This window comes from Impatiens glandulifera, chromosome 3 (genome assembly GCF_907164915.1).
Source record: "Impatiens glandulifera chromosome 3, dImpGla2.1, whole genome shotgun sequence".
Lineage (NCBI taxonomy): Eukaryota > Viridiplantae > Streptophyta > Magnoliopsida > Ericales > Balsaminaceae > Impatiens > Impatiens glandulifera.
In genome coordinates, this window is record NC_061864.1 from 21325586 (window position 1) to 21386115 (window position 60530).

General features: G+C 28.4%; 4 protein-coding genes and 1 pseudogene across 6 annotated transcripts; 2 read left to right on the forward strand and 3 right to left on the reverse strand.

Moving 5' to 3' along the window:
• Positions 1-11733: 11733 nt before the first annotated feature.
• LOC124932261 lies at positions 11734-14071 on the forward strand (annotated as a pseudogene).
• A 10644-nt stretch (positions 14072-24715) lies between these two features.
• On the forward strand, positions 24716-28546 carry LOC124929224 (probable GTP diphosphokinase RSH2, chloroplastic). The gene is made up of 6 exons (XM_047469525.1): positions 24716-25798; positions 25976-26161; positions 26370-26830; positions 26920-27078; positions 27383-27719; positions 27959-28546. Exons 1-6 carry the CDS (start codon positions 25091-25093, stop codon positions 28235-28237), a joined length of 2130 nt encoding a protein of 709 aa, XP_047325481.1. The 5' UTR covers positions 24716-25090; the 3' UTR covers positions 28238-28546.
• Positions 28547-30162: 1616 nt separating this feature from the next.
• LOC124931720 (ubiquitin-like protein ATG12) lies at positions 30163-31995 on the reverse strand. 2 transcript variants are annotated; one of them, XM_047472249.1, is made up of 6 exons: positions 31744-31995; positions 31581-31639; positions 31209-31277; positions 31072-31134; positions 30815-30917; positions 30163-30402 (listed from the first exon to the last, which is right to left on the reverse strand). In XM_047472249.1, the coding sequence occupies exons 1-5, from the start codon at positions 31775-31777 to the stop codon at positions 30858-30860; spliced, it is 285 nt and encodes a 94-aa protein (XP_047328205.1). In that variant the 5' UTR covers positions 31778-31995; the 3' UTR covers positions 30163-30402; positions 30815-30857. The 2 variants fall into 2 exon arrangements, with proteins under 2 accessions (XP_047328205.1, XP_047328204.1); XM_047472248.1 differs by lacking the exon at positions 30163-30402 and having other exon boundaries at positions 30660-30917; positions 31744-31993.
• Positions 31996-36015: 4020 nt separating this feature from the next.
• LOC124929981 (transcription factor MYB82-like) lies at positions 36016-36911 on the reverse strand. Its single transcript, XM_047470354.1, has 2 exons — positions 36649-36911; positions 36016-36562 (listed from the first exon to the last, which is right to left on the reverse strand). Exons 1-2 carry the CDS (start codon positions 36909-36911, stop codon positions 36016-36018), a joined length of 810 nt encoding a protein of 269 aa, XP_047326310.1.
• Positions 36912-52883: 15972 nt separating this feature from the next.
• LOC124931221 (protein Brevis radix-like 3) lies at positions 52884-55703 on the reverse strand. Of its 2 annotated transcripts, none has more exons than XM_047471644.1 (6): positions 55278-55703; positions 54989-55175; positions 54522-54910; positions 53695-53836; positions 53298-53617; positions 52884-53197 (listed from the first exon to the last, which is right to left on the reverse strand). In XM_047471644.1, the coding sequence occupies exons 2-6, from the start codon at positions 55121-55123 to the stop codon at positions 53119-53121; spliced, it is 1065 nt and encodes a 354-aa protein (XP_047327600.1). In that variant the 5' UTR covers positions 55124-55175; positions 55278-55703; the 3' UTR covers positions 52884-53118. The 2 variants fall into 2 exon arrangements, with proteins under 2 accessions (XP_047327600.1, XP_047327599.1); XM_047471643.1 differs by having other exon boundaries at positions 54989-55147; positions 55278-55702.
• Positions 55704-60530: the final 4827 nt, after the last annotated feature.

Genomic DNA, 60530 nt, shown 5'->3' on the forward strand with positions numbered 1-60530 from the left:
TCTACTTTATAAAATATTATCTTTTAAAAAATTGATTTTATTACGTTTTATTTAAACAATTATTTTTCAAGTACTAGAGTCCAGACATGCACAAATTTTTCTTGCATTTAGAATTGTAAAATAATATTCAAATACTAGTACATGCAGTTGATGTCAACAATTATTGAGAAAAGTACCTGAAAAATATTAGTTTAAAGAATTAGGATTTAAATATATTTTCCAAACAGATACATATCAAATTTTTTTGTGAAAATATTTTTAAATCATCCCGATGTATTATTTGATCGGGATAATGTTCCATTCAAATCAAAAAATTTTGAAGTAAAAACGTGTTTTCGATTTTTTTTATTTTTAAGATTTAATAAAACGTAAGGAGTTTGGCAATAACTTTCTTATACCTCATAGAATCGTATGAAAACAAAACATTAATAGTGACAGTTCGTTTTAACCAAGTCAAGAACTAAAATTTTTATTTTTATTAAAAAATTAGTTTTTGATCAAACATGTTTGGGATTGCTTGGAATTGGTTTGGATATGCTCTTAACATCCTTAAAAACGTGTTGGCAAGGTTTTTGGGTTACTGTTATTGAGTTATAACTCAATAAGAGAAACCCGATTTTGAAAATTTTGAAAATTGAATTTGGGTACTTTCAGTTTAGATCGTTCATCCGAATATTGTAATTCTTACTGTAGAGAATCCTTTGGGCTTCTGTTACACTAGATTACTAATTTATTTTTATTTTTAAAACTTTAAGGGTTTATTTGAAATTAATTTTTTTTTTACCTTTTTGGCTTTAATTTTTTCTTTTAAAATACACAAAACATTAAAAATAAATATGACAAATATTATGCCAATTTATTATTTGTTTTTGTATATTTTTGGGTTAAATAAATAATTTTTGGGGATAAAATGATTACCTCATTTCATCTTAAATTATTTATTTTAATTCCTTGATTTTTTTCCTAAAATTATTTTAAGATAAAATGAGTACAACATTTATCCCAAATATTTTTATTTTTTATTTTGACCATTTTCCTTAATTAATTAGGTTTTAATTATCATAATAATTAATCTAATTAATTGTTTTAATTACGTTTTGGCATTAGGGTTAATTATTTTGATTTTATTTATTCGAAAATAAATCAAAGTAATTATTTTAATTTTATAAATTGGGTGTGTATACTTTTAGTGCTCACAAACTCTATTGAATCGATTCTCCGAAAGCATGATGTATGACATTGTTGGTCCGAACCCGGGTAAGATTCTTGTATCGTTATTTCGTTCTTTCTTACTTTTATGTTATTATTCTGCATTTCACTACGGTTGCTATTATTCCATTTTCATTCTTAAGGTGATAGTTTTCATCATAGGTTACATATGTTATTTATATTATATAGACATTACATTAGACTTATAAGCAAACTACTATAATATAATAACGATATTATCACAATTTATAATATTGTGATAATATTTTACAGAGATATTATTATATATTATAACATCCCTTTTCAAACTCAAGATGGAAAAGATTTGAACAACTTGAGGTTGAAGACGAGATTGTGAAATGTTGATGTTAGTTCTTCAAACTTCATAAATTTGTGAGCTCCATCCAATTACATGATTACAGTGTATTGATTGATAAACTATCAAAGAATGTAGAATTTATGGGCATTGAATGTTGGGGTGAAACAAAAAAAATAAACTTCAAAGTTACTCATGAGTCTCGAGATCCATCCAACGACAGGATGACAGTGTGTTGCCTAAAAAGATAACCAACGAAGAAGGTAAAATCTCATGGGCATTAAATGCTATGGTGAAACAACAGTCATCCTAACAAAATGATATTAGTGTGTTGACTAAATAACCAGTAAAGAAACACATATAATTAGATTAAGACCGATAAAAATATAGGCATTGACTACTGGGATAAAATAACAAATAAAAACAAAACTAAGAGGATATGATAGCTGAAGAAAATAAGAATATCAACTAAAATATCTAAAAAGAAAAGACATTATTAAAAATATAAGAATAAATTATTAAAGATTTTTCATCAATAGCTAAAATAATCAATGATGGAGGCAGCGGAGGATTATAATTGTATGTTTAAGAATGAAAACAATGTTTTGATACTATGTTAGAAGAGTGTGAAAAAAATATTGTAATGAGTTCGTACTTTAAGGTGAGTTGGTGGATGGAGTGGGGGAAGGGGTCAATGAGGTTTAGGTTTCCGATTAAGGGCCAGGGTTTAGGCCCTAGTGGCAATGAAAGGTTCTTACGGCGGTGCCGGAGGAGGGTAGAGATGAGGACGACTGCGCGGGCTCAGAGACAATCAATCCAGTGAAGGGACTCCATGGTATTGTTGATTGTTGTATGGGATGGTTATAAGGTGTGAATATAATTAGATATTTGGTTTCTCAATTTATAATTTATAGAGCACAAGAAAATGAAGGAGAGTCTGAAAAGTGGAATTTATGTGAACATGAATTTATTCTCCCAAACAATTTAGTTATTAGTTCACTCATTCTTATCTTATAAAGTATTTATTTATTTAATTTGAAGTGACGAAGCAATGAAGCTAGAATGAACTCATGGTCATACACTCCAGTTCAATCAAACCTGATTTTGATATTTGAACTCTAACAAAGATTCTTAAAATACTTAAAAAGTAATCTTAGTGGGTTATTTAAAAAGTTATCATTATTTAAAATTTAATAAGAAATGTACAAAGTAAATTATACTTTTTAATATAATTATAAAAGATTAATCTTGTTTAAATATATTAACGTTATAAGTGTCTCATATAATTATTAAAAATAATATTTAAATTAGTTAAGTTAAATTTATAAGATTATTAATGTTATTAACAAAAAACAATTAATAAATGAATTAGTTCACCGATTATTTTTTTTCTTAGTTTAAGACATTTTGAGTAATAATCAAATTAGTAAAATTAGGATTTTCGACACCAACTTTTATCACTTAAGTTATCATATATAACTAACATGTATCCCGTGATTTTTGCACGAGTAATAATATAAAAAAACCGTGAAAAAAAATATTACGGTAAAATTTTTATGGGCGGGTCAACCCATAATCCGACCCAAGTATCAATTTACTCTTACATATATCCAAATTAACCATAGTTTTCGACCCGACAATCCGGACACTTTAAAAATTAAGCATCATTATATATATATAGATTAGTTAGTTAAAAAGTTGAACTTATATTGTTAAAATGTCACGCGTTTATCAAATTTTGGGTTGAATTTAAAATATAAAGTGTTATTAGCCTATTTGGTTAAAAGGTTATACTTGTTTTGTTAGGTTGCAAGTTCGAACCATACCTATAGCATTTTTAATTTTATTTTTAACCGTTTTAAGTTTATGAGCGGGTTAACCCACAATTCGACCCAAGTATCCATTTACTCTCACATATATCCTAATTAACCACAGCTCTCGACCTAGCAATCCGGACACTTTAAAAACTAAGCATCATTATATATAAATGTCACGCGTTTATCAAATTTTGGGTTGAATTTAAAATATAAAGTGTTATTAGCCTAGTTGGTTAAAAGGTTATATTTGTTTTGTTAGGTTGCAAGTTCGAACCATACTTATAGCATTTTTAATTTTATTTAATTTTATTTTTAACCGTTTTAAGTTTATGGGCGGGTCAACCCACAATCCGACCCAAGTATCCATTTACTCTCACATATATCCAAATTAACCACAGGTCTCGACCCGGCAATACGGACACTTTAAAAATTAAGCATCATTATATATATATATAGATTAGTTAGTTAAAAAGTTGAACTTATATTGTTTAAATGTCACGCGTTTATAAAATTTTGGGTTGAATTTAAAATATAAAGTGTTATTAGCCTAGTTGGTTGAAAGGTTCTATTTGTTTTGTTAGGTTGCAAGTTCGAACCATACTTATAGCATTTTTAATTTTATTTTTAACCATTTTAAGTTTATGAGCGGGTCAACCCACAATCAGACCCAAGTATCCATTTACTCTCACATATATCCAAATTAACCACAGCTCTCGACCCGGCAATCCGAACACTTTAAAAATTAAGCATCATTATATATATATATATATATATTAATATTAGTTAGTTAAAAAGTTGAACTTATATTGTTAAAATGTCACGCGTTTATAAAATTTTGGGTTGAACTTAAAATATAAAGTGTTATTAGTCTAGTTGGTTAAAAGGTTGTACTTGTTTTGTTATGTTGCAAGTTCAAACCATACCTATAGCATTTACTCTCAGCTCTCGACCGGCAATCTGGACACTTTAAAAATTAAGCATCATTATATATAGATAACTCAAAACAAAATTAAAAATAATATAATATTATTTATTAATTTTATATTATTTAATTATTAATTAGTTTTTAATTATTTAATTATTAATTATTTTTCATTATATAATTATTGATTTATATTTATAATATATATATATATATATATATATATTATATAGTTGACATTACCTTTATTTATCTTGTTTTTGTGTTGAAAATAATTAATGATTAAAAAAAATTTATATATAAAAAGTTAAATTACAAAATAATATATATATATATATATATATATATATATATATATATATATATATATATATATATCTCAAAATAGTTAAATGGAATTTAGAGGTTAAATAATATGATAAATATGTAATAATTAAAATTATATAAAAAAAGTATAACAATTTTGTATTTTTTTAAGGCGAGTCTAACAATCTGTAACGATAAATAATGAAGTATACAAACCGAATAAACAATGTCAAAATATATTTTAATAAATATTTTAAGAGTGGTAAACAATGCCAAGAAGATAATAAAAATAATAATAATAATAATAATAATAATAATGAATAATGAGAGATTTAGTAAGAATGTCTACAACTTAAAGATCCGATTGGTGAATTTTTATTGGAAAAATTAAAAAATTCTAAATTTGGTAATTTTATATCAGTTAATGCTAAAAAGATAACGAATATTAACTCAAATAAAGATTACAAATACAATTGAAAATATTATTCAATTATAAAAATTTGTAATTAAAATACGATCCAAAAATTAGTAAAATGACACTACAAACTCAAATCTAAGTGTGTGAAAATTGACCGAAATTCTCTAATATTAAGGAAGTAACTAGAGTGGGTGTGGGTGTGTGTGGCCAAACACAAAACATATTTTCAAATTTCTATTTATAATTTTTCTTAGAGATAAATTTATTTTTAAATGGACTCATATTAACATACCAGCTTACATAAATGAGGGACACTGATCAATGTCAAAAGTATCATAATATATCTATATATATATATAAAATAAATTTCTAAATATTTTTTATTTACTTTTTTTTAAAATGTTGAACAATTTTTTCAAATCAATTAAATTTAGACTTGCGTGTAATTGAGGATAGACAGCTTGCACATATAAGAGTCGAGTCCTTGTTTGTTTGAACATTTTGGGAGAATGATTGATTATAAATTAATTTTATTTTTTAAATATTAAGTAAAATTTCAATATATTTATATATAGTTAAATAATCAGTGTAATTGAATTTGTACTCACAGTAAATCAGTTTTATATTCAAAATAACATGATTTACTTAAAAAGAAATGTGGCAGACAAATTTGTTAAATATTACATAATGCATATTTAAATTGTAGTGGTAATTTTAACTCATAAACAACTAATTTGCGATGGTTTATTGGTTGGTTGTGATGCAATTCAACAATGGATAAATTTGAGAAAGAATAAATGTTATAATAGCAACAATTATATCAAACAAATCATTACAATAATAAAATCATTATTTAACAAATTAACTATAACAAAAAATAACAATGTAAACCTAAATATAAATACATATTTAATTAATAATAATAATAATAATTGGCCAAGATGAGAATAAAATAGTAGCATTAAGTTGAAATGTGGAGCTATAAAGTTGGAAGAGTGGTCCATACCGAAATAATTCGTTTCACTGTTCCAATCCCAATGATATTATTTGAAACTTTATTTTGGTTTGATCAACAGTTGATTATGGATTAGGCAGGAATGTATTCAGTATTTGTGTCTTACTAAACACTAATAACTATTATAAAAAAATAATAATATGAATTTTTATTATATTAACCATGTCAATGTATACTTCAGAGAAAAAATAATATATTATAATGCAAAATTTCTCAAAACTCAAAGCAACGAACCAATTTGAAAACTTGAGTTACTCTAATAAAATAATCATTATAAATTTTGTACACAATATAAATTAAAAATGGTACAAAATTGAATAGAATATTTCTTTTTTATATTTAAAAATTCTTAAAATATTATTAACTATCACAAATATATATATATATTTTTTTTTATTTTCTAATAACCTTCTTAATTAATATACTTTGATTTCTTCACCTCAACCTATATATAACCAATTTTTATTACTTTTATAACGTAACACCAAAATAAAAAAAAAGGTTCGCCTCGAGATTAACATTGATCACTCCATTCTAGGGCTCTTGTGAGCCGCTCGGTTTGATTTTGACTAAGTTTGAATTCAGCTCGAGTCGATTCTTAATATTCGAGTTGAGATCGAGCTCATATAATACTTATTCGATGGTTTATCGAACTTTTTCGAGCTAGATAATAAATAATATATTTTTTATTTATTTTAATATTAAAACCTAAAATTTAAAATAAATATTTTTTCTTCGAAAATATTTGAAAATTTAATTTTAGTTCAAGTTTTCGAGTCGACGTGAGTTTTTAGTTAAATAGTTGTGTCGATCTCGAGCTCGAATTTATAAATTCGTTCGAGTTGAGTTAATAAAGACTTAATTGAGTCGAGCTCGAACTCAAGCTGACTTGAGCTCGACTTGACTCATTTGCAGCCTAACTCCATTCTCTTACACCACCATAATTTCTACTAAATATCGACGAATATATACCGGGAGTATGACTTCTTCTTTTTTTTATCTCAATCTTTTAAAAAATAATAATAATAAAATTGTATTTCAGATTATTTTATAAAAAAATTATATATTTTTAAATTCAATTATTCAAACTCTAATTATTAATTTTTAATTGGAGGTACATCTTAAATCACCGAATTTGATGAATTCTATCACAAATTGTTGTCATGTTCAATTCACGTGGACTCATTTCCTAAAGCAAACTCCATTTATAACCATGCAAGAGATTAGTCATCAATAATGGACACCTTCTTTTTTTAGCAATAACAACTCGATCATATCATCATCTTCTTAATAATTATGAATTCCCATCCTTTTATATATACCTCTTTTACAAATCTCAATTGATTTCTTATAATTCAAAATCAATCATTCATGTATGTATTCACATATCATTTAATTTTTTTTTAATTTTTTTTTTTTTGGATGTTTTGAACAAAATAGCCAATAACTTAAGATATAATTTTAATCATTTTTTTTTATGTATTATTAAAGTATTGTTATAATTAAGATTAAGATGTTCTAAAGTATCCCTCTTTTAGTATAACGGCAACAAGATGTGGATATCCTACATTTTCTGTGGTATTAGGTTCGAGCCTATTAGACAACAAGTTTCGCTCGTCTAATTAAATTGATTGAATATATTTGTGGGATATGTGTTTAATTCGGGAGCCTATTAGACGACTTCCGTCCGTCTAATTAAATTAGTTGAGTATGCTTGTGGGATATCTGTTTAACTCGCGGGGATTAGTCGCACTTCGAATGAAAAGTGAAACCCAACATTTTAAAATTATTAATATTTACAAATTACAATTACGAAGATAATGAAGTGAATATTTATTATTATATAAAAATAATAATTTAGATATATGTAATATAAATAATTAATTTATGATATATTTAATAATGAGTTATAAGAGTTAAAATAAAATAAAATAATCGAGCTTGAAAATAAAATATATTAATTTGGGAATAAAAGAATAAAATATATAAGTTTAAGAAATTGAATTCCAAAACAAGATCAATTTAGGATTCAACGATTTTCATGAAAAATATATTTTTTCTTTCTCATTTAGAGATGTCAATGAGTACCGGTATACCCGATACTCGTGGGTATCCGATGATCGGATTCAGGTATTTTAAATCGAATTCGGTGTAGGATTCACACACGAGGAGGAAAAAACTAAAAAAATACCCAATCGGGTTCGGAGTTGGGGATGAGGAGTGTGCAAAATCAAAACCCGATACCCATTTATATTAATAATAAAAATAAAATATTTTGTTATTAAGAATTAATATAACCTTTCAAGATCTATAAATATAGACTTGGTTTGTGTCATTTGGACACTAAAAAATTTCTGAAATTTTCCACCAGATTATCATCCTTGTTTGTATCATCTTTCTTCATATTATCATATGGATATTACCCCAGACCCTTTCAATCTCGAAGAGATTCAACAACAATGGGAGTTGGAGGAATCTTTACTCAAAAGACAAAAAGAATTTCTCGAAGAGCTTCAAAGGTGAAACAATCGATCACGTAAAAGAGATTATGTATAAATGATGTGGAAGGGAGAGAAAGTGAAAAAATAATTTTGATACCTTGAATAACACTCTACTGTAAGATATGCTAAAAAGTGGGTGTTAAAATAGGTGTTAAGCTGGCGTGACAGGGTATTAAATGAAAAAATTTGATACCCTGCTGTGGATAGTCATTAAATTGAATTCCAAAATAAGATTTGGGATTCAACGATTTTCATGAAAAATATATTTTTTCTTTCTCATTTAAAGATGTCAATGAGTACCGGTATACCCGATATTTGTGGGTATCCGATGATCGGATTTAGGTATTTTAAATCGGGTTTGGAGTAGGGGTCAGACACGGGGAGGGAAAAAACTAAAAAAGTATCAATCGGGTTCAGGATCGGGGATGGAGAGTGTACAAAACTAAAATCCGATACCCGTTTATATTAATAATAAAAATAAAATATTTTGTTATTAAGAATTAATATGACTTTTCAAATAATTCATCACGACAAACATTATTTTAGATACATCATTTATTTTGTTATTATTCACACTTCACTCCAACTTTATTTTTTAATATTCTTAAAAATATTATTTCTCTCTTCATTACTTATCAATTCTTCATCTTCAACTTTTTTAAATAACAAAATATAATTTTTTTCTCATCTTCATTCTTTAATTTTTTAACTTCATTCTAACATTTTTCTTCAAATCTACAATAAAGTTGTTATATTCTTCAACATTTACAACATAAATATATAGGAAATGTAAATAATATTTTCATTTATTTTTTTAATATTTCGATTTACTAATTTTAAATTATTTATTATTTTATAAAGTTATGTTTCTTATTTTTCAATTTATATAGTTTTATAAAAATTTAATCAGGTAATAGGGTACCCGACGAATCGGGAATGAAATAAAAATAGAGATACCCGTTGGGGTCGGGTTCAGGTTTGAGGTCGGTTAGTAAATGATAATCAGGTTCGGAGATGTATACTTCACTTAGGAATGACAACGTGTACCTTACCTGTCGAGTAGTAAAGTAACCATCCTCGTACCAAATTTTCATTTTACTACCCGATCCCGACCCCGAACTCGACGGGTATCTCTATTTCTTTCTCATTCCCGATTTGTCGGGTATCCGATCCCAACAGCTACCCCATTATCCGATTAAATAAATTTTATATTTTACTAAAATTAATTTACAAAAAAATATTGAAGTATAACTGAACAATAAATAAATTTGAAGTAGTAATATCGAAATATAAAAAAAAATAAAAACATTATTTACCTATACATCTATGATGTCAAAGAAAATAAGAAAATATAGAGAAAATGTTTTAAAAGTATGAGATGACTACGAAGAGGTGATAGAGAGAGAAGTTTTTTATAGTTGAAGATAAAGATATGAAAACAAAAAGAGTGATTAAAGAGAAATAAAATTTTTATAATAAATAAAAGTTTGAGAAATAGTGAAGTGTGTGTAAGAGTCAAGTGTAGGTAAGAGTGAAGTGTATATAAGAGAAAAATAAATTATGTAATGATTAGGAAGAAGATAAAGATGAGAATGTGAAATGTCATATTAATACTTATCAAAAAATAATTAAATATATATATATATTAATATAGTCAGGTATCGGGTATCGGGTTTTGGTTTCGCACACTCTTCATCTCCGACCCTTATCTGACCGGGTACCTTCTTCTCTCCTCCATACCCGAATCCAAACCCGACCATCGGATACCCACTATATTGGGCATACGGGTACCCATTGTTATCCCTAACTTCACTACTCGACGACTAGAGTACCCGTTGTCATCCCTATTTACACGCATGTCTAAATTTGATTGATTTGAATAAATAATTCATCATTTTAATAAAAATAGATAATTAATATTTAGAAATCTATTATATATATTATGATGTTATAATCTTTTGCCTAAATCTGTATTCCTAAGTCTATATTTTTAATACTCTATATCGATAAATTGAGACAAACGTATGTTGTGGAAATATACTTAAATCTAAAATGAAGAACAATCCATTAAGTCATTCTTCGTTATTCTTCAGATCTTTTCTTGATCTTGGATCTTTTTGTTCTGGATCTGGACCTGGATCGAAATGTCTGATGTGGGTGGGGTTTAAGTTTTCTAACCCTCTATCGATAGCCTTCTTGAGTGTTCTTGAGAGATGAACATAAACTTTTTGTTTGATGAGAGAAACATAATAGATAAACTATCTATATAGGTTAGGGACCTAGCTCTAATATACTCATTTATTATTCGTCCCATCAACGAAATAATAAATGGTATTTCTGTTTCTACACAAATATATCCCTATATTTATTAGAGATGTCTAAATAAGCTCATAATCTTTATACTTTAATTGGCTTTAATATTTATATGATAACAACGAATACACAATTAATAAACAATATATGTATCCAAATATTAGAACTAATTCCAACCTATGACACTTATTGACATTGAATAGTGTCCATGGAATTAAGGTAAGTAATGTTTTCATTTGTTTTTTCAACATTTCGATTTATTAATTTTAAATTATTTATTATTGTATACAATTTTGTTTCTTATTCTCCAACTTATATAATTTTATAAAAAAATTATCGGGTAATAAGGTACCCGTCGGGGATGGGGATATAAAGAGATATATGTCGGGGTCAGATAGTAAAATGATAATCAGATTCGAGGACGAGTACTTTACTACCCGACGGATAGGGTACCCGTTGCCTTCCCTTACCCACATGTCTAAATTTTATTAATTTGAAAAAATTATTCATCATTTAAATAAAAACAGATAATTAATATTTAGAAATCTATTATATATATTATGACACTTATTTGACATTGAACATAGTCCATCATGGAACTAATTCCTTATAAAAAAACAAAAAAGTGTCCTTCATTCATGTATAAGCTCATATGTGAATATGTATCAATTTAGGAGTGATTTTTATGATTCAAATGTTACGAGACGAGTTTAATTGAGATGGAGATTATAGTGTGGGATCATTCTATCTTCGTCCCATTTTTTTAAGATAAAAATAGTGAAACTAATAACTTGGGAGAATAAATTAATGTTCACATGAATTCCACTTTTACACTCTCCTTCATTTTCTTGTGCTCTATAAATTGAGAAACCAAACTTCTAATCATATTCACACCTTAATTACCATCCCATTTCCCCCACAACAATCAATAATACCATGGAGTCCCTTCACTGGATTGTGTGTCTCTTAGCCGGCGCAGTCGTCCTCATCTCTACCCTCCTCCGGCACCGCCGTAAGAACCTTTCATTGCCGCCAGGGCCTAAACCCTGGCCCATAATCGGAAACCTAAACCTCATCGGCCCCCTTCCCCACCACTCCATCCACGAACTCACCCTTAAGTACGGACCCATTATGCAGCTGAAGTTCGGTTCTTTTCCTGTGGTGGTTGGCTCCTCGGTCGAGATGGCTAAGGTTTTCCTAAAGACCATGGATGCCAATTTCGTTGGCCGACCAAACTTTGCTGCAGGAAAGTACACCACCTACAATTACTCCAACATTACATGGTCCCCTTATGGGTCATATTGGCGGCAGTTGCGTAAGATGTGTCTCATGGAGCTCTTCAGCGCCAGGCGGCTCGATTCGTACGAGTTCATCCGAGTCCAGGAGTTGAACACGTTGCTTTTAGACCTATTTAACTCAGCTGGAGCTCCGATCACGCTCAAAGATCATTTGAGTACGTTGAGTTTTAATATTATCAGCAGAATGGTTCTTGGAAAAAGGTAATATTGACTACTCAATTTACTTAATTTTTTTTTCAAGTGAACAGAGAATTACCTAAAAATAACTGTTCGGACAAAAGTTTGATAAAAAAAATTCATTGCCACTCTCAATTCTCATTATGTACAAATATATAACGGGTAAATTCTGATATAACTTTTCTCCACCTACAAATAAGAGCAAACCCAATGAGGTTAATTTAAGCTTGTTTGTAAGTTGTATTACAAACTGAATTTTAAGTAGATTACAAAATAAGAATTGAGTTGGATGAGGATCAAATATCAAAATCGACTACATATTTGAAGTATTTGTTAAGTTTATGGTTTGATATGAAAACAAATAAATGTTACAAGTAAAATTAATATTTTGCATAATTTTTTTTTTTTTGGAAAATATTTTGCATAATTTAAGATACAATGGATTTGGAGTAGGTACATTATATTAGTTTAACTCCAGCTGCTACTTTTAGAGATATGGTACCGAACATTTTCTGATCTCCATAACTGAATTTAAACCGAACAATTCAAATAAATAAGCACATATATGTTACATTTGAATTTTATTATTTAATAATTAATAAAATAGAAATAATTGCATATAAAACAGGTATCTAGATAAAGACGTGTCGACACAAGAATTCAAAGAGATGTTGGATGAGTTGTTCTTGCTAAACGGAGTAATCACTGTCGGAGATTCAATCCCTTGGTTGGCCTTCTTGGATTTGGACGGGTACATCAAAAGAATGAAGGTCGTGGCCAAGAAATTCGACAAATTCCTAGAGAACGTGCTTGACGAGCACATCGCAAGGAAGTCCACCTACCAGGAAAATTTTTTGACCAAGGACATGTTGGATGTGTTGTTGGAGTTGGCCAACAACTCGACTCTCGAGGTCAAACTCAATAGGCACAACGTCAAAGCTTTCACTCAGGTATACATTCTTTTTTTCTTTTTTTCAAATGAAAAGCATTAACGTGAGTTTTAATTGAATATTTTAGGATCTCTTAGCCGGCGGAACCGATACCTCGACCACCACTTTAGAATGGGCAATATCAGAGATGTTGAAAAATCCGGATACATTCAAAAAGGCACATGATGAGTTGAACCGTGTCATAGGCCCCAATCGTTGGGTCAAAGAGAACGACATGTCAAATCTTCCTTACATAGATGCTATAACAAAAGAAACTATGCGCATGCATCCCGTGGCTCCAATGCTCGTACCGAGGGAGACTTTGGAGGATTGTATGGTTGCAGGATACGACATTCCTCGAGGAACTCGAGTCTTAGTGAGTGTGTGGAGCATAGGGAGAGATCCAGCATTGTGGGATGAACCGGAACAATTCGAGCCAAATAGGTTTATTGGGAAGGTGATTGACGTGAAAGGGCGTGATTTTGAGCTTCTGCCATTTGGGGCGGGTAGACGAATGTGCCCTGGGTATAGTTTAGGGCTAAAGGTGATCAAGACTAGCCTAGCTAACCTATTGCATGGATATGAATGAAGTTTTCCTAAAGGAATGAGCACGAAAGATTTAAACATGGATGAAATTTTTGGGCTTACAACTAGAAAGAAAATCCCTCTAGAAGTCGTGGTTGAGCCTAGGCTTCCATATAATTTGTATCAAATGATTTCAAACAAATAATTAATAATAGTGTTTCAGAGACGCATCTATATATATATTATGGGATTACAAAAATGTATTACCTATCACTGCTCAAATAAATTATTTATTATCTAGCTACTAAGTTGAGCCTTTTTTAATCTTAACTCAAGTTTAATCCTTCTTAAATTCAAGCCCAAAATTCTAATATGGATTCGTACTAGAACTACTATGTATGTATATATGTCTGCATGATCATGTGAATGTATATATAAAGTTAAAATTGTTTGTTCTAAAATAAATTTAAAATAGTAAAAATTTTTTTCATATATTAAAAAAATTATAAAATTTTGTTTTTGAAAGATTTTTTTAGTAGTGTGAGAAACAAATTCTTAGAAATTTAAGGGTAAATAATTTTTATGATAATATTAAATTGGGATATTGTCTGGAAATGGGTAATGTATTTATAAAAAACAATTCCAAATTACAATTTTTTTTTATTTTTGTAGGTTACTCAATCTCATATATAATATATTTTTAACCGAAAATGAATTAAAACGAAAGAAAGATTTCGATAAAGAGGAATCTCATCAACTGAATTACTCCATTCTTAACTGGAAAAAAAGAGAACATGTAAGTTAAGAAGAACATTGATTAAAAAAAACATAATTAAGGTAAGTTAAAAAGAAAAAGTTATTATTATATTTTATCCTTGACCTTACTTTTGGGCTAGCTTTACTCATCGTCAAGCTATTTATTTAAGATCAAGAAAACATATTTAAAGAAGTGTTGTAATTACTTAATTAGTTTATAATATAATAGAAAAAATAAATAAATTCTTATTAAAAAACCCGCAAAACTATAAAAAGAAGAAAACAAGAGATAGAGGGAGCTGACTAAGAATATAGATAAGAAAAAATAGTGACTATACATCTGGCAATAAATAATTAAAAATACAAAAATAGACTTGGATCATGTCATATAAGTTAAGGAAGCATAAATATACGTTGCTTAATTAGTTTGAACAAATAATTTACTGCATTAAACAAATCGAATTAAAATATTTTTTACTTACCCAGAAAGCAATGAACACCTTAACAATTCTCCCCCTTCCGAGTCATGGGAGAATGTTGCTATAAACATTCATCACTGTGACGCCCCTGTCAGAACCATTCCGGTTTTGGCATAACATATTTCATGCTTTCCTATTCGCAAGCCCTTTGTCATCATATCTGACACGTTCTCCTTTGTATGCAATTACTCCAAGTATAACTCCTTCTTCTCGAGCACTTCACGGATCCAATGGTACCTTCTTTTGATGTGTTTTGAACGTGAATGGAAACTTAGATTCTTGCTCACATATAGCACTTTGTGACTCACTAAACACCACAAACCTGTCTTGTGTTATGTTTGTTTCCTTCAATAATTCATTCATCCATTTCATTTCCTTACAACATTCAGTAATAGAAATATATTCAACTTCTGTAGTAGACAAAGCAAAACAACACATTAATTTTTGTAGATGAGACTGCCACAGCTCCTCCTCCAAAGGTAAATAGATACACTGAAGTTGATCTCATTGTGTCAATATCACCACTCATATCTGAATCAGAAAACTCTTCAACATGTTGTTTTCCAGTACCATAACACAAAATGTATTTGGAGGTCCCTCGAAGATATCTCATTAGCCACTTCACTACTTTCTAGTGTATCTTACTGGGATTTGAAACAAAAAGACTAACTACTTCGATCGCATGAGCTATATTCGGTCTTGTGTAGACTATTATATACATCAAACTTCTTATGGATTAAGCATATGGAGTCTTGCACATTTTTGTCTTTCCTCTTCATTCTTGGGAGACACTGTCTTGTTTATTTTCAAGTGTGTAGCTAATGGACAAACAACTGACATTGCCTTGTCCATATAAAATCTTTTTAGAATCTTCTCAATATATCTCTCTTGAGACAGCCGTAACTTTTTCTACACCCGATCACGAATGACTTTCATTCCAAGAATTTATCTTGTTGGACCCAAGTATTTCATCTCAAAAGACTTGGACAAATCCTTTTTCAACTTGGCAATCTTGAGTTTGTCTCTCCCTACAATCAGCATGTCAACAACATATAGGAGAAGTATAATAAAATCATTAAAAGAAAACTTTTGCATGAAGACACAGTGACCTGTAGATGTCTTCATGTACCAATGGATGGTCATGAACGACTCAAACTTAAGATACCACTGTCTTGGTGTTTGTTTCAAACCGTACTGACTTTTGACAAGTTTGCACACCTTGCTTTCCTCACCTTTCTTATTGTAACATTCAGGGTGCTCCATTTAATAATCTTCATCCAAATCACCATAGAGAAATGCAGTCTTGACATCAAGTTGTTCAACCTTAAGATCCATACAAGCGGCTAGACCTAACACCACCCGAATGGAAGTCATCTTCACTACTAGTGAGAAAATCTCATCATAATTGATTCCATGTATCTGGCCAAAACCTTTGACAGTCAGTCTAGCCTTGTATCTTGGCTTGCTATCATCACTTTCTTGTTTGATCTTGTACACCCATTTATTTTATAATACTTTTCTGTTATTTAGTCTTTCCACCCGTTCATATATGTCATTTTTCAGCAATGACTTCATCTCTTCATTCAGGCAGCTAGTCATTCTTCCTTGTGAGCATCCTTAAGAGTCTCCTTATAGCATACAGGCTCCCCACAATCAGTTAGAAGAACATACTCTATAGTCGAATACTTAGAACAATATCATTTCTCCTTAGTAAACATCCTAAGTATTTATGTTTGTTGATTATGTTGATTTTTATCTTCTTGCTGAATTTCAAAGTAAGCCTCGATATTATCACCAAGATCATCTTTTATATCATTTCCATGGTCTACATCTTGACCCTGAAGAACATCATCATCACTATCCGAGTCCAAAACTTCATGTGGCCTTGTCTCCTCAACATCATGAGATGACTCCAAACTAGGAAGATCACAAATGTATGCATCAAACTTGTCACCATCTTCAAGGAATACCATATCTCAACTTCTTAAAACCTTCTTGTCCACTGGATCATAACACTTGTATCCCCACTTTTCATCACCATAACCCAAAAATATGCATTGTCTGGTTTTTGCATCTAGCTTAGACCTTTCATCTTTTAGAACATGCACAAAGACTCTGCAATCAAAAACACGTAAATAGTCATAACTGACATCTTTACCTGACCAGATACTTTCTACACACTTATTATTCAATGGCTTGGAGGGAAAACGGTTGATCGCATACAATGTAATGCCCATGGCTTCAGACTAGAAATGCTTAGCCAACCTGGCATGAGAGAGCATATTCCTCATTCATTCCAACAGTGTTCTGTACATCCTCTCTACCACTCCATTTTGTTGTGGAGTCTTGGGCACCATCTGTTCATGTCGAATAGCATGCTCTTTGCGATAATCATCAAATGAGCATATGTACTCTCCCACATGATTTGATTGCACCCTCATTAGTTTTATGTGTGTCTCTCTTTCAACCAGCTTGTGAAAGACCTCGAACCTTGATTCAACCTCAACCTTGGACTTTATAACATAGGCCCAAACCTTCCTAGATGCATCGTCTATGAAGGTTACAAAATAAGAAGCATCGCTTATGGATTTAATTTTCATAGGACCACAAGCATCTGTATGGACCAGCTCAATGATATTCTTTTTCGGTTCCACTTTCAGCTTGAAGGAGACTTTGTTCTGCTTACCCTCCAAGCAATGCTCACAACTTTCAATATGAGCATCCTTGAGATTCGGTAACTCATTTCTCTTTATCAAAACATTCAACCATTTTTCACTAATGTGACATAGTCTATTGTGCCACAACTCACAGGATGACTCCATCACAACATAATATGTTGCATCATAGACAATTTTAAAATTTGTCTCGTATAAGGAACAACGTTTCTTACCTCATGCAACAACCAAGGAATTCTTGCTTAGTTTCCATGCTCCACCACTGGAAACATTATGGTAGCCTCCATCATCGAGTTTACTTGTAGAAATCAAATTCATTCTCAAGTCAGGAACATGTCTTACATCTCTCAAAGTCAGGAAACAGCTAATGTTAGTCTCGATTCTAATATCACCAAGACCAACTATCTTGGACACACCATTGTTGCCCATGCGAACATCACCATAATCACCAGCATTGTAGGACTAGAAGTAATCTTTGTGTGGAGTAATATGGAATGAGGCACATATGTCAACAATTTATGTTGTTTCATTTGAAGACGTGCTAAGACAGGAGTCTTGACATTAGAAGTATATGTCAGTTCACCATCTGAAGCATAAGATGTATTTGCACTATATTATTTCTTTTCTCTAGGCTTCACCGTACCCTTTGCTTTATCATTTTAAAATTTTCAGCACTCGTTTATCTAATGACCTATTTTTCCATAGTAATGGAAAACGCCATCCTTCTTCGGAGCTCTAGACTTACCCCTACTCAAACTACTTCTATTATCCTTTGATCTTCCTCTATCAATCACCAACATATCAGACTTAGAGAGTTTATCCCCCTTTTGATTCTCCTCATCAAGTAAGAAACTTGTGACAAATGCCGTGTTAATTTTACCATTTTGTGTTGAGTTGTTGAGAGTGATAATAAGTGTCTCCCAACTTGTAGGTAAAGAGCCAAAGACTAACAGTGCTTGCACCTTATCATCAAATTTATCTTCATACTACTCAGTTGATTCAAAATATTTTAAAATTCATTCAAGTGTTCAGCAAATGATTTATTATCAATGTACTTCAGGTTCACTAGCCTTCGTACTAGTGCTTCTTATTCTCTGTTGACCTCCCAAGCCCTAGCATAGAGAGCTTCAAGTTTGCTCCACACACCATACGTCGTAGTCTAGTTCTAAACATGGTGCACACCATTTACACCAACCCATGAATGAATAAAGTTACACGCCTTTCTATCTGTCTTTTTTCAATCAGCCTCTTTTATACTCTTAGGTCTAACACCCTTATTTTCAATTGTTTCATTCAAATCATCTGAAACTAGTAAATCATTAATCATCAGTTTCCATTGCATTAGTTTGTACCATTCAGACTCACCATATCAAGTCTAAATTTATCCATTATTATTATTTTTTTATTTTTTTGGGGAAAACAGCTTAGTGCCATTTCATTAAAAAAAACCCAAAAGAGGGAAAATAATATAAAAGTTTAAGATCAGATCTAGACAATTTCTAGATTTGACAATGAAACGATAATTGAATTACAGTCAACAACAACAAGCAATTAGCGTTTACTGTGTTTTTACTTTTATTCTACTTGTAACATTCTCAAACGAAATATCTCATATCTGGCAGAGCTTTCTATTCTCTTCATTTCTTTCGATTCCTCTCCAAGAATGAATGAGTGCATTTTCATCTAAAGTTATATCTCTCCAAATATTTTCAGTCGTTCTACTTCTTCCACTGTAAGTTCTTGAATTTCTTTCTTTCCAGATATTGTAGATTGCCTCAAAGTAGCATTTCAACATATACTTATATAGAAGGATCTTTCTTTTGCTTTATTCTTCATCCACTCTTGGATTTCTTCTCATATTCTTGGAAAGTTGATGATGTTCATGTTTGCAGCATACATCCTCCAGTGATCTCCTCTTTGAATTTTGTCATGTAACCGGCAGAGATCTCTACTCCAATATTAAAATAGGTAATCAGTCAATACTACTCTAATACCAATGTTGGGTTTTGCAACAGTAAAACTATGGATCTTTTTAGAAATCAAACATACCCTGCTCTCAAATGAAAAAAGTGATTACACTAGGAATTATTGGAATACTTCACAATCAAAAGTTTTCACAACCTCTCTCTCTGGATTAACAAAAGAAAAAGAATAAACTAGAAAAACCCTAGATCTGTTCACTTTCTCAATCTTAATGTGTTAAGAGAAAAATACCGCAAAAATGTATTTATACCCTAACTCGTTTTCATAACAGAAAACCCTAACATGTTTTCATAATAGAAAACTCTGACCCATTTACTTACCCGGAAGATAAAAATCCGACTCAATGGTAAGGAACACTTCAACAATTCTAACTATCTTACTTGTTCTTAAACGACTCTCATAATTTTTCGTTAGTTCAATTTTCACAAACTAACACTTTAACATGAAGAGACTTATAACTATGGAATTGTACTCACTTTTAAAATTAAATAATAATTATTAATTATTAATCAAATATTACTTAACTCTCGTCTTATCATACCGAGCACTACACATTATAGCTTGTTAATACGATGTATTTAAAAAGTCTGGATAATTAATTTAAAATAATATAATCCATAGGTTTGGAACACTTAAAATTAAAGTTAGAATTCAAAACATTATTTCATCTAAATTAATACTTAATAAAATATTATAAAATATTAAAAACAAAAATAATATGTAATTAAATTTTAAAAAAATGGCCCAAAACAATATCACATTTCATTTGAAATGTAATATTGATTTCGGTTCACATTTAAAAAAGTATTGAACATTTCTATTCAAATTCATGTCCTTATCAATTCGGTTTGAAAAAGAAGCCAATATTTGAGTATTCAATAAGTAATATTATTGAATATAAAACGTGCAAGTTAAAAGAGAGCAGATATTATATAAATTAATACAAGTATTAGTTTTTATTTTTAAAATTTATTTTTTCTTATATTTTTTTTATAATTAGTTCGTAGTAGTAAATGAGATTACGGAAACACCTCCAATCTGTATATAAACTCTTTACACCGTCGTTTTCTCCCCCACAACAAGACAAAAACTAGTTACAAGCTCAATGATGTTAAGGGTTTGATTGTTTTATATATAGATGATTTCTTAATCTATCATTTGTTTTTGTTTTTTTTTAGTTTAAACGGATTGGTTTGTTCAGTTTGTATATATCGAAATGCTATACAAATGGTTGAAGTTGTCGGTTTCAATTTATTAATCGGATAAAAATATAATTAGTTTGATCGATGTTAATTAATCAATCATAACAAAATATTATTAAATAAGACAGTTATTATTAAAATTTACTTAAATAAATAAATATCAGCTATGTATATTTGTTTGTATTTTTTTCAATATAAGAACTATATTTATTATAATTCAATTATTAAAAAACTTAATTATTAAGAGAAATATTTAAATATTAATAATAGCGTGTAATCAAATTATATATATTTTGAAATTTTAACAATGATCGGTTAGACCAACACTAAATTGATCAATCGAATTTGGTTTAGCGATTTGTTGTTCATTTTCGGTTCGATTTAAAACGATTAAGTTCAATTTAAACAATTCTATCTAATTTAGTTAAGGATCCATTCTACTTTTACCAAACATTCTCATTTCACTTTTCGACCTAATCCACTTTCTTAGTCTAAAATTTATAAATTATTTAATTTTTAAAATATAAATATATATATATATAATTAATATTAAACATATTAAAATAAAATAAAAAAATAACTTAAATATTGTAATTAAAGTAAAATATATTATATAAATATTAAAATAAAATACCTTAAACAAAAATTAAAATAAAACACAATAACTATAAAATAAAATACATTATTATAAATAACCCTGTTTGAAACCCTTGGAACTGTGTTTGGGCAAACAAAAGTTTTACTTATTTAATTTAATATATTTAATTTTAATTATATAAATTTTATATTTATAAAATTAAATAATTTGTTTAGAAATAAGAATGAAACTATCAATATAATGAAGAAGTGAATGAAAATATTAGGGAATGGATTCTTTATTTACACCTTGAATCTTGCATTCTCTGAATTAGGTTAAAATCTAATTTGGACAAGTAGATAATAGTTTTTAAATAAATTGTTAGTTTGAATTATTAAAAAGTTAATTAATTGATTAGAGGATAACATATATATATATATATATATGTTATTTGATATTAATCTTATATAATTTAAAATGAAGAATTCAATCACAACAAATAGGTAATAAATTTTTATTATCTGAATAAAATACATTTCAAACTTAATTTTTATACAAATTTAATAATTTTGCACCTTAATAGATCTCATGGTTTCGACCGTAACCTCAACTTCTCAAGAGTGTGTAGTAAATAATATAGTTTTTTATAACTTATTTTATTTCTCGTAATTTTATTAAATATATTCAATTATTTGTATCACAGGTCGATCAAGCATAATCAAGTTTTAATAACAATATTAGATATCCCTAATGGTTTTATTTTTGTTGTAACTTTTTTTAGGTATTTGATTAAATATTTTTTTGTTAACAGAAGTAAAAAAAAAAAAATTAATACATATTGCTTTGTTTGTATCAATACTATATAAACAATGTTATCCTCCCACTGTTCAAAACTAATGTCGGTGGTTTGTTACTTTTTATTTTATTTATTTATTTATGTATGATGACATGCTTCAAATTTTTATTTCAATGCAATAAAACCAAAAGAACCTAACCAATCCTAAAGTTAGAAAAGTGAGAAAAACCCTTTAACTTTCTCTTTATTTATCTTTTGTTTAAATTAATTATTTTAAACACACCAAGATAGCCCAATGATAAAAGACGGCTTAAAAGATCAAAAATAACGAATTTCGGTTACATTTGAAAGAATTACTTTGAACACACATTAAATTGCACTTCCTAGTAGTAAATTGATACTTTAATTTATTTATTTTTATAAAATTATAGAAATGTGAAGGATATTATATACACATGTTATATAACTTATATTACTACTATTAAGTTTGAAAAACTACATTGGATATAAAAAAAACATATATCAACATTAAGAAATTACTTTAAAATAAAAGAGATCAAACTTACTGTAAAAATTCTTAATTTTCAAAGTCTTTAAAAAAAAGTGTTTAGAAAAGAAAAAAATTACATCCTATATTTATAGCACATAAATCTTCTAAAAAAACAAATGGATCTTCTCAAATTATTAAAGAATAAAATTTTAATTTACTAGACCTAATATAAAATAATATTTTTCTTTGTTATTATGTTTTTGTTTGTTTTGACTTATTTGAATACTGATTTATTTTATATTTACTTGTCTACATTGTTATATTTTTATTTTAATAGCTTTAATAAATAAATAAAATATATCTTTAATAAAAATAAATATAAACCTTTTTTTCTAAATTGGGTTTGTTGACAAACGGACCATGATCTACAAAAGAAAGTTTTCAACTAAAATTCTCAATGATTAAATTTATCAAAAATTTAAATGATTTTGCGTGCTTTGAAATGGTCTAAATGTGACACTAAAATATATACTAATAAATAGATAAAATGATTGGACGGTTTATAGCTGATGCAACATTATACCTTATGAAGCAATTTATTCCGGATTAAACGCAATAATTCATATACATGTCCAATTGTAACAATGACACGTCAGTCCATAATAATACAATAATAAAAACTTGAACCAAATATAAATTAACTTAATTAAGTTGATGATTATAATATGGATGGATAGCTAAATATTATCATAACTATTATTTAATAAATTTGAAATTTATAGTTTTGAGTTAATATATATTTGAATTTATGGCAAATCGTAGTAGAATATGTCATAAAGAGGTGGAAGTGGAGTTGGCACCTCACTTGCTCTTACATTGTGATGGAGTGATTGTAATTTAGAGCATAGCATGACTAGTATTTAGTGAGTTACGTTAGAATGGATTGTTAGTTGTTGAGAGGTGTGGATAGAGACGGTGAATTCAGTTGGTCTGAGTCGTTTGGCTCATATCCCGCTTATTTTCTGCCAAATCATTTGACTTAAAAGAAACGTAGAACGTTCTGTGGTTGTTGTCAATCGATGCATTTAATTCATAATTATATTATTATAACAATCGGGAAGGTTTCATTGGTTAAACCAGTTGAGACAGTTGGAGAACTCATTAATCTTTTTTAAGATCTCAGTGCTCGTTAAAATTTGTTCTTTTTGTTTGATCAATGATGAACTATTTTGTGTTGTATTTTTTTTTTAAATGTTTTTTTTCAATTTTGTGATGCTTTTATCGTTAAGGTTAAACGACTCTCATCTATATCATTTTGCATTAATCATTTTTAAAAATTTATATATATTTAAATTTAATATAAATATGTAACAATTCTCTTATTTATTTGAATAACAGCTTTTTTTTAATATTATTGATGAAAATAATGTAGAAAAAGATTACGAGTTATTTAAACATTATTATTTATATTCTTAATCCAATCAGATCTTAATAAGAAATAACTGTAGATTTACAACTTAATCTCTTTTAATGCTAAAAAAGAATGAACACAAACTGGAGAAAATATCACTAGAACAATCGTAAGGTATGAGCAACAAACGACCCACCAAAAACTTAAAGTATTATTCAAATCATAAAAATCCGAGACGAAAAATTCGATTCAACTAAACATAATTTCAAATCGAACAAAATATACCACCAATATAAATATGAGCTGTGAAAATAAAAATAATGTACACTCTACTTAAAATAAAATAGACCAAAAAGACAATTATTTTTAATCTTCATCTAAAACCATTTTTTTTTAAGAGAGAATAAACTTATCTAGTTACAAAAGTCATAAAACCAATATACATAATTAATTATGGGTAATAACATTAATCCATTTTTAAACTAATTGATTTATGATTAATGAGAGGTGGATAAGGATTGATAAACATAACTAAAAAAAATTGAAGAGAGAGAATGAAAAACACGAGAAGAAGGTAGAAGGAAGAAGAAGAATGAAAAGGAAATATCTTTTCTCTGAAGTCGACTGTTTCTCCCTCCCTCCGTCCCTCTTCACCACAATTCTCGACGTCTTTGACCGTCTTTCTCCCAAAATTAAGCCTCGAGGTTAAATAAATTTCTCCCAAAAAACTCCAAAAAAACTTAGCTTTCCCGGCGTCCTAATTCTCAACCCATATAGCTTGTACATACTGTATACGATTCTTCTCAATCCCAAATCCCAAATTGCTTTTTGATTCTTCTTCTTCATTCCTTCCTTCCTTGATTCTTTCATGTCCTGAATCTGGGTTTCCACTAAAAACCCATTTGTTATTTAATTGATATCAGATCACATAGGTGAATAAAGCTTGAAGATTTTCTATTTCAACCATCAATCATCATGGCCGTCCCGACGATTGCTCTCTATGCAACCCCACCGGGTACCGTCTGTTCCACTCCTTACCCATCTTACGATTTCGATTTAACCGGCCGATCGCCGTCTTCAACTTCCTGTCCTTCCTCATCCTCTCAAAAACCCACAATCGGCGGACTTTCTTGCTTGTTTTCATCCCCACCAATTAAGCATGTATGTTCGTCGACCTACTCGACTGGCGTTGAAGATTTGGGTTCGATACGTCACGAAAGAGGCGACGAGTTCTGTAGTTCGTCTAGCTATTCGCCATATACGTCGTTAGGTTCGTGTCTGAAGAGAGATCAGAGCCCGATATCGGTTTTCCAGAATCCATTTTCTTGTAACAGTAACATAATTGGGTCTTCGAGAAGCTCTCCGATGAGAATTGGGAGAGAAAGGTATTCTGGGGATTTGAATTTGGGTGGATCGAGTGGTGGGTTGATGTTTAGGGGGTTTGTTAGGCATGCATTTGGGTCTATTGTTGATTATGACTCTCCTGCTGCTCGAATGAATGGTGTATCATTGGATTTGGATGTTGTTGAACTTCCTTTTAATATGGATGATGCTATTTTGGAAGGAAGTTCAAATGATTATGCTAAGTGTCTTCTATTCGATGCACAGTCGAAGCACGAGATTTTCTACGAGGATTTGGTTGTTAAAGCTTTTTATGAAGCCGAGAAAGCTCATAGAGGACAGGTATGGAATTGCAGGTTGTTGTTAGGGATCAGAAGGACAAAATCAAATTCAAAATCAAATTCAAATTCAAATTCAAATTCAAATTCAAAATCATGTAATTGTTGTTGAGAACAAACACATTTCAGTTGTGAATTTCATTGTCCAGGTTTGTGAAAATTCTCTAATTGATCTTTGTAGATGCGAGCAAGTGGCGATCCCTACTTAAAGCACTGCATTGAAACAGCTATTATCCTTGCAAGTATCGGTTCTAACTCCATAGTGGTGGCTGCTGGCCTCTTACATGACACTCTTGACGATTCTCTTATGACTTATGACAACATTCTTCGTAACTTTGGAGCTGAAATAGCTGATTTGGTTCAAGGGGTAATGCTCTGTTGATTCTCTTTGTTTGTTGATTTGATATAATAACAATATTCACAGATTCACAATGGTTGAACTTTTTTCTGTTTTGATTTTCTTTCGACGTTGATCCAACTATGTCTATGGCTCAAATGGTACAAGGCTATGTTTGATTAAATCTGAATTGGAATTGGAAATTGTATAATGGTTTTGTAAAATGTTGTATTTACAGGTATCGAAACTAAGTCAATTGAGTAAGCTTGCACGTGAGAACAACACTGCTTATAAAACTATTGAGGCAGATAGGCTACACACCATGTTCCTTTCAATGGAAGATGCAAGGGCTGTCCTCGTTAAACTGGCTGATCGGTTGCATAATATGAAGACACTTCAAGCGCTGCCATTGCTTAAACAACAAAGGATTGCAAAGGAAACATTGGAGATATTTACTCCCTTGGCTAATCGGTTGGGGATTTCTAGTTGGAAAGAGGAACTTGAAAATCTTTGTTTTAAGTATCTTTATCCACAAGAACAAAGAGACCTGTCTTCCAAACTTTTGAATTCGTTTGATGAGGAAAAGATTTCTTCAGCTAAAGAGAGATTAGAAGGGGCTTTAAAAGATGAATGCATTTCTTACCATGTTATTTTGGGAAGGCATAAGAGCTTGTATAGCATTCACACCAAAATGATCAAGTATGTACATTGAAACAAACTTGGTTAAATTTTGATTTTTTTACTTAAATTTGTTTATGTATGAATTAATTCCAACTTATTAATTGCAGAAAGAAGCTGAAGATGGATGAAATTCATGATATTCATGGTTTACGGTTGATAGTTGAAAAAGAAGAAGATTGTTACAGCGCACTGAAGGTTGTTCATCGGTTGTGGCCTGAGGTGTCCGGGAAATATAAGGACTATATAAATCATCCAAAATTCAATGGGTACGTAATGGTCTCATTTGGAAACACTTCCTTTTCAGATTTATAAACCAACAAAAATAATAGAACCCACAAAGATAGCTCAAGCAGAAAGAATCTTGCATAAAAAAACCAAAGGCTAAGAACCCCTTGAAGTGGTGGTCATGGCTATTGTGTTCGTGTTAGCTTTTTCAAGAAAATAAACTGATTTTCACTAAAGAAAAAAAATACAAAAACAATTAGTTTCGCTGAAGAACCAAAGGAATGGCCTATTTATTGTTGTTTGCATTTTGCTAAATATGGTTTCTCTTTCGGTTGGCTGTTGCAGGTATCAGTCGCTCCACACGGTTGTAATGGGTGAAGGCAATGTACCTCTTGAAGTTCAGATTCGGACAAAAGAGATGCATTTGCAAGCCGAGATAGGTTTTGCTGCTCATTGGAGGTACAAGGAAGGAGACAACCAATACTCGGCGTTTGTACTTCAAATGGTTGAGTGGGCCCGATGGGTCGTCTCCTGGAAGTGCCTGACAGCCGTCAATAATCAAGACGATTCAAAGAAACCATCTTGCAAATTTCCTTCTCATGCCAAAGATTGCCCTCATTCATATATACCCAACTGTGGTAACAATGGACCTGTTTTCGTGGTGATGGTTGAAAATGAAAAGGTAAAAACCTCATTTTTCATCTGTGTCTTTATTCTATGTCTGTTTAGGAATTGAATTTGACCTTTACTCACAGCATGTTATCAAATTAACTTACATATCAAGAATTTAAAGTGTAGATATTTTCATTTAGTTTATTCACTATTCATTTCCAGACACTTAAAACTTAGTATTCAACATTCCCAACACTTAATTTTCAGTTTGATCATAGTCTAAATACCACCGCCCTTCTTATGGAACAGATGTCAGTGCAAGAACTAGCGGCAAATTCAACCATTCAAGATCTTCTTGCAAGAGCTGGTAGGGGAAGCTTCGGGCGCTCTCCATATGGATTTCCAGTTAAGGAAGAATTACGCCCTAGGCTGAATAGACAACATATAAACGATCCAACCTATAAGCTGAAAATGGGAGACATGGTGGAGTTGACCCCGGCTATACCTGACAAGTCATTGACGGAATATAGAGAAAAAATTCAGCGAATGTATGAAAGACGTTTCTCTGCCTCAACCAGTTTGCTCTAAAACTTCCCCGAAAACAAAACATGGTGGTGGGCAGAAAAGAAAAAAGAAGAAAAAAAAGGGGTCATAATCTACCATATTCTTCTTGTTGTTCTTCATTCATTATTTATATTAATGACAAAATGCTCATTATAAAAAAAAATTGTTTATTTGGGGGGAGATTTAGGGAAGGAAGGAAGGATTGGAGGGAAGAAGCATTATTGTGATTTGTTTGATACTTGTTCATAAAAAAATGCAAATTGAACTTGTGTTACATGTACATTGAAGTTGATGTATTGGAATGATAGAAGAATATAGCTTGACTTAATCTAATTGTGTTTCCATATATTTATTATTATTGTTTTTCTTTCAGATTTGATTGTTTAGGCTATTTGTTTAAGTAAATCTTCTGTTTTTCCTAACTATTTAATACCATTCTTATCTTTTAAATTATTTTTTTTAACCAAATTAATAAAAAAATTATTAATATTTAAGGAAGAAAAATTAAATTAAATAACTAATATATATTTACTTTTTTATGATGATAGTTTGTTTTTCTAGAGAATTAATATTTAAGAAAGAAAAATTAAATTAAATAAATAATTTTTATATTTGAAATGATAGTTTATTTTATACAGTGAGTTTATTTTTTGAAAATCATATCAAAACTTAAGCATCAGTTTTGAATTATTTTTAACCATTTATTTTTTCTATTTTTACAAAACAATGGATTAATGAAATTGTTTCACCTTTAAACAAAATTATTTATTTATTTTTAAATATAGTATACAAGGTGATCCGAAAATTTTCAAAACAGTTTATAAAATAGAATGTGACTGGAATAATAAATTCACTCTCAAGAATTGACATCCCTGATTATGAATCTCAATTTAAGACATGCTTATAATAAGAATAGCCATGATCTCTAAGACCATCTCCAACCCATAAACTCATTATCAAACTCAAAATGCAGTAAATATCTCATCAAACAGTAATTCATCTACGACCCAAAACTTATTCTCAAACCTAAAAGAATATTCTTAGAATATTTTTTTCTTACACTAACTTTTTAACCTTATTAATATTATCTATATATTTATCAACTTTACATATTTAACTCCAATCTTTTCTCTTTCATTTAATAAAATTAAAATAAAATTAATTATATATCAATAATTCATGAACAACAAAATAATTCTAATACATTTAAATAAATATATTATATTAAAACAAATATTGTTAACATATTATAAGATAATTTATAAAATTAAAATTTAAAATATAAGTTAAAAATATAAAGTAAATTATAAAATATAAAATAAATTAGATTAAATTTCAAATATAATAAATTTAATGATTTAATTATATATTTAGAAAACAATTTAATTTTTTATCTTAAAAATAAAAAAATATATATATAAGTTTAAGAATTAATTTAAATGTAAAAAATATATATATAACCTAAGGGCCATCTTTTTAAAATGGTCAAAATGCAGGCATATTTGCGTTTGGTTGGAGGAGAGAAAGGGTGAAAAACTCGTTTTGAGTTTTTTTTTTTTTTTTTTTTTTTGAAGATGGTCTAAATAAATATTATAATTAGATGCAAACAATATTTTTTTTTTTTGTCTGAATTAAGTATAAATTATTGTTAAATTGTTTAAAAACATATATATATTTTGGACCATACCTCATTCAAATAAAAATACATTTTTTTTTCTTTATTGGTCACAACATTCTAATTGAATCCAATGTTAATTTTTGTTTTACCTCAAATTGTAATGATAAATCCAATTCAATTTCAAATTATTGATAAGCAAATGAGCCTAAAATTGCAATAATTGTATATCAAGCAAGTCTTGGAAAGTTAGAAATATATGTATGATGCATAATACTGAATAAAGGTTATTCATTATTCACTACAAATAAGCATAATTGGATTAAGAAACATCTAAAAGATTTATGACGCATTTTCATTAGTCCCCAATGTTTCGCACACACCTAGGGGGGTTAACCACAAATCAAATAGGCACAAGTTATGACAATGATTGTCAAAAAATAAAAACCGAGTTACCCAAATAAAAAAATAACCCAACAAAAAAATAGAAGAAAAAAATAGCCTCTTTGAAGAGACGATCTACTACAATGGACCAATTTCCCGTGTCATCGTCTCCTTTTAGAGGCACGTATATCTGTTTGAAATATGGATGTTGGAATGAGAAATCTTTAATTCAAATAATATATGCAAATACTATAGGAGAGATATAATATGCCACAATAATAAAGTTCTGTTTCAAATGTGATCCATCTAAATCTAAATCCAGACATAAAACATGTTTCTAAACGAAGTGTCAATATCATTAAAGAAAATAAAGACATTTCCGAATCTGGAAACACTCATTTTACTAATTCTGGCTTTGGTTTGACATAAAACTTCACATATGCTACATTCAACAATAGTAATTGATTAACTTCTTCATACTTCTAAAAGAGCTTAAGCAATAATACTGAATAGAGTAAACTTAATCAAATTTCACAAGGTTAAGCATTAATAGATACATGATAGCGACAGTTTTAGTTCGAGTTTAAGATAAATGTACTCACATTATAGAGAGAAGAATATACAAATCTTATTCATCACATCAAGTTAGCCCCATGCCATTGAACAAGCATAATTCACCACCAGTTTGCCATCAAACCCAAAATTCTGAAAAAAATAAAATATATTTACAAGTTAGATATATAACAAAACTAAATATATGTTTAATCTTTAACTAAAACAAAGAATGAAGGCTGCAAAGAGAAGCTTAACATTGTAAGTCAAAAGAAGGAAAATGAATGATCAATTTAATGCAACTTACATTGTAAAGATCACTGACCAACTCATCTGGGTTAGGAGAAAAGGCGCTGTTCACGTACACAAACTAGCAAAAAGAGAAGAAAATTAAGTTGCCGTCAATGAATGGATAATTGATACAACCAAAGGAACAATATTCACCACTGTCTCCCTGTGAAGCTGTCGACGAAGAAAGTCTATGACTTTGGCAAACTTATCAGTCCCTGCAATCTATAAATAAAATAAGCATCAACATTCACATATACCCTAGATGATAGCTAGGAAATGTTTTCTCTTACAAACAATACAAGATAAACCAATAAATGGATACAAGCCAGCCTGAATACATTAGCATGTTTGGTGATTATGATTTTCTATTTTCTTATTATTATTAAAATTCTCATATATGTCAACATTATGAGAATTTATTTTCTAATTTGAATTGAAACCCATGCCTTCGAGTAATCGAATGTCCCATTAAATCACGTGGAGAATCTAAGAAACTACGGAGAAAATTGAGAATGGTTGGCATACCTTGAACTTGGCTTGCTTGAGAATTGGGGCATCACCAGTAGCTCTAAGATGCACAACAACTGCAACGAAATAAAGCATTAACATAAAATTCAGTAAAAATGTAAGACTAGGTGTGTACACACTAATAGCTTATAGTATTTTCTTCATAGAACCACCAACAGACCTTTTGCAGCAGATTTGGGTGTTTCTGAAGCCATTATTTTGCAAAGTCCCAGAATGGAAGATGTTCAAGCTTTTTGTATATAGAAGATTAAGCTGTAGGGAGATCACATAAGATAAAATATAACTTTTCAAATTGCAACATGCAGTTATCTAGCTTATGGTAAGGCTAAAAGTACTTGAGAAGAACAAAAAGGAGGGAAAGGTCAATGAAAGGCACAATTTTGAAAACAGTTTGGGTTCAGTTTCCCATAATGGTAGTGACTAGTGACTCCATGCATATCTAGCATCCTAAACTAAGGAAGATGACATACGGTTGAATAGTTAGTAGGAGATCATTGTCATTTACTTACAACATGAAGAGAACAAAACAGTAGTATAAGAAGAATAACACCAACAGCAAAAACAATCTCAATGCAAAATAATAAAAAGAAGCAGCTATGCATGTATACAAAAGCACAACAAAGGTTCAGCATGAAAACATCCCCATTGATACGAAATAGTCTACAAGACGACCCATTCAAGTTCTAGAACTCTATTTCATCTGATAACAGGCATTATTCAGTCTTATTAGTGCCAGACTAATATTCATACTAATTACAGTTACAATGACCAAGAAGGGTCAACCTAAACAGAGGTTATTTGCAGAATTGATCAAACCTTAGACTCCATTCATGTACTGATATGTGCCTTAGAAATCTTATTTGCATCAAATCTCTAATGATCAAAAGTCTTACATAGATTAAAAGGCTATTTCACTGATAAAACTTAGAAGCAGATTCTACTGAATGGATTTTGGCCATAAATTTAACAACCATGCATTGATGCAATCAGTTCTTCGATACCCAAGAACCCTAATCATTAGATTGATATAATTAAAGACAAAACTAACACAACAGAGGAGATTTATCTAGCGTTTATCCCATCGACAAAAGAGTTCAATTTCTTTTAAGCATCTTCTAATCATAAGACAAAGTTATGAACGTTTAAGAACAGAGATTAGAAGGGTACCAAAGATTTCAGCTTTGGCGTTCGCAATTTGAAGATGTATTTAAAACCCTAATCTTCCCGTCGCGACGATCCCATCGGTAAACGAAGATGAAAATTGCAGACTTGATCGCCGCATCAAGTTAAGTGATACTGGAATCTAAATTAACTCCTTGACTTGTTTTTAATGTTCAAATTAACCACATAACTCTATATTATGATCAAACTCCCTTAAACTTGTTTAATAAATTAATACAACCATTGTCCCCTTATTTTAAACTTATTTTCTTTTATAAAATAATTTTTATTTATAAAGACTCAATTAGCTTAATGAGAGTACATGAATTCATATAATAATCACAATCTCCAATGAGGAACCAAAATTGATAATTTGACCCCAAAAAAATAAAATAAATTCTAAAGACACAATTAGCTTAATGAGAGCACAAAAATTCATATAATAATCACAATTTTATAAAAAAAAATGTTTTATATATTTAATTATATAATAAATTTATTAAAAAGTTGTTGAGGTGACATTAACCCATAGACATAAAACATCTTTTAAAGTTCACTAAAATGATCTTGTTTGTTTATTTTTAAAAAAAAAATTATAAGTTATTTTATGTATGGTGGATAGGTACTATATTTTTTATCCATTATTGTATTGAAAATTTTGGCATAGAAAAAAATCTTACGGTTATCTTATCGTTATTTCAGTATACCAAAATCTCGGTACGATACAAGTAAAATATCGATCTTATCGAATATTAACGGTAAACCTCAATTTCGATACGATATAATTATTATACCGTTTAGAAAATATATATTTTAGAATTAAATATGAAATTTATTATAAAGTAAAATAAATTTATTAAGATTGGTTGATTCATTATTAATTGATTAATTTTATTTAAAAGTTCATGGTGGATTAAATCAAAAATTGAAATGAAAGTTAAAACCTAATTATTTATAAGAGATATATATATATATATATATATATATTTTGTTTCGGTATATATTGATATATCAAAATTTAATTTTTTTTATATTTTTACCTTAAAGTATCGATATTATACATTACTATTTTGTTGTATACCGAAGAAATGATAAATTTAATATTTTACAGTAAGATATTTCGATATACTAAAGTTATCGTATCCCACCACTATTCTTATGAGAAAAAAATATATATTATTTGACTATTTCAAGATTCCTCGTATTCTATTTATTTGTCTTTTATATCCACTAGTTTATACTAATTACATCACAATTGACACAAAAGATGTATTGATTTTCAAATATTTTATTAAATAGGTAAGCTATCATTTTGTATGATTTGTAATTTTGTTGGTTTTATTCAATTTTATGTTATGAAATAGTTAATAAAAAATAACTATTCACAAGTTTGTGATGAATAGGTAAGCTATCATTGTTAGAAGTCAAATTCAACTCATTGATTTAGCTTTTTCATAGAACTTTCCCTGATTTAAGGATTTCAATTGAAAATAGAAAGATGTGACGATTCATAAGTATATTTGAAATTATAGACAACACAAGTATTAAATAAATATATTTAAGTACAAATGAAATAATAATAAAAAGATGCTAATTAAAGCAGTACTAACTTAATTAATGCTAGTGTTAATGGAATATTATTTAGTTTAATAAGTGAATCAAATTTGGATCAGAAATAATATTATTTTATAAAAGTAAATCTCTTTTTTATAATGAGTAGATTACGAAGAGTAAGTATAATAATTATATTTTAATAAAAACTAAAATATTAAATCGACTTTATTTATTTTTTATTATATATATTTTTATTTTTCAGTTTAGATTTATCATATTAAATATCAATAATTTGAATTATTAATTTTTTTTGATAATTTCACGAATAAAACTTCACTCAATATAAATATGTCATAATTTTTTAAGTATAAAAAATATTTATAAATAAAATATCATAATTTTGAAAAAAAATTCACTTCAAACAATCCTATTTAATTGAGTATGGTAAATTAATGATATTATGTTAAATATTATTATATATATTTAACAATTATTCATTTTAATAATTATTGTAATTTTACTTATTAATATTTTTTTGTAAATGAATGAATATATTTAAGAGAAAATGTTTTAATTTATATATATATATATATATATATATATATATATATATATATATATATATTATTAAATACTTTAATATAAGTTTATTATATGATGTTTCATCCATATTTTAAATCCAAATATTATGTTTATTTTTCAATTTGTATGGGTAAAATACACATCATAATAAGTTTATTTGTTATTATTGTTTTTTATTTTGTTAAAAATTAAAATTAATTATATTTATATAAAAAATTGATTATTTTTTTTAATTTAAAATTTTATCAAAAAATTATTTTTTCATCTGTTTTTCATCTTTTTTAAATTTCAATTAATTCAATCATACATTTTATATCATATACAAATAAAATTACTTTTTATTTTTATTTTTAGTTTTTATTTTACACATTTTAAAATTAATAATAATAATAATAAAATACTCATTTTCAAATAAACATAATTTTTTTTAATTATTATTACAAATCTTTGCTTTTCGAAGGAGATCACTCCCTACCCACTTTGACTATTTTTTTCTATTTGAATATGCACCCATCTTCCCCCCTCAAAAGAGCTAATTTGATTTGAATTTTTTATTCAAAATTTAATCATTTAATTATATTTATTTTTTATTTCTTTCCAAAGATAATATATATACATATAATAAATTGATCATGTGATATTATATTTGTGTATAAAAAAAATATTGAAGAAGTGAATATATATATATTTAAATTTATGTTTTATTATTACTATTAAAATAATTTTATATAAACATATAAAAAAAAATTAGAAGAAAATGGAATAAATGAAAAAGAATCGATAAAACAAATTTAGAAAGAGGAGAATAAATAAAAGAGAATTAATAAAAAATATTAAAAGTGATGATGAGAAAAATTGCATTTAAAATGTGTTTATTATAAGTTTTACATTAACTTATTATGCAAAAGGCTAAACACAAAAATGAAACACTTTATCAAACATGTCCTAGGAGAAATATAGGACATCTCCAAACAAGCACTAAACTTTTGTCTCAAACTTATTAATTTATAATCTCATGTTACCTTATTATTATTATATGGTGTAGAAAATAAAAACTAAATTTAAAATATTGCTAGTCTGAACTTGAACCCAAATCATTAATTTGTTGGTGAAACTGAAAAAAAAAAAACCATCATCAGTAATGAGGAGTGGTTGACATTTGAACAACAGCATCTGAGTCAAAGAAGGTTTCTAATTCTTCCCAAAACATTAAAGGATCATAAGAAGATGAACCACAACCGCCATTAATCATTTGATCATCACCTTGAAGCTCAAACCTTAATTCTTGCGAAATATCCAACAAGAACTCATTGTTCATCATCGACAAGGCATCCGACAATGGGCTTCGAGCATGATCGCGATTGTTGTCATCACCTTTTCCGCAATCTAAAGATGATGAACCAGATGAGTGGCTTTGCCCCACCGGATGTTGTTCTTCAACAAAGTTAGAGAATTGTTGGATACTACCATTGACTTGCTCTTGACGTGGTTCCGCATCGCATCTTGATGAAGACGATGATAACGATGATGTTGTTAGGATTGTAGAATTGGACCCGCTTTTGTTTGGAATTGGTTGAGGATTATGTTTGGTTATTTGCACCTTTTTTGCAATATAAGTGTTCCAATAATTCTTTATCTCGTTGTCAGTTCGTCCTGGAAGTCGTCCAGCTATTAAGGACCACCTACAAGAAAATTCCAAACATATAACACTTAGGAATCGGTTGAACAATTATCATAGATTTATTTGAATAAAGAAATGTAATTATACCTATTTCCAAGAAGTTTATGAAGTCTAATAATGAGATCTCTCTCGTCCTCGCTGATATTTCCTCTCTTAATATCAGGCCTAAGATATTTGAGCCATCGAAGTCTGCAACTTTTTCCGCATCTCTTTATACTCGTCTCTTTTGGAATTCTGTTCCACTTTCCTTCACCATTAAGTTTAACATAATCTCTTAATATCGCATCTTCACTCTCCGTCCAAGCGCCTCTTTTCAATTGTTCTTTCGAGTGACTTACCTTCTTCAACATATCTTTAGACGAGATCAATCTCGAACTAAGTTTACTTTAATTTGTGTTAGATCTTTAAAGAGATTTGAAGAGAAAACATGAATGAATAAGTGTAGTTGATTCAATGGTTTTATAAGGGGAATATATTATTTATATATTAGCATGTCCCATGCAACATTAAATTTCATTATTTTATTTTATTTTATTTAAATTTATGACTATTAATAATTAACCAGTGTGGATCTGATTTACACATGAGGCACGCTATATAAGTTTGTTGGCAAAATATTTAATAATGCATTTTTAGAGCACCCATCCCTAGAAGCTAGCTTTATTTATTTGAATATTTGTTTGTTTTACTCCCCTTAGTCAAATGATAAGGATTTTAATGAGTTTTTTTGGAACTTGGCGTTGCAGCTGGCCGGTGATGAAGTAATTAATATCAATTCTTCAATATTATTATCACAAGTTATTTTTTCACAACACATAAAAGAGAGTCAATTTTGGGTAAATCTTATATGATATATGAGTTCATGATGTACGACTTTTGTAACGTCTCGCCTATGGATGTATGTCACAATGGATGCTTGATATTATTTGTTTTTGTTTTCTTCGATAGATCATGTACGGTATGTCGATCGATGACGTTGTGGAAAATTTTATGCTTTAAGCACCATAACACGACTATTTTGTTTGGGTTCAATTTCATTTTCATTGCATAATGAATCAAAATGAATTAGGATAGTATAATTAGTTTTGTTTGGACCAAACCTTGATGAAAATAATTATATTTAAGCAAACACTTGTAATAATTAATGTGGGGCATGAGTTGTTAATAAAATTATTGAATTGATCTTAAAAATCAGAAAATTGTTTTTTAATTTGATTTGATTTTATAATAGTTATCATCAATCATTTTGAATTTTATAATGAAGGAAATACTAGTGACCATGTGTTAAATCGATCTCTGCAGGTTTTTGATTTCTATTGAATCTGCGGCGGTCTAGTCTCAATCTCATCATGATGTATGCTGTCTTTTTGCAGGAAAAAAAAAAAACTTTCTTTAATGATTTCAATCCACCTGTCTTTCATTTGCACCATCTTGAAAGTTTGTTGAAAACATCAATTTTACATGTTTATGAGAGAATAAAATATTAATATTATTTTTTAGAAGAATTTTGTTTAAATTATTAATTTAAATAGAGATAATATATAATAAATTCTTTAAATTAATTTAAATAGAGATAATATATAATAAAAGATTAATTAATTAGATATTGATTTAGGGTTTGTTTGGATTTGAGTTTTTAAATAACTTGTGTGTTATTTAAAAATATATATATATATTCATAGTAATTTTAAGAAGGTGTAGATTGTTTTAGAAAAAAATTTAAAATGTATTAATATTTATTGATAAAATAAAAATAATAATAATTTAAAATAAAATATATTTTAATATTTTAGTTAATTAATATGTGAATAATTATAAGTTGAAATTTCATAAAGTTAAATTATTTAAATAATTTTAACCAAACAAAATAACAAAACAAATCTTAGAATATATTTTTTTTCTAAGGAGGTCTAAGCTAATATTGTATTCCCAACCAAAAAATTCATTATAAACCTCAAAGGCTCAAAAGAGTGAAAATACAATAAATGGCTCATTCAGTAGTAATTTATTTCTAACTTAAAATCCCCTCTTCTAGCCTAGCAGCAAAAAGAGGTGGATACCAACCCTAAGTTCTTGGGTTCGAGCCCGTCGGGCGACAAGTTTTGCGCTTGGTTAAATGATTAAGTGTGTTTGCAGGCTACATACTTAATCCGTTGTCCCATTTTTTATTTTTTATTTTTTTTATTTCTAACTTAAAAACTCATTTTTAAATTTAAAAGAATATTTTAAAAATATTTACTTTTACACAAATTTTTTTAATACTACTTATATATTTATCAATTTTACAAACTAAACTCCAATACTTTTTTCAAACTCACACTAATTAAATAAAATTAATTATAAATTAATAATTTATACATTTACAAAAACAAATTAAACATTATTAAATAAACAAACATAAATAACACTACACGAACGAAAATTACATAAAACAATATTATTAAAAACAAAATTAAACATTATTAAATAAACAAAAATTACTCTACATACATAAAAAATTACATTAAAACTAACATTATTAAAAATTATTTTATTATTTTATAGTTTTTTTTTATCAATGTTCATTATTATCTATTTACGAAATTTAAAAAATATTAATAAAAAAGAAATAATAAAAATAAAAAATGTATCAATAAATTATATAAAATATATAAAATTAACCTATTAATATAGTTAGAGAGACTTTGTAAAAAAAAATTGAGTAGGTAAACAGTATATACACATAATTGTGTTTTTATGTGAGAGAAAATGATAAATTTATTTTGAGTTTTGGAAAATGATGATAAATTTATTTTGAGTTTTGGTTTAGACTATTTTCGTTTCATATACACATTTTTAAATTTAAAATGTAGTAATTGTTACATTAAAAACTCATTTTCAAACTAAAAAAAATATTATAGGAATATTTTATTTTATACCAACTTTTTAAATTATTTTAATAATTACCTATATATTTATTAACTTTATAAATTAAATCCTAATATTTTTTTAAATCCACCCTCATTAAAGAATGTTATGATAAAATTAATTATAAATCAATAATTTATATATATAAAAAATAATAATAGAAATATAAAATTATTAATCCTATTTGTATTAATTGTCTAGAGGAGTGATAGAGTGAGGGAATTTAGTGAGGAAATTTGGTGAGGAATGACGTGTCATTACCTTCATTGTTGAAAAATGTAAAAGTGGGAGGAAAGAGAGAAAAGAGAGAAATTATTTGATTTTTTCAGCGAATAAGATTATGCCACATCATTCCCTCACCAAATTCCCCCACCTAATCATTTCTCTAGTTAACTTTTATTATTTATGTTATATTTTTAATTATTGTGAAAATGTAATTTTTTTTGTAAGTATGGTAAGAGATGTATTTTTAATTATTGTGAAAATGTAATATTTTTTTTTGTAAGTATTGTAAGAGATGTATTTTTAATTATTGTAACAAATATAATTTTTATTTTTAAGTATTTTTAAGAAATATAATTATTGTATTTGGCTATTTTTTAGTTTTTTTTATCAATATTATTTATTATTATAAATTTATGATACATAAAAATATTAATATAAATATATAAGATAAAATAACAAATTAAACCTATAAATAAATTATATACAAAATTAAATATAAAATTTAATTAAATTAAAAATTAAAAAACTAAATTAAATGTTTAAAATAAATTATATAAAAAACTTAAATATTTAAATCAAAATATTAATAAATTTAAAGAGTTTCTTTTGAATTTTCAATTCATTTACGTGTTCACATAATGTACTGTATAACGCATATGTAAGTTATTTTTTTTTAGAGAGAATAAGGTGTAATCACATTTTTGGGTTTATGTTTGAGGTTGAGTTGGAGGAGAAAAATGGGTTTTGGTATGCGTGTATGCAGGACCATTCCATTGAAGATGCTCTTAGGTGTGGGTTAGAGATGATTTCAACTCATTTTGGGGTGATTTTACATGTTGGTTGGAGATGCTCATACATAATTAAAGTTTGTATTATTTTTTAAAGAAAAATGATAAAAGAGCTGGAAAAATAATGACAAAAATAATGTAAGAAAATAATTTGTCATCCTTTGAGTGAATTGAAAATTTAAAAATTATTTCTCCTATTAAAATCTTAATCCACTTAAGGGATGACACATTATTTTCTTACACTTTCTTCTCATTATTTTTTCATTTTCTATCATTTTTCTTTTTTAAAATTGTTCAATGTGAAAACTCGAAACATGACCATGTCTTCTCTTTGATATTATGAATACTAATTGATTATTTTATTTGTTTCATTATAGTTAATGCAATTTTAACATTCACGGTTAAAACTAGTTGTAATCCATTTTTTTTTATGTTCCCATTATGTTCTTGCAACTATTAGTAAACAAACAAAAGTTTTTTTTGGGGATTTATAAGTATCATAACAAATGAGGCTATATTTTTTTTTGGTTAATTTGTCCAAAATAGTAAACCCATTTCAAATCCGTAGTTTTATATCTCTGTATATGTTAAAATACATCTTTATAAATTGTTATTATGATTTTCTACTTTGTTTGACTTTGAATCTTTTGTTCTATTCTCTTAAGGAATATAATTAACATAGTCAAAGTAAAAGATGTAGAACAAGCCCAACTGAATTCTCATGCTTGACTATTTCTTTTTGTGCTATGTCAAACTAAGACTATTCATAATATCATCTTTGAACAGTCATCTTGTTAGAGTAGAGTATCTTCTATTATAATTTTTGGTAAGCCAAAATTGAAGACAAGTTTGTTTAATACATAAATGGATTGATGTTTGATAGTTTCAACTTGTTATATCGCTTGATGTTTAAGTGTATGACTTCATCGATCATTATATGAAATTAGAAGTCAAATTAGGCCATCAACTAGGCGTAACAAAAACAATCGATAAAAGTTAAACTTTCTAGGATCACAACTAAATTAGTTCCTAGAGAACCGAATGTTTCATCTTGATGATTACATTTCGTGATAGATAAAGCTTGAGCTAATGTTATTAATTGATTATAAATAATCTAATTTTGTTTATTCCCTAAAAATATTTACAATTTAACTTAACACGTATGAGTGAGAATAAATTGTCTTATTAAATTTATTATATAACAAAATATATAATATATTAATAAAATACTTTATGTATTACTTATAATTAAGTGTTGTTAATTGCATATTCAACATTGGAATGTTGCTAAAATATAGTGTAATTGGAGACTAAAGAATGGATATAAATGTTTAACTAATTAAACATATTTATGTTGTGACATCACTTTGAACAAAACTTAAAGTCTTGTTTGGTATTATATTTGTATCCGGTGGAGTAATAACTCTAGGTATTAAATATATTAATTTAAAGTTAATGGTAAATAATACTGGTTTTTGTTTTTGTTGATTGTTGATTTTTTTCCCCTTTTATTTGTCGTTTTAATTTTTTTGTGTTGATTTTATTTTTATTTATGTGCAACTTTTTTTACAATAAAGTTTTTGTAATAGATAACTTTCTCAGGTAAAAAAATAAAATAAAAATTGGCTTCAATGATGTCATTCAAATAGGGAATATTTAGTATTTTTCTCTTAAACTTTTACTTAGCATTGTTCTTTAAAATTTTTTTATTTAATTTATACAAAATTAGTTTTCCAATCAATCATTTCTCACCAATCATATCACTCATTTCATTAACCAAAATACTAAAATACTTTCTACTTTAAATTATTATTTTTTATTTTATTTATATATATCAATACCATTTAAGTCATTTTACCATATAAAATCATCACATTCTCAAAATCATCAACCATCATTACTTTTTTCTCTTTCTAGATTATTCAAATAACCCCAATTTAATCTTATATTGTTTTTTTTAAGATATTTCGAATTTAATTTTGCTCACTTTTTAAAATTAAGTTTAAATATCTCTTTCATTTATTTTAAAAATTAATACCGTTAATTAAATATATTTTTAATAATTTATTTTAATTTTTTAAAATTTTTTTATTATCGTAAATAATTTTTTATTTAATATTTAATAATATATATATATATTAAATAATTTTTTTTGAATTTAGGTGGTCTCACATGCATCTAAGGATGACAATTTGAAACCGCTCTGCGGTAATCGAATCGAATTGCCTTATTTGAAACGTTTTTTCCTCGGATTGACCGGAGATGGGGCGAGGATGATATTTGTGTCCTCCGCCCCGTTCTCATTGCGATTATACTAAAACACTATAAACACAATTAAATAATAAAATCACCGGTATGTTTTTTTATTCATTATATTTCATAAGAGTTTTAAGTTTATTTCTTTATAATAATATAAATTTTTAATATATTGTCGTATATATTATATTAAAAAACACATTTATATAATTTTATTATAATTTGTTGTTTTATAGAGAATATGTTATAAATTGTGTCCGACAAGGATTCCCCAAACTAAACAGGACAAGGATGGTAATGCATTCTCCACGTGAACTGTCTCATTCTCATCCCACCTCTATGACTTCACGTTTGAGATATTTTAAATAATTTAAACTATTTTTTATTTATACAATAATATTATAAATTAAAAAGGTACCATAACAATATTTCTTTGGAAATAAAAAAGAAGAATTTATTCGAGCTCTCTCCTTACCTCTCCTCTGCTTCTCTTGTTTCTGCTTACATAGTTTTTCACAATTTTAAAAAAAATTCACTAAACCTCAAGACTAGGGGCGGAGCCATGCATGGGCTAGGGTGGGCTCCAGCCCCACCTAAATTAAAATCTTAAAATAAAACATTTTATATTTATATTTGACATCTGACCCTTAACCCAGTTGGCTATGTAGATGAGGTCAGGTGATCAAACCCTGACCTCACCTATAATTTATTATATTTTAAAATATAATTTATCTATAAACTAATTCATAATTATATATTATTTTTTATTTATTTCAATATAATTAATAATACAAATTATTTATAAGGGTAAAATATAAAAATTAAAATAATAATAGTGTTTTATATTTCTTAATTTTAAACTATTTCAAAAATTTATAAGAAAATATAAATTAATATTAATAAACAAGTTAAAATAGTTACATTGGTTTGATTCAGTATTTAAATAAAGAATTTGATATCCCTGCTCAAGAACATAACAAATCTCCTAGAATTGATGTTGATGTAAGTTCTCTTAAACTTGATCCATCATTACGTATTCCGATATGGAAATATCCTTTTAATCAAAGGGATGAAATTAGACGAGCTTATATCAAGATGAGGTCATATCAACCTATTAAGGATGAGTACCCGCCAACCAAATTTGGAAATCAAAATCGACGATTCCAAAATCATTGGTTTAAGAAATTTACTTAGTTAGAATACTCTCTTTTGAAAGATGCTGATTTTTGTTTCCCATGTTTCTTGTTTGAACATAAGCAACCCCAAAAACCTACATTTACAATAGATGAATTCAAATATTGAAAGCGGGTTAATGATGAGGATATATGCTCTTTTGTTATGCATATAGGATGTAATATTTCACCACATAATAGGGCAGTTGAATATCTTGATAATCTAATTAATATCTTTGTCATATTGACAAAGTACTGAATGCATAGTCTTTAGATGAAAAATAAAATAACAGATTACGGCTTACAACAACTATTGAAAGCACTCAGTGGCTCACTTTGCAAGCGTGTTCATTGAGAGGGCATGACGAGTCTCCATCTTCTAATAATCGTGGAAATTTTATTGAAAAAAAAGCGGAGAATAAAAAGTTACATCTGAGATGCAAGTTGGAGTCAGCTTCAGGTAATTTTTCATCCTGCCTCCACCCCTATTTAAGACCAAAGTAAAACAATCTTTAAATCTTTATTTGAGCACGCACCAGACCAGAAAATCTGGTTTGTCCAGTTCAGGACAAGTATGTAGATATCTTTGTGAGGCCATGGAGGGAGTATCATTTCTAGGATTCTTTATCACATTAATAAATATTTATGAATTATTTAAAAGCTAAATAAATAACTTTTTTTATTTTGATGTTTGAATATATATATATATATATAAAATAGTTGATAATTTAAAATATTAATAAAATAATTATGTTATATATATTAGTCTTTTATTATAATGTTTTGAATATTTATTAAATAATTATTTTAAAATATAATTGTGTCTATTGAATTTTTATCATAAAGTATCTTCATTTTAAAAAAATAATTAATAATAGTTAAAAATGTTAGTATAAAATAAAATTTTAAAATAATTCATTATATTTTGACATATTTTAATTCCTAAATATTTATTATTTTAATTTATAATATAATTGTATAATAAAAAAAGAATTTATATTAAATATTTATTATTAATAAATATTAAAAATTTTAAAATAAATTAACAAAATAAAAAATAATATTTTTTTTTTGGGAAAAACGACTTAGCGTTATTTCATTAAAAATTCCCAAAAACGAGAAAAAAACCCACGAGTTTAAGAGATCATTCTAGACAAGCCTATAATGATTTTGAAGTAGTAACATTCTGAATAAAAGCTAAAAAGCTAAAAACGTAAATGAATTATTTGTTTACAATGCTTTCAATTCTAGTGAGTTTAAAAAACGGTAAATTCCAGTTCCTGCAGATATTCCAGTTCTACTCCGTGCTTGGAATTCTTCTCCACGTTCCCGCGAGGGCACTGCAATCCGATGCAATATCTTTCCATAACTCGTCAATGCTCCTGCGGGTTCTGTCATATACCCTTGCATTCCGTTTTTGCCAAATGTTATACACCACTGCTCCAAAGCCACACTTGAACACGCTTGTTGCAAATCTATTTCTCTTGGCTTTGAGTAGTGCTGCTTCTTTTATTTCATTCCATTCGCTCGGGAAACTGGTCAGCTCCAGGCTTTTATAGAATCTGTCCCAAAGCTCCGAAGCAATACAACAGCTCCCGAATAGGTGATCTATGGTTTCTTCATTTCCTATGCATAGAAGACAGCGCGCTCACGTCCGGGATGCTCATATACTTACTAATATGATCACGAGTGCTGAGTCTTTCCCAGAAGGCGAGTCATAGAATGAACTGGTGTCGAGGGATAATCTTCGTTGACCATACAAGAGGAGCCCATTCTACTTTCTGCGTTTTTTCCCGGATTACCTCCCATATTTTCTTCAATACCAGCTTCCCATTGTCCTCAGCTTTCCATTCATGAATATTCGGTCTGTCGTGTAGTTGTATGTTACTTATATGATCAAATATCCTATTTCCTTTTGGAATTCTTCTCAAGAGCAAGTTCCAATTCCCGTCTTTGATGTCTCTGATTTTCGCTTTTGCGCAGTCCCTTCTGATACGAGTATTTTGAAACTCCTCCTTGTCGATGATAGGCTGGTTTTCAAACCAAGGGTCATGCCAGAATAGAGTGCATTTCCCGTCCCCTAGTCGGATGTCATAAAGATCTGCAATATCGCTTCTTAGTTTAAGAATCTTTTTTAGAGACCAGCTCACACCTTCGTAAATTTTGCAGGTCCTAAATTTAACTAATTGTATTAAGTGAAATAACAGTTGCCCATTAAAATAAGTTGTTTCCACATGTTAAATGTGATTTCCTCTTCTAGCCTAAAGACAAAAATATTTGAATATCTCTAACCTTATAGAGGTACTGGGCTCGTCAAAACAATTAACGAAACCAACTTTCTCAAAAATAAAATAAAAACTTAAAATAAAGAAAGAGTATTTTTGTCACTAATTCAGCTGAAATAGCACGATTCTAATAAGGCTGGATGTGATAAGACGTAGGTGAGGTGAGATGATCGTTGATTGGAATTAAGATGCCACGCTTTTCTGACCTAGCGACTAGCAAAATCGAGGGGCACCCTCTTATAAAAATAAAAGTAAGAATGAAGAAGCCTCAAGCATACAAAATCTCATCTCAGTAACCTTAAGTTTGATTATGGATAGCTGTGTAAGTTCTGTATTTATATTTCATTTTAAAAATTATACTATCAGAATATGAAATTTTGATTTGATTCTTAGATTTATTAGATTAACTTATGACAAAAAAAAGTTTCACTTTTTATTTTTTATATATTGTCTCAAATTTAAGATCCAACAACTAATCTTGAAGATAATTTGTAAATTGAAACTCAAATGAAAGGAAGAAACTATGTGCCATGCATGGTCCATGGTGATTCACTGGTAATATAATATATATATATATATATATATATATATATATATATATATATATATATATATATATATTAAATGACAAATTTTTTAAAAATACTCATATATAAATTTGTTAAATATATTATGTGCAAATGAAATTAATATTTTTTAATTCAAAGATGGGAGCCACTTATAAACATAAAATTACTAAATAAAGTAATGAAGTTTTCATAAATTAAAAAGCTATCTCTCATTATCAATTGATTTACATAAATGGGAAATATTTCTTTTAAATATATAATATTAAAAAACGTTTAAGTTCTCCTTCTTTTTTCTTTTTCTTTTTCATTTTCGACCATCTCTCTTTCTTCTTTGGCGATTTCGCTCTCCGACTTCCGCGACTTCTTCTATTCTCTTCATTGTCGTTCGATTGAAAATAGCATGTCTTTTCTCTAAATACACCATGTTATCCATCTTTTTAGAAACAGATTTGTTTAGCGATTATGTTTAGCTTGATTTTGGGTTTAGCTGCATAAACGATTTTGAATAAGGTTGTAAAAGAGTGATTTTGATATTTTAACGATTAGGGTTTAGCTTCATTTTTTGTTTAGCTGCAGAAACAATTTTGAATATGGTGGTAAAATAGTGATTTTGATATTTTATCGATTACGGTTTAACGTAGAAACGTTTTTTATATCAATATTCTGTTTAGCGATTAAGATTTAGCTTTAGTTTGGGTAGTTTGGGTAGTTTGGGTTTAGCTGTAGAAACGATTTTGATTAGGGTTGTAAAAAAGAGTCACAAAACCACAATTTCTGGTCCCAAAATCATCATTTATTGTTCCGAAACTACCATTTATTGTCTCGAAACCATCATTTATTGTCCCGAAACCATTATTTCTGATCCCAAAACCACAATTTTTTGTCCCAAAATTACCATTTATGATGTAGAAATCACCGTTTCTGATCTCAAAATCACCATTTATACTCCCAAAACTACCATTTTTTTTTCCTGAAAACCACTATTTATGGTCTGAAATTTTTAATTCATAAAACACTAATATTTTAAATTCAGAAGATGGGAGCCACTTATAAACATTAAATTACTAAATAAAGTAATGAAGTAATGAAAACAACATTTTTCATAAATTAAAAAGCTCTCTCTCATTATCAATTGATTTACATAAATTTTGTCCAATAAATGGACGGAGGAAAACAAAAGTACCATTGTGAAAGTCACAGTACTATTATAAATTAATTATCATAATATATTCAAGGTTAGGTGAAAAATGTGAGAAACAACAATTGTGTGTTCAACCAACTCTTCCACAACAAAATTATATTTATTTGAATTTGAAGATCTAATTTTGAACTTTTCTTTTTCATTTTATTTAAAACATGAACATCTCCTTTTTCTTTTCTTTTCTTTTCACATTCATACCCAAAGAACACAAAACTCAAATTTATAACATTTTAAAGTAAGAATCGAATTTGATATTTGTATATCTTCGATAAGACTTTTTCACGTAAATTTGTTTCACATATTCTCACATTTATCATGGATTCGATCTTCAATGTATATCAAATTACTTTACTTGAAATTTAAGAGCTGGAATAAACTGTGGAGTGAGTCATTTAGAGTCTAGTTGGAGATAAAAATGAGAATTGTAATAAAGGGCAATAATATCATTGCTACAAATGGGCAATTAACAAATAAATAACTTTCTCAATGGTTCTTGATGCAAAAATGACATGTTGACATTGTTAAGTAGATGTTAAGATAACAACAACGTGCATGACATTTCAACTAAAGAAAAACTTCTAAAAGAAAATTTTGATAGCAATAATATATATAAGCCATTTGATAAAGAAAAGTATAATTTAATGTAATGATAAGTTTGTTTTATAAAGCCTAATGTCTTGTAGTTACAAGGGTATTATATATACTTTTTAAGTGGTCCTCCTACAAACACCAGGACAATATTGCAGTTGCATGGATTATCATATAATTAATTAATAGTACCTATGAATGTAGGCTTTTATCATTGTTATACCTATATATATTGTAGCCTTTTTTAGCATTATAATTTAATCAAGTTGATTAGGATTTGATGGGTAATTGGGTATGATGACCAATTCTAATTACAATCCAGAAACTGTATAATTTGGTAATGAGAATAACTTAATCATATAACTTCCAATTTCTTTATATAAGAAAGGATGTCAATAGTACCCGAAAATCGAATATCCGCAAGTATTTTTCTATCGAAATCGAGTACAGATAGTTGTAATCGTGGAGATAGGATCGGGAATGATAATTCAGTCGGGTCGGAGTTGGAAATGGGTAATGGGTGATATCCACCTGAAACTCAACCTCAAAAATAAATAATATATATATAGAATCTCTTCAATCCATTATTTCTTCAATCTCATCTCTTCTCTTTTCAAATAATATATATTATTCTACTTCATAATTTGAATTTATTTCTCTTATCAAATATTTATTTTTTTTCTTTACATTTATCTACACCTCTAATCAAATTCATTCTATTTCAAATTCTTTATAATCAAAAAATTTTAAAACTATTATACTTCTTAATTATTCATCTATTTTATCGATCATTGTCTAGTATTATGTTAGACACCGTTTCTAGTATAAATCTAAAATATGCTCGTGAAATTCCTGACTAGTTGCAAATTTTTATGTATCCGTCTGTTGTCTATTATATCCTTTTCTGGAGAAATTTGAGAAAATGACCTCACTAATAGGCCTAAATAAGGATAGTGTGAGCGCATAATTTAAATAGCGCTGGTAACCCTCTTTTTTTTAATGACAATTATACCCTTACGTAACGCAACCAGAATTTTTTTTTTCGGCTCGCAATTGCGTGACGCAACTTGGGCATTTTCGTCCAAAAAAAATCATAATTAAATTTTTCGAAAAATAAAAAAATAAAAAATTGCGTCACGTTGCGTGACGCAACTGGGGCATTTTCGTCCAAAAACAGTAAAAAGGGTGATCCGCTTTTTTTTAAGCTCATCACTTTCCGCTATTAGGCCTATTAGTGGGGTCATCTCCTCAAATTCCCCTTTTGTCCCTAATCTTTCTTTTTATTTAATTTTTGCTATGATATATTTGTTTTAATATTATAGACAGAAAAAACCCAATTGCTCCCTAGACTTATATGAGATATTCAAAATTGCCCATTGTATTTAAAACTTGGTTAAGAAAGTTGTTAAACTTGTCAAAGTGTTTAAATCAAACATTCTAGTTAGACACCATTTTAAATTCATCCAAATTACATATATAGTAGTTTAAAATCAAATCCAAACTCCACCTTGTCTCAACCAATACTAGTATTTTAGCAAGGGAATAACTTTGTTTGAAATAGAATAAAATTAAAATCTCATACAATTCAATTCAAAACAATAAAATAAAAAATCTCAAAAAATCGAATCAAATTATAAAAAATCAATCCTTGCCAAAAGCATTAAGAAATTATTAAGAGTTTATCACACTCTTAATCTTCTAATCATTTCCCTTTTCATTTATTCCATTCTAAGAGCATCCTTACTCAAATATTGCATTTATAACTCTTCCTACTTTTTCTAGTCCCAATTACATTAAAATTGCAACAATTTACATTCGATCCGAACTTATTTGATTCTAATAAGTTGTTTTTATCAATGCTTGTTTCATGGGATCACTTTAAATATTGATCAAAGTGACAAAGATTTGATAAATTTAAAAGAAATGGGTTATTCATCTTTTTTGGCATGTGATTAAAGAGTGGAGATTGAAGATGCTAGTTTGCTTGGTGCTGGTTGTGAAAATATAATTAATTAATGAACATGTTGGCACTGTTAGATCCATACCTTTCTAGGGAAGTAGACAAATATCTTTATAGACTGATTAGAATTTCACATTTTTTTGTTATTTCCAAAATATCAGATCTGTCAACCTGTCTCCACGTGTCCCTTATTCAACCAGTTATAAAATATTTTTAAATAATTTGTTTTTTATGTTTTTATTTTTAATAAAATGGTTATTAAACAATTTAATTGATCAATGTATGTATTATATATAGTATTCATTTTTCTTGGGACATTTATAAAATAACCATCAATTTGGAAAATGAAACAAGTTCATAGATAAGATGGTAATTGTGCTCTATCAAAAATTCAAAATTCTTATGGGTATTATATGAGAAGAAAGAACATAGTTCTCTCACTTATTATAAACTTGTATTAAAAATGATTTTACATCAAAAGTTTAAGGATTAGATTGAAAACTAGAAGTATTTTCAAATTATCCTATTTTGAATAACTTATTGACAAAATGTTTACCCTTTAATAAAGACTTTATTTGTGCAAAATTGGTATAGATAAGGTTAACAACATTTCTATAACCCTTATTTTCAACTTAATCAAAATTCTTTTCACTTAGGTTATTATATTGGGTTAATTTAAAAATACTAAATATTTTCAAATTGCCTATTCTGAAAATTGGCTAAAGCCTCAGTATTATGATTGAAATAATAATAAAAATAAGAAGAGATAAAAATGGCAGAGATAGCTGAAAATTGATTTCTCCCCCTATTTGACTAGTTTGAAAATGATGTATAATTCAAAATCACAAAACTGTTTGGTAAATAAATGTAACATGATTTAAAAATTTATCAAAAACTTTTTTTCTTCGTTTTATTTTGACCTAAAAATGTTTTATTTAATTCAATCATACATTTTATATAAATTTAAACCAAATTATTTTAGCTTTTATTTTTAGAAATGATTGTAATTATAGTAATGGGATCAATACAATTTATCTTAATTTTTTATCTATATCTTATACATTACCAAAAATTTTGGTATAAAAAAATTCGTACATTTATCTTACTTTGATTTCATTCTACCTTAATTTTAGTACGATTTCAATATTATATCGTTGATATCTTAGAAAATATTAACTTAAAAAAAACAATTTAATATATTTATTATATAAACGTTACACGAAACTAAAAACTAAAAATATTTATCATAAAATAAAATATTTTTTTAAAATTTAATATTTTTAAAAAACTAGTCAATGCCAAAATTTAAATTTAATTATAAAATTGAAATGAACTATAATAAACATAAGTCTAATATTTAAGTTAGACTAAAATGAAGGAGATAAAATGAAGGAGAGACTTTTCTTAATAGTTTTAAATCGCATTTACTTGGCATTTGAATTCTTTTAATAAATTGATAATACAAATTCAGGTTAAATAATAATAATAATAAATATTAGTTAATTGTATAATTCGATTAAACTCAATTTATATTTTTTTTAATAAGTAATTTTTTAATCCCACTTATATTTCCATAAACAACTAAATCTCAAGTTTAAAATACTTTGAATATACTAATTATATTCTTCTATCAACCAACTACATACTTTGAATATCATTATATTCTTCTATCAACCAACTCCATTGTATTCTTTTTATCGTGTTTTTAAAATAAAATATACTTTTATGTTGTTTAGGAATTACGTATAGTTTTGATTTCGAAGTTGTTTCTCTTTTTCAAGTCGTGTTTTTTTAAATGAACTTAACAATGACATATTAAACTCTATTTGATTTAATTTTTAAAAATTATTAAATTCATTTATTTCTTAATAAGTAATTAAATTAATATCAAATTCATTAAGTATTATATATATTTAATTTATAAATATTATTTCAGTATTTCGGTATATCTTAATATACCAAATTTTTTAAAATCTCGTATCTTTACCATAACAATAATTTCAGAATCGATATCATTCCTTAACTTTTTTTTTTTTTTTATGTATATCTTAAAAATTGATATTTTCGATATATTACAATACAGTCTTTTTGATATATCAATAAAATCAATAACTTTTCTTATTTTTTTTTAAAAAAAAATTACTCTAACTTAATATGATAGTTTGATATAAAATTTTACCTAAAAATTTAATTGTATAACTAACTTTTTTTAATAAATATTTTTCATTAAAGCTACCAACAAATAAACATCAACTAATAGACTCATAAGATTTATTAATCTTCTTAATGCTGACTTGATTTTCACAAATCACTTTTATGAAATGCTTTATTTTGACCCCAAATTTGCATGATCAAATAAATTGAAATTAAGTAAATACAAAGTAAGAATGTGTATTACTAGAAAAATGAAATAACAAAGGGTATCAACCAATAATCAAAGACTATTTTTTTGAAATTAATTTAATTATCTATTAAAAAAATGAAAAAAAAGATTTATATAGTTCAATTCAATCGACAAAGATAGTTTTTGTTAACTAACCACACAATACAGAACAACCTTGTTCTGTCTTCTTCCTTCCTTAAAGAGCTTGCTAATGGATATTAGGTCACAAGTATTGTTCTTGTATCCTGGCTCTGTTCTGTTCCCACCATAACCTAGCATGCATTTCTCCAAATCTTTCTCGGCTGCACCATTAAAGAGAAGGTATCGATTGATATAGGTTTGAATTGAATGTTCAAACGACCTGAATTTTTTGTGTATTTGTGAAAATTTGTTAATTTTTACCTGAATCGGACGCGTCTAAGTTCCTTAGTACCATCTGGTAATGCCCTAATTGTGATGTAAACTCCCGGTTCATCTTGCTCAACCCATTCAGTTTCCATATCACTAGCATTGCTAATGGAGCGATGATCATCGCCATCTCCCCTCGATGAACTACTTCTTCTAATCGACGATGAACCATCATCGTCGAGTTTCCTAGCATTTGTGTTTGGATGGCTTGGTGTTCTTGGAGATATACCAGTATTATGAACACAACATGAATGGATTGGAGATGGTGAAGTCACTACAAGTCCACCCTTCTTATCTGATTCAATCTTTGAACTCTGAAATTACAAAAAAAAAAAACATAAGATTGGAGATTCAATCAATGAAAACCAATTCTTTTCTAAAGATAGAGCACCTCATTGTCGGATCTTTGTGGAGTTGCTGAGGGGGTTTCTTCTTGTTCGTTGAGCCTCTCGTGAACATTGTATAACTCCATCACTTTGTCATAGTTATCAGTCCACCATTTCTGAGCTCGACATTTATTGAACATCTCACGACTGAGAAACAACCAATTGTCAATTTCTTATATAAAATTTGTAGTTACTAAATGGCGTAACATATCAAGTAATGGTTAGTTCAACATTTCCCTGTAATAATCTCCACTTTAGTCAAGGTGCTTTAAGTGAAATCAAACTTGAGACATCAACCTCTTAATTCAAGACTTTTACCACTTTTTTCAATTTTGAGAACTAGACTTTAGCACGATATTTGACAGTGGAATCGAGATCCTTACTATTTGAGCAACCCTGATTGGGTTTTCTCGATATCAAATAGGGAAGTTTCGAAAACCTATTATTGAATAAATCTCAGATTGGTTTCTCAAATATATGCCAATTTGAAAACAAATGGAGTCTAATCACATCATAATACAGATCCAAAGAGAAATCAGCCAAATTGACCATATCCAAATGAAATGGGGCCAAGTAGAGAGAATCTATTATTGAATCATTATTTGATGTCAACTCAACTGTAAAAGTTGGACCAAAACATACACATTCCAATTTTAAATATCAATTTAGTGAGGTATGATGAATAATAATGATTAGAATTGCTAAACCTGTCTCCCTCCCCCACAAACCCTAGTGTTCAATAATCAATTGGGCATAGCATGCTGAATTAAGAGGATAATATAATATCATCAGATGATGATGGCCGGGTCATGAAAAAGATAATGATACTAACCTGAACCGAATGCGTTTCAGATCATTGCCACCTTGAGGACGGGAAACAAAAGTGATTAGAACACCAGGCTCCACTTGTGCCACCCATTCCTTTACTTCATCTTCCTCAATAAACAATGCAGAGTCAGTCCTACCGCTAATTGATGCAGTCGATGGAGTTCCTTCTGCACTCGAAAGATCTTTCAATCTAGCCTCCATATCCTTCTTCCACATCATTGGAGTTGAAATAGCAGTACCAGCTCTTTGATAAGAACAATGAAATTTCTCCGAAAGTGATGCCGAATCTGAACCTGCATACTCATTTTTGTTCTGATTATTTCGATTTGATGAACCTGAACACGGTTTGCAATGTTTGTATGCTCCAGAAGCTTTTAGGGCTATATCCTTGATCTATAAAATTCAGTTGAAAAAGCCTTTAATATCACCATATTATATTCAATAGAACAACTGAAATTGATTGAGAAAAACCTGCGCGGTGAGTGCTTTAATGGCTTGTTTCGTTCTCGGAGTGGAGGCGGTGTCTGCTTCTTCTGTATCCTGATGCGTCCGTGATCCATTTCCGATGTGCTGTTGCTGCTTTGAACAAGCTATACAGGTGAGCATTTTCGAGATCTTTTCCCAATCAAACTGAAACAGAGGAAGAAGGAAATGGAATCTGTGAATGAATATAAACAATACAAGGAACATTCAGGAAGAAATACAAAAAAAAAAAAATTGAAGATCTGGAAGAGAAAAAGGTGTATTGTTTGTTCCTTACCAATAGATTAGCGCCAATTAGCAGAATCTATCTGGCGTCTTCTCCACGGAATGATCCTGTCATAGTTTCAGTAAGGTTTACAAGAGCGAGGTAGATCCTGAATCTGCCGTGTTAACAAGAAAAATCCTGAAACAGGAGTCGTCAGTGGTTGGATTTGGGCGACGTTTTAGGTATTCCAAATTCGTGATTCGCTCTTTCTTTCTCTCTCTCTCTTTCTCAGTCCCTAAGTAAACATGGAAGCCAAAGAGAGGGAAGGATTCTCTCTCTCTCTCTCTATAATAGAAAAAATGATAAACAAATACTTCTCTCCTTAGCTAGGGCCCTCACTTTCTCTTTCTCACGGCGCCATTCATGTGAGATTATTATCGGGAACTTCAAATGGAGAAGATGATCGACTGTACAAGCAAGCAAATCTTCAAATCTGCAATCGTATTCAATGCTTATTCATTCACTACAATTTTCCTCTCAATATCAAATCAGATTTGAATATTCAAAATTTTTATTACAGCATTTAATTCCTTCCTTTTTTTTTTTTTTTTTTTTTTTTTTGCCATTTTCTTAACGGTACAAAATCATTCTTTAATTGATAAACTTTTTTCAAATTATTTATTCATAATCTTAGATATTTTAAAAATATTTTAAGCTGTTACAAATCAAATAAATGGGTAAATCTTCACAAAAGATAATATAAGTTATTGTCTAATTAATGAGAAAAATTTAAGGTCTTATATGATTGTTAATTATAAGAGTAAAAGAATTAATAGTGTAAATTTAAAAATAAAATAAAATAAAATTTGACCATACTATAATTGTTATATTATATATTATATAATATCAACGACTCTATATTCATATTTAGGGAATTAGATGCATTATATATTGAGTTTGTTTAATAATTTTTTTTGGATACATTCTATAATTCATATTCAATAATTTTTTAAATATATCTCTATACATGTTAAAATATATAGGGATATTATCAACTCTCCTACTAGTATAGTAAATTAATTATTTCAAAAGAGATTTCCAACTAATTAAATATAAGAATTGATAAACAATAATTAAAAACTTAAAGATTTTAAATAATTACACAAATTATTTGTTTTGAGTGTGTAACATTTTGAGTCACTCATTTTGTGTTACTTATATTGTTGAATTTAAAAAATCATTTGGTAAATTTTGTAAACTGTAAAAATAAATTTTGAAGTGTTTCTCTCACTAATTTTTTTTTTGACACTTTTGGTGAGTTATTTTTTTACAAGTTTTCTATTTATTTCGGGTAAACTTTTGTGGGAATTTTTATTATTTTCTTATACATTTCTATTAAAATTTTCAGCTTCTACATATACGATTGATTGTAATTCAATCCTCTTGAATCAAACTAACATGGAGAAACACACAAATTTCATTGCAGTCAATAATAGAAAGGGAATTGAGACACAATAGTCGGGTAATACAGAAAGTGGAGGACAACATTTTCACTTTTATTTTTTTTTGGTAGAAAATGATCGCAAAAGGTTTTTACAAAAAAGTATAAGTTATTCACAACCAGATGCTGATAGAAATGATCTGGAATGACGATGATCTAATCAAAGATATTGATTTCTCAATGAACCAATTTGAATCAAACTTCACGGCCTCACTTAAGGCTTATCCACGAAAGACGCTAGCCGAAGAATCGTGGCTGATCTAGGAGAAATAATAAAGATTGATGTACAATCGATCAATCAGAAAGATATCTAATTTTGTTAGGATCCAAGTCAACATTGATGTAACGAAACCGATCAAGACATATATGAATATCACGAGAAGACAAATCAGATATCTAGTTAACTTACAAATACGAGAAGTTGGTGATGTCTGCGTTGGTTGCGGTACACGTGAACATGATGTCAAGGAAAGTTCTTACCTAGGAGATCAAGAGGGAACACAATTAAGATTTTGGCTTAAAACTTACTCATCTAGCACAACTCCACTACCTGCAATGGTAAACTCTAAAAGTCTAACGTATTGCTTATGTCTAATAGGATCTGATCAACTTGCGTCGAGCATTAAAAAAGTTTACATTAACATAGAAGATGATGATATCGAAATCAATGTGGCAGAACGTTCATGTGATTATCAGAAAGAGGTATGTAATCTAATTAAGACATATGAATCATTTAAACTTGTGACCATTATTGGGAAAGGGCCAGATTATATCATACCTAATCAGGTAAGACTATAAGTGGATAACCTTTTCAATAGTAATGGAAAAAATCAAGGAGAATGTACTCAAATTATTATAGGTAATACAAAGGAGAAATCGGCTAACCAAACGATGAATGTGCAAAACTAGATAAATTGTGTTGCCCCATTAAACTCACCCAATCAAAAAGTACCCACGAGTTTACTATATCAAAAGAGTGAGAGAGAGATTCACCAACCAAATACACATTCACTCACAATTCTTTTCAGCAATATCACCTTACACACGAAAGCGTTCACCCTACATATGAAGGCGTTATTTAATGAAGCAATGCAAATTGACTTAGAAAATCTAAAAAGATGCAATAAGAGGAAGGTCCAAGATTCTCGAAATCTATCTAGTAAGATATCAAAATTTTGTTTGGTACAAAATGTGAATAATAGTGCGCCTTCGAACCACTATCGACATGAAAGTGAAACTGGGGAGGAAAAACAGAAAACTATATGAACAACGTAGAAATGAAAATTCAAGTCCATACCCATAAAATGAGACGCTCAGTGAAAAGAGTTCTAAGGGAGAAAAAAAGAGAGGAAGTAGTTGAAAAAAAGAAAAGTGGAAGGAGTCGAAAAAAGAGAGAAAGGATTCGAAAAGAATAAGAAAAGAGGAAGTTGTCGAGAAAAATGAAGAAAAGAAAAAAATGTGACAAAAGGGAAAAAATATGAAAACTCATATAAACGAAACAAGAATGTGACTAAGGCAATCCTTATACAACCTCAATCGTTCAATGAAAATGATGGAATTGTCAAGGGTTAGGTCCCACCTTGACAATTTCTCAGCTTAAGGACTTGTGCGGACGATGAGAATTTTTTTTGTGTTTACTAAAAGCAAGAATGAAAGAAAATAAAATTCAAAAAATTGCAAGAGAGGCACAAATATCAAATATCCAAGTCATCTCATCAGTGGAAATAGTCGGAGGTGTCACAGTCTTTTGGTCGTACGATGTAAATATTTCCTTTAATAGCTTCACACAAATTTATGTCGATAGTATGGTCCAATGGCCAGGAACGGAGGATACTTGAGAATATATTTTATTTATGGTTATCCGGAAGAAAGGGATAAAAGTCAACCTTAGAATATAATTGCAAATACAATTTCCACAAATAATATTCCATCGATTTTTTATGGAGATTTCAATGATGTGGTACATGGGAGATCTGATGTACCACATTATGAACCATCTCCTGTACCACACGACAAAAATATTCAAAGTGTTTAGGTTGAGAGATAAGATTTTTTGCCTTGTGATACATGAGAGGGTCCATGCTGTGGTACAATAGATCATCTCCCATGATTTACACCACAAATAATACATCAAATGGACAAATTAATCAAGCTCGAATGTTTTTAAAAAAAAATTACACTAGTTAATGCAACTTGATGGAGATTCCTCATGAAGGAAGCCACTATACATGGTTAAATAGAAGGAGAACATAAAATTCTTGATAGAGTCTTTTATAATTATGAGTAGAGAACTAGAGATAAACCTATCCACATGCAACTATTTTTGCACATCCAGCTGTATGTTCCGATCACTCTCCTATTGAGATCACAATCAATGGTATAAATCGTAATAAAATACACATTTAAATTTGAATCGTATTGGCTTAATTATGATCATATACTAATTCTGTAAAATATCATTAGGACACATATTGACGAAATTTCTTATCTCTCTTTGTTAGAACTAACAAACTTAAATTGCAGGCAAATGTATCAATCCCTGAAAAAATGAAAAAGAACCAATACAAAGAATAACAAACAAAGATCAAGAAGTTCTAGATAGACCTCATTCATTTACAAAATGTTGTTCTACAACATCACGACATGGAGAACATAATTAACATGGAAAGACAAATTGATTTTTTGTAAAAAAATGAGGGAAAATACTAGAAGGATCGAGCAAACATAAATACCTTCAAGTTGGAGACAAAAACACATGATACTTCCATATGAGTACCGTTGACAGGAGTGGAAACAATTATATTATAAAATTATAATATATATTATTATAACCTAAAAAAAAATTAGTTTTCAAGGTACTCATTAATATAATATACATATGAGTACATTGAAAAATATTTTTTTTATTAATAATAAAAATTGAAAAAAATATACATTATCTTATATAATATAATATAATATATATAATTGTAACCCCGGAAAATCCCTAGTATGTAGCTTAGCACTGTGTCGGATGACACGTGGCAATTCCGGGGGATCCGGGTGGCTCGAAATTCGATGGTTTCAACATTGATTTGCGTGCCAAACATTTTTTAAAAATAAAACATTATTTTTAAAGATTTTGACAGTACATGACAACTTTTAAAATCAATTATATAAAAATAATTAATTTTATTCAAATTTTAATAATATGGGGATTTGTTGTAACTAAATGAAAACTTGACTTGAAATTCAATTTAAATTAATTAAACATAATAAATTTAATAAATATTATTTATTTGAAAACATAATCGCCAATTGATTTTAGAAAACAATTGAAAATTTTTAAAGTCTAGCTATCAAAAGATTTATTTATAACGTTTATATCCTTTAATTAGTAGTTTGTGCGTCCTAAACAAGGATAAGTTTAGATTACGTAAATAATTGTATAAAATTATTTAGAGGTGCGTACCTACGATTGCGGTTAACAAAGATTGAGTAAAAGACTTGAAAAATATCTGAAAAAGTATTAAAATTTAAAAATAAATTCCAAACCGAGCCTTAGTCAAATATCCCAAAATATTTTGAAATCATTTTCTGACTTTTCGAGATTATTTGAAAATGGATCGGGGTTCCAAAATTACAAAAATAATTTTGAGTTTTGAAAAGTGGAACCAAACAGGCTTATCGGTCCTGGACTGAATTACTGGTCTAGGTGTAAAAGCCTATCGGTCCTGGACTAGCCTAGGGCTATGTTTCTCGGTCGAGGTGTAGAAACCTTTCAGTCTGGGGCTAGATCTAGGCTAAGATTCTCGGTCCTAGGTTTGGGAGGCTCGGTCCCAAGG

Excerpts from the sequence above, each read along its gene's own strand:
- LOC124929224 (XM_047469525.1), top strand. The coding sequence starts at position 25,091 with ATGGCCGTCCCGACGATTGCTCTCTATGCAACCCCACCGGGTACCGTC. Across the intron at positions 26,162-26,369 it reads TAGCTGATTTGGTTCAAGGG|GTATCGAAACTAAGTCAATT; the intron begins GTAATGCTCTGT and ends TTGTATTTACAG. Across the intron at positions 26,831-26,919 it reads ATTCACACCAAAATGATCAA|AAAGAAGCTGAAGATGGATG; the intron begins GTATGTACATTG and ends TATTAATTGCAG.
- LOC124931720 (XM_047472249.1), bottom strand. The coding sequence starts at position 31,777 with ATGGCTTCAGAAACACCCAAATCTGCTGCAAAAG. Across the intron at positions 31,640-31,743 it reads ACCCAAATCTGCTGCAAAAG|TTGTTGTGCATCTTAGAGCT; the intron begins GTCTGTTGGTGG and ends ATTTCGTTGCAG. Across the intron at positions 31,278-31,580 it reads TCAAGCAAGCCAAGTTCAAG|ATTGCAGGGACTGATAAGTT; the intron begins GTATGCCAACCA and ends TTTTATTTATAG.
- LOC124929981 (XM_047470354.1), bottom strand. The coding sequence starts at position 36,911 with ATGTTGAAGAAGGTAAGTCACTCGAAAGAACAATTGAAAAGAGGCGCT. Across the intron at positions 36,563-36,648 it reads CATAAACTTCTTGGAAATAG|GTGGTCCTTAATAGCTGGAC; the intron begins GTATAATTACAT and ends ATTTTCTTGTAG.
- LOC124931221 (XM_047471644.1), bottom strand. The coding sequence starts at position 55,123 with ATGCTCACCTGTATAGCTTGTTCAAAGCAGCAACAGCACATCGGAAAT. Across the intron at positions 54,911-54,988 it reads TTAAAGCACTCACCGCGCAG|ATCAAGGATATAGCCCTAAA; the intron begins GTTTTTCTCAAT and ends TGAATTTTATAG. Across the intron at positions 53,837-54,521 it reads CTGAAACGCATTCGGTTCAG|TCGTGAGATGTTCAATAAAT; the intron begins GTTAGTATCATT and ends GTTGTTTCTCAG.